The sequence below is a fragment of the Gymnodraco acuticeps genome, unplaced genomic scaffold, assembly GCF_902827175.1.
Source record: "Gymnodraco acuticeps unplaced genomic scaffold, fGymAcu1.1, whole genome shotgun sequence".
Lineage (NCBI taxonomy): Eukaryota > Metazoa > Chordata > Actinopteri > Perciformes > Bathydraconidae > Gymnodraco > Gymnodraco acuticeps.
The window spans coordinates 488,739-553,761 of NW_022990928.1; the positions used below are offsets into that span (position 1 = coordinate 488,739).

Consider the following 65,023-nt stretch of genomic DNA (forward strand, 5'->3'; position numbering starts at 1 on the left):
TACTATTTTAATCAATACATCAAATAACTAAACAACAAAGGCACTACACAGACGGGGGGGGGGCTTTTCACACCTATCTGATAACACACATCAAAGGATCTCGAACAATGGGAGGCGGGACTTAGCTCATTTGCATAATTGGGGGCGTGTCATCTGTCACTTTGCATGCATACTAATGTGATTGAAAGGGGATTGGTAATACTACTCTAGATCACCTACACATCAGTGATGTTGAGTGTACTTTCTTAGAAAAAGGTTACATTTATATTTTACCAATCACTTTGTTGTTCAACTTTCACATTTCAATGTATTTAAGGCAAATATTATTGAACATAGTGAAAGCTGCGACCCTTTGTCTCTGCATACCGACTATAAAACAACATGTTAAAAGTGATTCTTTCAGTGAGACTGCACAGAGCAAGCTTCTACAGTTGCACTAAGTTTTGATAACAGTTAAATGTATTATTTTAATAATACATTTATTTCAATGTTGATGAATTTAGAACGGTTTATTCATAATCTGATTATCTTTGTCGCACACTGTTGGATTTAAAAAACACATTCAAATAAAAAAATCATTATATTTATAGCCCCTGAACAAACAAACACACCTCTATCTTAAATAACACACTTGCTCTGCAATAATATGTTTTTTGATATTTCTGTTAGGAAAGGACAGGCCTGAGAGACAGGACTGCTTCACCATGTTCTCTTTCTCTGAGGGTCCAGAAGAACATCCAAGAGGGAAAGGAAAAGCTGATGTGATGAGATTTAAGAGCAGTACAGGACACTAAGAGACACTTAGGCCCTTTCTCATTTCTCTAACTCCCCTCCTCGACTCCCCTCCTCGAGACTTGGTCCCGCCCACAGGAGATGCGAGCGGAGGAGCCAAGGAGGGGAACCGAGGAGAGAGCAGTGGAAGCAGCAGGCGGTTAGATAAATGAGAACTCCTCTCCTCTGAGCGGTCATTTTAAAGAGACGTCCATTAATGATGACAGGAGGCACAGTCTCTGTCTGATGGACAGATGTGTTCATGATGACTTATATATTTACTTTGATTCATTGACAGTGAGGTATAATGAGACAATAACAGGCTACAGATGCGGACACACACATACACACACACACACACACACACACACACACACACACACACACACACACACACATATATAGCCTATGTATATATTTATATAAATATATACAATTTCAGAATCAAACAGAGCACTCTCATAATAACGTAACACTATCAGAGACTGGATATATCCCCCCCCTCTCTCTCTGGTCGCTGAAATGGGGAATTGAAATTACGGGCCAAAAGTTGTATTTACAAGTATTAAAAGTAAGCAGAGGACACCAAACCAAGACCTGTCTGTCCGCTGTATCTACGCACACACTGTACCACACACACACATTGTACCACACACACACCTACACGCTGTACCACACACACCTACACGCTGTACCACCTACACACTGTACCACACACACCTACAGCTCCTAAAGCATAATCAGGCTACAGCCGTTGTGTATTTTATTATGTGAAGCACTAAATGGCCTTAGAAAAATATCGACTCTTTGTTTGTAGTTATCTGCTAAACTACAGCAAATAAAGAGAGTAGGCCTGTTATACTGAGTGATATATATATTATACACACTGCTCTGCTTTCTGCACGGACCTCACAGCTGTTATCTCTGTAAACATCGCGTTGTGATGAAAGCAGTTTCTAAAATAATATCCAGGGGATGCATGCAGAGCTGTCATTGGCTGAGATAAGTCTGGCCGTGCGTCACGACTCTTTGAAACATCTCTGTTCCCGGAAATGCATCCACGAAGGAGCCGTGGAGGACCCATCAGTGTATCCTCGATCATAGCTCCTCCAGAGAGCCTCCTCGACGCTCGATCCTTGGTCCTCGAAGTGCATTTAGAGAAATGAGATGTCCTTCCACATGGCACGCTGAAATTCATTTCCGGGTCACTACCGGAGGACCGAGGAGTCGAGGAGGGGGATTTGATTAAATGAGAAAGGGCCCACACAAAGGCCTGCACACTGACTAGTTTTGTCTAACAGGAACTTAATTTTTGTGTTGTTTTGTGTTTTACGTTGCACCTCAGAGACAGAGTGATTATTGTCAGGCCTATAAAGTTTGGCAAGAAAAAAAAGTCAGCTGATCAAATGCATTTGCCTCACTTTGTGAGCTTCACAATACTTGTGCCTTGTACCGCAGAGTTTGCAACGTCACAAATAAATGATGCCAATCTTCAGTTGGATGTGAATGTGTAATCTAACATTTTCAGTAAGAATAACGGACAAAAGTGCAAATACAATTTATTTAAATGTGAACTAAAAGTTATCAAGCATGAACCATCTTTTTTTTAAAATAAAAACAAAATAATATACATAAGTTACACTAAATATTAATCTGTTAATTGATTAAGTAAACACATTTTGTCAAATAAAGTGACAGGCTAGGCCTGTGCAGGTGGTAACAGCTATGCCCAGCATGGGCTAAGTTCTGTAGGTGCAGCTGGTGCAGGTCCTTCTCCCTCAGGCCTGGTCCTCCTCCCTCAGGCCTGGTCCTCCTCCTTCAGGCCTGGTCCTCCTCTCTCAGGCCTGGTCCTCCTCCATCAGGCCTGGTCCTCCTCCCTCAGGCCTGGTCCTCCTCCATCAGGCATGGTCCTTCTCCCTCAGGCCTGGACCTCCTCGCAGGGAAAGACCCTCAGCCCTCTCTGGCCAAAGCAACAGACATGACGTTCATAAAGCTGAGGTCTCCCCCAAAGTCTCTAATCATCCATCCTGTGAATATGAGAGGGGAACAAATAGTGTAATAGATGCTTTGGACAATAAGAAATATAAAGTTAACTGTTGAGTTGCTCAGTTTTTTAGATTGACAGGGTTTAATAATACAAACAAAAGGAGAGGCACCGTAATATAAAGATTGGTCTTTCAATAAATTGTGTTGATTTTGTCTTTTGAATTGTTTGTCTAAAGTCAAGTAGCTAGAACTGTTACTTGTAGTTTAAATGATACAGTCTGGTTATAATGTTTGGAGGAGGCATCACAGGTAAGAGCACCATTTGTTGTGTTCCATCCACAACACATGCACACATATCGATTTGTGTATTTATTTATCTACTATTTCTTGAATCATTACTGTCAGTCCAAAACAAGAGATATTGTTTTAGTAACATTTTTCTCTGGGTAATTATGACAGCATGTCCTACTATTTTGAGAGTTTGAACAAACCAGACCTGCATCTATTAATGTAGAAAATAATCAGCACATTAAACAATTATGAAAGTAATCAGTTAACTCATTGTTCGACCAACTACAACAGTTAAGTCAACTCTTGCATCGGTAATAACAATAAAGCAAATGATATAATATAATAGTATAACTTGTGTCTACTTTAAATACTTTAACAACACTTTCCTAATTATACTAGCATACTTTGACTAAAGTAACATTAACATGTTTAAATGCAGGGCTTTTGTAAGTGAGTATTTGTATAGTGTAGCATGGTCTACTTGACTTATCAAACCGAAGTGATCGTACGTTACTTTGCAAACCGTCACCCCCCACCCCACACACACACAAAAGGACATTAACGTTGTGATTCACTTCAATTAATGATAACTACGGAGCTTGCTAACAGCAAGGCACAAGGCTACTTCAATCATTTAGCTATAGCTAATGTAAGATACAAATGCTGTCGAGCCCTCACTGCTTGTAAAATAAAGAGCACAATGTTAAGGGAAATGTTTACATATGTCCTCAGTTATTGTATGTAATACTGTTATTGTACCACTGTGAGGCACTGTAGTATTACGTGCTATGTAATGACCAGTCTTGCGTCATGTAAATGAGGGTGTGTTCACCTGATGCACGTGTACACTGTCTATGTTTGTTCTCTTCTAAGTTAGCTTGGCTGAGCGAAGGAATCACCTGTGAAGAGGAGGAATAAATCATGCTCAAGGGCTAAACAGTTCATCGTCTCCGTCTCCAATATTTCTCTCCGAGTGCAGCGTAAGAAGAAGCTGCCATCCTAAACCTCAACAGGTTATGGGCCCAGGAGTCATTCGGGGAGAAGTTTGAAGATTTATCACCGTCAGAAAGTCACGGCGAACAGCGTGCTAACGGGATAGCAAGATAAGCTAACATGGATCATCGAGGGACAAGCAGGTTGCCTCGACTGATGTTCGACGGAGATGAAACTAAGTATGAACTGTGGGAGACAAAAGTGTTAGGACACCTTCACCTATTAGGGTTAAAGAACACGATTCTAAGAGAACCAAATAGTGAAGCTGAGATAGCGGCAGACGGCAAGAAAAATGCAGACGCGTATGCTGAGCTAATACAACTTTTAGACGACAAAAGCCTCTCGCTAATTATGAGGGATGCGCCCGACAATGCAAGAGAAGCCATAAAGATATTAAGGGGATATTATGCCGGGAGGGGAAAACCCCGGATAATAAACTTGTATACCATGTTGACATCGCTTCAGAAGACGAACAGTGAAAGTGTCACAGACTATGTCATACGGGCAGAAACCACCATCACTGCGCTACGGAACGCAGGTGAAACGTTAGGCGACGGCCTACTGATAGCCATGGTCTTAAAAGGACTGCCTGAGATGTTTAGGCCATTTGCAATACACGTGGCACATAATGATGATAATATAACGTTTCCAGAGTTCAGGACAAAGCTAAGGAGTTTTGAAGACACAGAGAAATTAAGCACGACAGAGTCGAGTGATAACGTGATGAAGACTCAAGCGAGACCCGGACGGTGGCCCGCCAAGCAAGGTGCATATGACAGGAACAGTGATAATGCTGATATTGAGTGTTTTAAGTGCGGCACAAAAGGCCACAAAGCGAGAGTGTGTCGGCAGAAGACATGGTGTAGTCAATGCAAAAGTGATACACACAAAGACGCCACGTGCAGGCGTAAATACAGACAAGATGGCGCGAGAAAAGTCTCAGAAGAAGATGGCGGCGACGCAGATTACGTCTTCAGGATCAAAGACGGAGAAAACAGGGTCCAGCGGCAGCCAGCACGCAGCATCCAGGAGAAGGGCCTGATGGTCGACACAGGAGCCACCTCGCACATCATCACGGACATCACCAAGTTCAAAAACTTCGATGACACGTTCAAGCCAGAGACACACTGCGTGGAGCTGGCAGACGGTACCCGGTGCAACGGCGTCGCTCAATGCAAGGGAGAAGCAGAGGTTTGCCTGGTCGACAGCGGAGGACGGCGACATACCACTACGCTGAGAAAGGCGTTGTTTATACCGTCATATCCCCAGGACATCTTCTCAGTGAAGGCAGCGACCGCCAGCGGAGCCACGGTCGTTTTCAAGCAGGGAAAAGACGCTTTGATACACAAAGACGGTACCAGGTTTGATATTCATGTGTACAACAGGTTGTATTATTTGCACACTGAAGGTGAGAATAGTGACAAATGCAATGCTTGCCATGATGTACAGACGTGGCATGAAATACTAGGCCACTGTAATTATGACGATGTGCTACAAATGCAAAATGTGGTTGAAGGTATGCAGATCAAGGGCAAAACAGATAGACCCGACCAAGAATGTGAGGTGTGTATTCAGGGAAAATTTGCACAAACCAGAAATAGAAACCCTGATAGTAGAGCAAAGGCTCCATTACAAATGGTACACACGGACCTAGCCGGTCCAGTAGCTACAGAGTCAAGAGATGGTTACAAATATGTACAGTCATTCACTGATGACTACTCGGGTGGAATATTTGTATATTTTCTAAAAACTAAAAGTGACACGGTACAGGCAACGGAAAAATTCCTAGCAGATACAGCCCCATACGGGAAAGTGAAGTGTATAAGGTCAGACAACGGCACAGAGTTCACATGCAGAGATTTCCAAACGTTGTTAAGGAAAAATAGGATAAGACATGAGACGTCAACCCCGTACTCACCCCACCAGAACGGTACAGCTGAGAGAAGCTGGCGTACTTTTTTTGAGATGGGTAGGTGTATGCTAACTGAAAGTCAGCTACCAAAACAGTTATGGAACTACGCAGTCCAAACAGCAGCCATAGTACGTAACAGATGTTTTAACAGGCGTACAGGACAAACCCCTTACCAGATGCTGACAGATAAAAAGCCTAACGTCTCTACAATGCAGAAGTTTGGGTCTGTATGTTACACATACAAACAGGACAAAGGAAAACTTGATTCCAGGTGTGATCAGGGGCGTTTTGTGGGTTATGACAAGAACAGCCCCGCGTATTTGGTCTATCACCCAGATACTGAGAAAGTACAAAAGCACAGACTAGTCAAGTTTGTAAACAAGGTAACTGTGGAGAAACAGACACAGACATTTGGGTCAGACCCAAATGATGACAAATACAGTGTGAGGCAGCCTAGGGCTAGCAGGGTCACACAGGAGAGTAGTTATACACATGCCACTTTCGTCTCATTAGTATGCATAGAAAGTGACAGGTCACACCTCTAAGCCCCGCCCCCATCCACCGGAAGCCCCACCCCATACGCCCCGCCCCTTCCGGTGGATGTCCCACCCCCACTTCCGGTTTTCAAAATAAAAATATAGAAATAATTTAAAAAAAAAAAGTAATGTCAATCTCTCTAAAGAGTTCCGTGAACAGTCTGGACATGTCTGAAGACAAGTCAGGACAAGTGTGAGAGAAATCATAAAACCCCCTGACATCCTCTACAGTCAAATGGTGTGTGTGTGTGTGTATGTGTGTGTGTGTGTGTGTGTGTGTGTGAGAGGAGACGTCTGAGGCTGTAAAAATACAGAGTCTACGGATTCAAGGCAAATGGTCAGAGCAAAACAGAGAAAGCAGTTACATCTACAATCTACATGTTTTTTGTAATGTGTATGCATATATTTTAATATATATATATATATATATGTGTGTGTATATATATGTGTGTGATATATACATACATATATACAGGAGAATAGCCTAAACCTAAAAAAGTATTTGATCTGCCATAAAAACCAAATACAATATAATGCTAATTTGTTAAACAATCAGGAATAGAGAGTCATTTACATATTGCGTTGCCTATAAGTAGGGTCAGAAACATTTCGACAGCCTCTCTTCGCTTTTCCCCATCAGGCCCAGATCTTTTGTAAATATATGGTAAGTACTTTATTTTTACATTATAATAGCATATAGTTAGTTAATGCTGCTTGATGTGTGTTAAAGAACCTCTTTGCATCTGTTGTTTTTCTATTATGTAACAGCCCTAGATTGTAATTATTTAGAAGCTTTAATGAAGGATCCTTCTAAGTACAAATAATGTGGTGTACATTTTTTAACTATAAGTGTATTTAGCTATATTTCTTAAAATCAAATATGTTTTTCATGTGAAAGTATCCAGAATAACGTACTCTCTTGTTTTAACAAAAAAGGTGGTTGCACCCCTCATGCAGCTTGAATGGGCTCAGCTCAGAGCTCTTCATCAAGTCATCTCAACACAGACTGTGTTTGAGAATTAAAACCTACCAGGTAAAAAAAAAAATGCTTTTTATGTTTGCTTTTACAAGATGATAGCTAAATGATTTTGTTTTCTTGTTAAATGTATAATCCTGGGTATTTCAAAAAACATACTTATACCCTCTTCTTTTATTTCTCTGTCTTTTTTCTCTATAGAGCAATCCTCCCCGTTATCAAAGGACAAACGCTGTTTGTTAAGGTCTGCTTTAAGGCCACACCACCTGAATAAGCTGCACGTAGATCACATGTAAACACTGTTATTGATGTATCCGCCAGGTATGTTGACTTTACGTCCATGAATGTAGAAGCAAAGTTAAATGTTTCTTCAGCGGTGCCACTGATTTTGTTTTTTGTTTTGCGGGGGTGATTTCTTAAAAACGGTCAAGCATGGATGATTTAAAAGATGGAGAAAGGTCCTTTATCGAGGGTTTACCTGATGTAAATGAACTATGCAATGATGAGGGCTTTGTGTACGAAGACATGCCATTTCCACAGTGTTCAGACAGTAACAGTGAGCTAAATGACTCAATAACAGATGTAAGCGAGCCTATGCCCTTGACAGAAACAAACCCCTATACAGATGGAGAAATGTCCTTTCTCAATGTGTTACCTGATGTAAATGAACTATACAGTGATGATGATGATGAATTCAAATATAGGGACCTGTCATTTCCGCAGTGTTCAGGCAACAACAGTGAGTTAAATGGCGAGGGCTCAGCTGTAAACGAGCCCGCGGCCTTGTCAGAAACAAATTCAAGCAGTCCAACAAAAACATTAGACCGTGTCTTGGATTGGGGGATAGACTGCTATGCAGACCGGGGGCTTTTAGAGCAGCCTCTAGACAATGACCCCCGTCTGAATGGACAAAATAGCGAAGCTTCGGCCAACGCAGGCCTACCCGTTTCCAGCATGCAAGATGACGGGTGTGTTAATGACAGCTCGAATGACTCAGAATCACCCGCTTGCTCCATGCAAAGTAACAGACATGTTGATCAGAATGACACCCCGAATGCTTCTGAATCACCGGGCCCCCTGTCACAGCATGGAGGAGGCACTATCAGAGATGCCGAGCCAAGTGTTTTCTCTCGACCTGTATTCAATAACACAGAAATGAGACAGTCTCTAGTCCTACCGCCTATTAGGGCTGAAGCAGACTTTGGAGTCTATTTTGAGGGTCTGATGAACAATGTGCATAGCATGCTTACATATGCTTTTGCACGGGCAGAAAGAGAAGATATCGTGCAGATTGAATTACATGGTGAACAACTAAGGAACGTGTCAGCCATTTTAAATGGTCCCGATGACAATCTGGATGATTTTGAGGAGGGGCTGTTCAACGCCATGCAATCGAATATCATTTTAATGGCAGAAAGTAACATGGAGCTCGTGGTTCAAATTGTTCAGGCCCCCCGTGGAGGGGTTCAGGGTAAACGGATGATTAGTCAAATGTTAGACAGTGAGATTGTTAAAAAGAAGGGGCGTTTTCTTTACGTTGTTCAGAACTCCTCCAACCAGCTGTGTTTTGCTATTAATTTAGCACTGTTGTTACACAACAAACTCACTGATAATGAAGGTGTTAAACGTGGTAAAGAGATCCAGAATAGGGCGGGTTTGACAGCTCATACAGCTGTGACATTCAGCGACATTGATAAATTCGAAGACAGCTTAAAATGCAAGATAGTGGTATTTTACCGAAGCAATGATGATGATGATCGAACCCTTTGTAAATTCCAGACAGACGCCCCAAACGAGACACAACTGTGTTTTTGTTCCTCCTTCACAACCACTACTATGGTGTCAAGAACTTGAAGGGTTTTTTAGGCTCTTCGTATGTCTGTGAACATTGTTATACAGGGTACAGCTCTCAATGGAGTCACTCCTGTACTGGGCATTGCTATGTCTGCCTTGACCCCGCATGTACCCGGGGAGAGTTTAAACCCATCTTTTGTAAAGACTGCAACAAAACATGCCGTACAGTCGGCTGTCATTCTCGACATAAAGAGCAGAAACAGAGATCAACAGACATTGCCAGTAACTGTGATTTACACAAAGTGTACATAGGAGTGCTGCCTAAAGAGACAGAACACAATGACAACATTGTGTTTTATGATTTTGAAACAATGGCGGGGGCAGATGGGGTACATATACCTTTCTTGGTTTGTACAAAAACCTTGGGGGGTGAAATTTGGGTCGGCGAGGGAATCGACTGTGCACGGCAGTTTCTGGCACACTTTAGACGCCCAAAGTTCAAGAATACAACATTCATCGCTCACAATGCTAAGGGTTTTGACAGCTATTTCATTATCAACGCAATGGTTGCACAGGGGCTAAAGCCCCCGTTAACAATGCAGGGAAGTAAAGTGCTCTCTTTTACTGACGAGGATTTCGGGCACAGGTACAAGACTCACTGTCTTATCTGTCTATGCGTTTAGCAGACATGCCAAAAGCTTTGGGATTTGGAAATAAAATCAAGGGGTACTTCCCTCACGGTTTCAGCTCCAAGGCTAACCTGAGTTATATAGGCCCTTATCCACCCGCACACTGTTATGGGGTTGAACGCATGACAACTGGTGAAAAGAGTGACTTTTTCACGTGGTATGAGACGGTACGCCAGGGCACTTTTGACTTTCGAGAGCAGGCATTGCTTTACTGCAAAAACGATGTGGACATTCTTGCCCAGGGGGCCACATTATTTCGGAAAGGTTTTCTCAGGGAGACAGGAGTTGATCCTTTTAGTCGCGCGACTATAGCTTCTGCCTGTATGAAAGTTTTTACCACAAAATTTCTATCGCCTAAAACCCTAGCAATTCCCCCACCCGACGACTACCGCCGTGAAAACAAGACGTACTCAGACGCAGGTATTCAGTGGCTGGAGTGGGTAGCTCAGACTGAAGGTGTTTTTATTCAACATGCGTTGAATGAAGGAGAGAAACGAGTGGGACGTTTCGTCGTAGACGGGTTTGCCGAAGTTACCGGGGAAAAGATTGTCTGGGAATTTCTTGGTTGTTTCTATGCCCTCTTGCTATAAGGGGCATGAGAAAAATCCATTGATAGGTGACACATTTGAGCATCTCCATGCTGCTAGTGAGGCAAAACTGCATGAGCTAGAGTCTGTTCACGGGGCCAAAGTGAACGTTATGCGTGAGCATACATGGGTTGAGATGAAAAAATCCAATCAAGATTTGAAGGCTTTCCTCAGGGTATACAATGCACCAGAACCGCTGACCCCCCGCGATGCTTTATACGGGGGAAGGACATGTGCAGTAAAGTTGAGGCACACAGCAGCGGCAGATGAATTGGTTCATTATTGTGATTTCACCTCACTCTACCCTTTTGTAAACCACCAATATCCACTTGGACACCCTCAGATCATATTCCGAGATTTCAAGGACCCTCGCAGTTATTTCGGGTTAATCAAAGCCACAGTAGAACCTCCTAGGGGTCTATACTTTCCTGTCCTGCCCTACCGAACTGCAGCTGGTAAACTGGTGTTCACTCTATGCCGCACATGCGCTGAGCTTAACAACCAACAGGGGCCCTGCATGCATAGCAAAGAGGAAAGAGCATTAACAGGGGTTTGGGTGACCCCAGAATTCACCAAAGCCCTGGACATGGGGTACAAGATGACTCAGATCACAGAGGTGTGGCATTTTGAGAAGAAAAGTGACAGCATTTTTGTAGACTATATAGACACATTTTTTAAGGGTAAACAAGAAGCATCAGGCTACCCTTCAGAGGCCTCAGATGATGAGAGCAGACAAAAGTATGTGGCAGACTATCATGCTAAGCAGGGCATCTTGCTGGATGCAGATAAAATAAAATAAAATCCAGCCAAAAGACAAGTGGCAAAACTATGTCTCAACAGTTTCTGGGGTAAATTTGCCCAGAGAAGCAATCTGACTCAGACTAAGATTGTGACCAAAGCCGAAGAATTTCTTAACCTCTTGTTTTCAGCTAAACATAAGGTTACGTATTTCTCATTCCTCAACCCCCAAACGGCTCTAGTTCAGTGGTGCTACGGTGAAAATTGTTACTCTACTCCCAACAAGGTGGATAACATATTCATCGCCGCCTTTACCACAGCGTATGCCAGGCTGAAACTGTACAGTGAATTGGAGAAATTACAGCGCAGAGTATTCTACTATGACACAGATAGCATAATATATGTGACAAGACAAGGAGAGAGTCCCCTACCGATGGGGATCTATCTGGGAGACCTGACAGACGAGCTGGGGGGCGATACGATTAAAGAGTTTGTTTCAGCAGGCCCTAAAAGTTATGCTTATCAGACCAAAAATAAAAAAAAATTGTGATGCGCGTGAAAGGCATCACATAAACGCACGAATGTTGCAAACGAGTGAACTTTGACAGTCTGGCCGACCTGGTGGAGGGCTACGTTCAAAACTCTGAGAGGGGGAGGGTAATTGAGGTCCCTCAGCACAGTATTGTGAGGAATAAAGAGGTTTTCGCTTTGAGAAATGTGTCATTCACCAAAAAGTTCCGAGTTGTGTTTGACAAGAGACGTTTGTTAGCAGGGGGAAATACTTTGCCTTTTGGGTATTGAGAAAATAATTGACGACATGTTTTCACCAAGTCAAATTGATTTTGACCCCCGACTGCGTGTTCCTTTTTCCTGTCTAGTAGTGGGCCCTAGTGGTTGTGGGAAAACTTTTTTTGTCAAGAATGTATTGCAAAATTGTATTCATGTAATGGATGTACAGCCTCAAAATATTGTGTGGATTTATACTTCTTTCCAATATGCTGAACTGCAGGAAAATAATAAAAATATGAAGTTCGTCAAGGGTCTGCCTGAATCATTTGAAGATGAATCGCTATTTCCTCCTGATCAAAGTCATTTGATTATATTAGACGATGTTATATTTCAGGCCTCTGAGCATCCGGAAGTAGTCAGACTTTTCACCCAATACCGTCATCATAGAAACATGAGCGTTATCATGCTTACCCAAAATGTTTTTCACCAGGGAAAAAACAGTCGCACAATTAGTTTAAATACTACTTACATGGTCTTGTTTAAAAACCCCAGAGACAGATTACAAATGAACATACTTGCTCAACAAATACACCCGGGTAATAAATCATTTTTCCTACAAAGTTTTGAAGACGCCACCACGGAACCTCATGGTTACTTAATCTTAGACATGACCCCCACCTGTCCAGACATCTACAGGCTTAGATCGGGAGCACTACCTAATCAATGGCTAGTTGTTTATGTACCAAAAACGAAGACTTGAGAAAAAACAGTATGTCGGCCCGTTTAAAAAGAAACATGCCTCTGCTGAGGGCCTTATGTCAAGCCCCGCCTTCAAAGCGCAAGGATATTCTCGAGAACTGCTCCACGGATTTTCTTCAATCACTCTGTGAACTGTCTCTAAATCTTTTAAAAGGTAATATCCCCCTGTCAGGCATTCAGTATAAGAAGCTTAAGAAGCAAAATACATTTTTCAAACTCTTGGCCAATAAAAAGACCAACTTAAAAACTAAATTCAAGGCCTTAAGAAAGCAATCTGGAGGTTTTCTTCTGCCGCTACTCGGTGCGTTGATCCCTATTTTAGGACAACTTTTAGGAGGGCTCGCTCGATCATGAGTCAAAAGATGTTTCTGCTAACACCTCACCAGTTTAATCAGCTCAATCAGAATGGTGTAACTAACCCTCACAGTAAGGAAACAATTAGACGCACTGCCGAAGATGTTCTGGATGAAAAAATGAGAGCAACCCTAAAGAAGCCAGTGTAGTAGAGGACAGTGAAAAAGTCTTATAATGACCTTGCTTCCCACTCAAACAGAAGTGTTAACATTAACAACACCGCTTCTCGGTATTGTCTGCTTGATCGTTTGTATTCGAGGCTAACACTTGCTTGCATTAATTATGTTTATTTTCATTTATGTTCAGTTAACCTGTTGAACCCCATCCCTGTTTTTCAGGTCTCAGGCTCGAAAATGACATTTCCAGAACAAATTACCATAACTACACTTCTAAAAGGGGAAAATTAATAATGTTTTTTCTCAAAGTAATGATAAACCTTTGAGTTGGATGTAGAAAAGTCAGAATCAATATAGATGTTTTTTTATTTTAAAGAAAATTCAGATTGAACATAGTAAAAAAACTGTACATTTTCATTTTAATGCCATTGAACACGACTTTTGATCAGAATAACAGCTAAGGTGAGCATATCTCCGTGTTTTGCTACCTAAAGCTACGTCGTGTGTTATCTGTATTTGCTTCCCCTGTCACGAGTTCTGATTGCTCAGTGATGATCCTTATATTTCTATAATTTGTGGACTCTCAGGATGTTAGCTTGTTTGTGCAGATCCAATAAGTATATCGATCGGTATAGCTAGAGTTCTGTGCTAACAGCCTTAAGATTTTTTCGCTCGTGGCTAATTCAGAGGCTTCTTTAGGGGGCCAAGTTCTGACTTTAACATCCCTCTTTGACTGCCTGTAGTATCTGGCAGGCAACCAATAAAGCTCGTATTGGGAAAAATATGCCTTTCCCCTTAATCTCTGGATTGTTTGCACAGAGGGCAAGTCCTTTCAGATAACTGCTGCAATGGTAAAACTATATAATTCAATCATGAGAGACGTGATGTATGAAATACATGTTTAATACCGGACACGTGGTATAGAAAATTATGATTGACAGATTACAACAATGAATCAACTGATGTTTGGAGATTAGGCCCCGGTTTGTAGGATATCATTCAGGAGGGGAAAACCGCTCCGATGAACCCCCCGGGGTCTAGACACTGGTGGTGGTGATAATGGTTCGGTCTGGTCTGGAGGAAGAAGGATTAGCTTGGCCCTGAATTAGGAGACAGGAGGCGAAGGGGTGGAAGCGGGTTGTGCGTTGACACCTGAAATGACAACTGACAGAGAGGGAAGAGCAGATTTAAAGGGTTTAGCACAGGGGTACTCAAATACAAATCTTAAAGGTCCAAAATAAATGTTTCAATAAGACAAAGGTCCGTTTATTACGGTCATTCAAACTTTTAAACAATTGCAACAAGATTCTTAACACGAGGTTACAAAAACAAAATTAATCTGTATGCAGCAGTTTTCATTGTTATTGTGTCTGTGCTTGACCCCTCAGAGTCGCAGTGTAAGAGCTGCACAGTTATGAATAAAGGCAGCTGCACCCTCTTTCATTCAGCATTCCCATTATTGCTTTATAAATGTCTTGCCCTCCACTGAGGTTCGTCAGGCCCAACACATCTTCAACAAACTCCCCCTTTGCCTCATCATAAAAACTCACAAACACCAGCAACTGAGCATTGTCAGTGGTGTCAGTGGACTCACCCACAGCTAAGGAAATGCACTGTGCATTTTTTATTCCATCACAAAGGTGATGAATCAAATCACCAGCCAGTATTTATGTTCTTCTGGTTGCTGTGGAATCTGAGAGGGGGATTTGCTTGATTTGACCTGTTATTTCCTCTTTTCGTTTGCCTTCAACATGGTCTCCATCACTTCAGTCATGCATTCTTTTATACTTCAGTTATTATCCAGTGGAAAGTCCTTACCTACTGGCCTAGTTCAATCAAAGTGGTTACTTTTTTTTTGGCTGGGCAGTGTAGTTTTACACACCGTCTTATTTGACTTTCTCAGGACTTAAAACAGTTTTTTGGGGGCAGACCCCCTCAAAGAAAAAAATATATTTACACACGTAAGGTCATCATCTTAATAGTTTTGTATGCTCATCCGTGAGCAGAGCATCAAGTTGACATGTCTATTACAGCTGAATGCGGCGATTACCATTTTGTTCAGCAAAACGCCTCACAAACGTATTAAGATCAACAGCTTTAGTGCGTTTTGATTCAATGCTGAGTACAGCCAAACTGACAGTCTCTTCTCTGTCAGTGTAGACCGCAAATACCTCATTCCTTCAGTGCTTGGGTCCGAATGCTTCTCGTTTTGCGCCGTCCAGTTCAAAATGAAATCGCCGCCAATCGTATGTCCACGCTCGCGCCAGGACCGGGGTTACATGACGTGCATCTTGTGCTGCATTCACTTGCACTCGGACATTAGAGACTTTCTCTCATAAATGTCCGATGAGCCACAACTTTTCTTTCAAAACAAAGCTGCCAACTGGGGTGGCAAGGCCTATTTTTAGGGTGTCAGTTGCCACCCCGGTAGGTGAAACTAGGCTACTAGCTACAGTACAGATGGAACTAGATGAGCTGTTAACTCTCGCTCTGAATCTTTTTTTTTTTTAATTCTCGCTCTGACTTAGACAGGTTGAAAGAGACACACACATTTTTCCCACTCGCATTCCGCGAAGACCCGCCCTACTGTGCCTCTGATTCGCAGATTGTTTGGGGGGAAAAAACGCTGACTGGATGCTGAATGTGATTGGACCAAAGCGTTGACACACACAGGTGGAACACAGTGGAACAGTCAGACATGCAGAGCGCTGTTTGCAGTGGACATAGCGGAGAATTTTGACTCGTTGCGAATGCGTTGTGGCGATGTCTCACATATAATACAGAGAGATAATACATATGAAAAGTATAATTTGCTCAGAGTCCGGAGACAGTGGTGGTTCGGTCCGGATCCGGACCGGAGTCCGTAGTTTGAGGATGCCTGGTTTAGCAGGTGCAATGATTGCTAGCTGGGGAGTACCGCCCCTGATTACTTAATGGGAGAAGAGCTTGCAGTGACGTGTAACACCAGGGGGTATGGTCTTCCTTCTTGAACTTGCGCTAAGCTTCATTTCAATCATGAGAGACGTGATGTATGAAATACATGTTTAATACCGGACACGTGGTATAGAAAATTATGATTGACAGATTACAACAATGAATCAACTGATGTTTGGAGATTAGGCCCCGGTTTGTAGGATATCATTCAGGAGGGGAAAACCGCTCCGATGAACCCCCAAAGAGAAGAGAAGTAAGAAGTGCTGAGATGTGAAGCATTTCTTACCTTGCTGGCTGATTGAGGAGATCTGTGGATGAAATGAGATAACACAGGGACATGATGAGATTGTCGGAATAACTGTAGGGTTAATGTGAACGCCAACCATGCTTAGCGCCTGCATGTTGGATTAGACGATGCTGACCCACTGGCCGCAACCTGCACGCGCAGGGTTAAACATGACGCTGACCCACCGGCCGCAACCTGCACGCGCAGGGTTAAACATGACGCTGACCCGCTGGCCGCAACCTGTACACACAGGGTTAAACAAAAGCTGACCCATAGGCCGCAACCTGTACACACAGGGTTAAACAAAATGCTGACCCATAGGCCGCAACCTGTACACACAGGGTTAAACAAATGCTGACCCATAGGCTGCAACCTGCACACGCAGGGTTAAACAAATGCTGACCCATAGGCCGCAACCTGTACACACAGGGTTAAACAAATGCTGACCCATAGGCCGCAACCTGCACACACAGGGTTAAACAAATGCTGACCCATAGGCCGCAACCTGTACACACAGGGTTAAACATGACACTGACCTACTCGCCCTGCACGTGCAGGGTTTAAACATAATGCGGACCCACTGGCCGCAACCTGCGCGGCAGGATTCAATACGAGCGAACCTGAAGGTCACGACGATATGAAGTGTTTAAACATGAACACGGTGACACGTACATGTGCTGACTTGCTAAGACCACCACCAGTTGTATGTATAAATACCGTTTAGTGTTCGGACCTTGGATGGCCAGCACGCACGGATGTCCGGGCGAATGTGGGATATGAAGGCGGAGGAGGACCACCGTCCGAGTTGGCAGGGAGGAGGGAGATATGCCTTGAATGGCTGCACCTGTCTGAACGAAAGCCCTGATATGCTATTAGACGCCACCACCAGTTATATGCATATTTACCATAGGTAAACTGAAGAGATCTTGATTGGCGGCACGAGCCGATGTCCGGTGAAGAGGGAGATGTAGACGATATAATGCCCGAGAGCTGTTAGCTTGAGTACGGTGATGCATGAATATCGTAACCTGGTTTACCACGAGCCAAGTGAGCATGAACCCGAGAATATGAATGAAGTGCCGGATGCACGCAGAAAAGACGTACACTTAGTTAAATACTGAGACATGACCCATGATATAGTATATCTTAATTAGCGTTAAGTGTGCCGGGATGAGTCATAGATGCTGAGCTGATTGAGTGATTAAGACTGTCTTCTATCATCTGAAGTGAGGATGATGGAGGGACGCTAGTGTTAGATCCAGCAAGTGTGATAATAAATGTGTAGAAATAGTGGAAATCTGATGATCTCATGCAGATATCCCCCCCAAAACGGAGGATGTGCAGTGCACGTCCTTAAGTCGGGGAAAACACGGTCGTCGTGAGGCCGGCGGATGCCACGTCCAGGAAACGGGAGATGATGCGTGCCGAAGAATCCGCATGCAAAGTACGGTTGCCCGGTGAGGAAGAGCAACTGTCGTTGAAGACGTTTATGTGGATGCACGCAGTTGGTTAGAGGAACGATAATACCATGAGCTTGATGTGATGGCTAGGAACTCCGGTGTGAGACTGGGCCTGTAGTTCCTCATGATTAGGAACGCTGTGCTCCTGGAGGAGTCTCTTCTGTTTCTTCTTCTCTTTTCCCAGTTGAGCGGAGTTGTAGTTTAGTAATGTTGTATTTGAACGCTAGATGCGTGAAGGCAACGCATTAGGAGATCTCCCTGAGCAGTGGGGTGATTTGAACTGGGGAGAGACGCTATTAATATTATTACCCGAATAGCCGGTGCACGCATAGTTTCTCCTACTTGACTTAAGGCTGAAAGAGTTCCGCTGAACGATGATGGGAACATTAAAGCTCGTCGTAATATCTGCTTTGAAGAGCCAGCCTTGGCCTGCACGCTATTAGATTACATTATCTCCGTGCGTAGAAAGGGGGGAACATTGACCTTGTCATCGAGATTGCCCTGAGCATTTACCGAATTGTATTAAGTAATCTGTCGACAGCTGTAAACAGAAAAGCTGAAATTGAAACTAATAAATACTCAGTTACCTCTAATCATTAACCGAGTTTGTATAATGTAGTTACTCTGTGTGTTGCTTCTAGCATACATAACATCTGACGTGGGAACTTTACTCGTGAATGGAGCTACGGAGCTGCTAGAAAGACAGTGGAACCCGGTGCATTCCTCCGTCTGGATGTGGAGCACTTTTGCTAAATGTTTAGACAAAGTGCTCGTGTTACGCCCTTGCATGATAAACTCTTATTGCACTTTGGCAACGAGCATTCTCCACGTCGAAGCGGGTGAAATTAACCACGCCTCAGAGCGTGTTCTCTCCGCCACCTCCGCAGTGTGCTCCGCTGCATGTAGCAGCTGTGTGTGTAAACTGCCCCGTCCCCTCGCGATGGGGGGAGAGAGATCTCATCTGATCGAAAATACATCATAGGCGCATTTGTTTGTCCTTTGCATATTAGAACGAGTTGTGACACTAGACTGCGATATGTTTTTTTTTTTTTGTAGCAATAAACATGACATGTATTTATAAATGTCTCCGGTACTGATAAAAAGACCAATAACGTTGGAGCTTACGCACGTAAACACACTGCTGACGTCACAATGAATCGACGACTGAATTAGTTGCAACTAATTTGGTAATCGATTTGATCGATTAGTCGATTAGTTGTTGCACCCTTAGTCGCTGCAACTCTGACTACTTTTACATCCAGGCTGAAGACTTTTCTTTTGTCGCTGCTTTTAATTGAACTATTCATATCTTAGACTGCACTGTACTTTGATCCATGTACTTTTTCTTTTAATGTTTATTAGCTTCCTTTTAAATGACTGATTTTAAATGCCATTTCTTAATGTCTTTCATTTTTTAAAGCAATTTGAATTGCCTTGTATTGAAAGTGCTATATAAATAAACTTGCCTTGCTGCCAAGGAGATGTTGTTGTCGCAGATCTAGCCGTTGGTGCACCAAGAAACGGAATATTCTTAGTGGAGAAGAAAAAGAGAAAACCGATCATTTAGTCAATAATCATTAAATTAATATTGGGAGTGAATTCCTAATTTATTTAGTATCTGGTCATAAACAGGATAATGTGCAGCGACTTGTTCATTGAGGAAAAGAAGCCCTACGAAACGCCATTCATTTCAGGAAACGCTGTGTTGAAGCTTGAACCTGCGTTTAGTTACTGAGCATTGTAATGAGTAATTACCCGACTGCATTAGTAATGCAAGTAATACGTTACTGAAACTCCATACTGTAGCACGTTACCCCCAACACTGCCTGAAGCTCACCTTAACCCTGGCTAGAGGTAGCAATGCATAGTGTTGAACTTCCTGTCGGCTCCCAGACCGTAGTCGAGGAAACGGGGGGGCGGGGTGACTCTCTGTCCTCTCCCAGGGCAGAAGCAACACGCTTCTGGTTCAATAACTCATTTTATCGGAAAGACTGGAGAGAGGCGAGCTCTTCTTGGGAGGTCGTTGCATTATTTAGCTCTCCTGTTTCGCAAGATAGATTTCGCAAGATCACAGACCTTCCTTTTTTCTGCTGCCTCGTTTATTTCTAGAAAACATGTATCCCGCTCGCTCATACCATGCCCATGCACGCATGCACACGCCACACCCCTCTCTTAAGGGTAGCGATCTCACTCTGCATGACCCAAATGTCGTAACAATATACGAAACATCTCGTGAATTTGTTGCAACTGCCTTTGCCAACGTTACCCTGACGCCTGTTGAAGTGAGCGCAGGAGGAATAGCTTCAATGGGATAGCTTAAGCCCTGCCTGCCTGCAGGAGGGGTTGTAGTTGAAGCCAGAATGGGTAAAACTCCGCATGTGATGAGGACCCGTTCCGCGTGAAGCCGGAAGCGCCGCATTAGGCGGCCCTGATGCCAGTGATGCCTTCTCAAGAGACTGAAGCGTACGTCAGTTGTTTGCGTGAAGTAGCCATACCCATTAGGCCGGAGGAACTTCCATGGAGCCCGATTTCCTTGTCTTTTCCTCCCGCGTCCGGGCTTGCGGGACGGCCGGCTGACCCGCTACCCGACTGGGGAACGCCGCCTGTAGCTTAATCCGCGATACTGCGGAGCTGATGAATAAATGCCTGGAGCTGGAACGAAGCCCTCAGCTGGGACAAAGCCCTGCTGCTGCTTGGCTTAACCATGAACACCGTGACGCGTACACTTGTGCGTTGACACCTGAAATGACAACTGACAGAGAGGGAAGAGCAGATTTAAAGGGTTTAGCAGGTGCAATGATTGCTAGCTGGGGAGTACCGCCCCTGATTACTTAATGGGAGAAGAGCTTGCAGTGACGTGTAACACCAGGGGGTATGGTCTTCCTTCTTGAACTTGCGCTAAGCTTCATTACTTTATCTGTAAGTTTAATATTTATGCCCTGTACAATTATCTTGTTAAGAAAGTACAGTTATCTTGTTAAGAAAGTTCCTCACTATAATTGTGTGCATCATTGAGGGTCAAACTAAAATGTTGAATCTGTTCCCTTGATGTCATGGGCTGGAACATGCATGTGAAGGTAGCAACAATAGGGACTCATTCATCAAAGCGTTTCTTCTTGGTTATTCCTGGTGTTTAAACCCAAATACACTAACTTTTTGTCATAGATTAGAAAATAACCAAATCAAAATAAATGATAACAAATACTGAGACCGCTTAGAGACATCATTCAAATGTCCAATACTGCCCAAAACCCAAAAATTCCATTCCATTAAAAATGAAACATGCATTCATATTCAACCCTTGTATGGTGTTCATATTTTAGTTACTCAGCCAGTGTTCGTGGGTCTGGTGGACCCGCTGCCTTTTTGGGCTTCAATTCAACACAATCAAACTATTTTATGTTAAAATACTCAACAGATGTTTACTTCATCCCTATTACAAGCAATATAAACAGCATATGGTTAATATTTGCCCTTTTACATTTGTTACATCACATTAATGAATTAAAGTGCTACTTGTTTTTTTGCCCACTGACCTGCTGGTCCTGTGGCTCGAATTTTTTTGTAACTAGCTGATAATCTCATCCTCTTCTTCAAAGTCACTGTCAGACTCAGAATTCTATGAAATGGGATCCTCTTATTCTGAAGCCTCAAATGGTTCTCTCTCTTCCAGAATAATTTGCAAGGCCCTCTGAGCAGAGAATCTTTTGGCCATCTTGATCAGTTGTGATAAGGACCCAAACTGGCAAAGCTTTACTTATTGTGTCTTGCCCACAGTGGATGGTCATTGAAAATGTGTTCTGATATATGTTCTTCACAGAAAATTAGCCAAAGCCATTGAGTGGGGGTTTGAAAAAATAATTTATCATATCATTTTTCTTTAGATAAATAATGAGGTCCCACAGACCCAAATACCATACAAGGGTTAATATAAGATAACGCATTCGTTCCCATTTGCACTTTATGAATTGCTCCATTTAGTCTGAATTTATTTTTATATAATTCCTACTTATACGTTGCAACACTTATTGTAAATGGTCTACTTATCATGTTGATGCGCTACTGACAAATTCCACAACTAACTCTATCAATATTCTGCGACTCATTTCTACCTGCTAAAATAGAAAAACATATTGTTGTATAATTTTACTGTCAATCCACTCTGAGCACCTCCAGGGTTTAGCTCTGGGTCTCCTTTGATGTGGACAGGCACAAATAGAATACAGGTCTTTCCACATGTGTTTTGCTATTTTTTATCAAAAACGTACAAAACATACAACCCTTATCTACTGTACTACACACAATTGTGTCCCACCCCCTCCAGGACAGCTGTCCTCATTGTGCAGCTCCTTCAGCGACAGGCTGCTTGCTGCACCCCCACTGTCTCACGGAGAGATACCGCAGGTCCTTCCTTCCTGCAGCGACACCCCTTGCTGTTAAATACCAACCAACTATGTGCAATATGTGCTATATGTGCAATATATATATACATTCTGTTAATAACTGTGCAATATATATATGGCTGCTAAATCCTAAGAACTGTTACAGGATGTGTATTTTGTAAATTGTGTAACTTTTAATTTTTTTTATTATATTTTTTATTATTTCATAAAACATTTTAAAATGTTTTCACTTTAATACTTTTTAATGCATGTAACATATTTAACATATGTAACATTAAGCTGTCTGTTGCTCTTTTTCTGCTGTAACAACGTACATTTCCCCCTCTGTGGTGTATTCTGATTCTGATTCTGGCAGCCATCGTATCACAAGTCTTGACTTTCTGTGCCCTTCCTATCTCATAATAAAAGGGTTAACAGTGGTAATAAATGAATTTAGCTGTGTAGGAAACGTGAGCATTCTGTTAGTTGATGATTCGCAAAGGCAAAGTGCTGTGTAGCCGTGTGTGTATCTATCATTCTGCCAGCCAGCTAGTGTCGAAGATCAAGTGGCTTGCAGTAATTGGTCCAGTTATTTTTGATGTGAACTTCCAGCATGTTTGGTAATGTATCAAACAGGGCTCCTGACATTTCAAAGTACATCATCTGATTATATTCTCCTGCTCCAGTTTCAGCCTCTGAAACTCCTCCTTCTTTTGACAATTTTTCCTTCCCCACAAATGAGGACATAATCACAGCTTGAGGCCTGCATGTCATTTCTGAATGACATTTTCTTGTAGGGAATACAAAATAAATTGCATCAGCCTGTCAAGGTTATATTAACCATTGTTTGGAGACCATTTATATTACTTTATTTCAGGGTGTAATGAGACCTGCTCTACATTACAACTTTAATGTCAGCACATACAATAAATGATTTGAATTGCATAACTTGATCATATCTGCCAACACCATACTACCCTCTGGCTCAGCCTTTACCTGGGGTAAGTCAACAAAATCTGATCAACAGACCTTAGGCTGGTAAATGTAGAGAGCAGTAAGCCCTTGTCAGCAGTATTTCATACAAAGTGAGGGTATTTGATGTATGGGGTAATGTATTGAATAATGATACCATTTCAAATTCCAAATGGCCAAAACATTCCAAAAATGATTGGAGCCTGCTTTATGTATTCCCTATGGGCTTTACAACTTCATTTTAGTTTTGATCTACATTCAACATGAGGAATTTACTAGCCATCCAGACTTTATATCTGCCAGCCAGATTGTAAGCGATGTGAAGGATTTATGGACAGGTACATCTCTTTCATGAGCAAAAAAACTCTCCCTAACAAACAGCCAGGGCATTTTTGTGGATGAAGCACAAAAGATTGTACATATATATTACAAACAGAGCATACACTGAGAGCACATGATACACTTTTGATGTTTGTTTCATTTCTAAGATAATGTTACAGAATGTTTCGGAAAATGAAGATTCCAGGACCACTTTAAATGTTTCGTTTACAATCGTTTCCCAATGACCCGGAATAGTACTGCCAGAACGAACGATATCCAAAAATGTCTTCCAGTTTTACAAACTTCAGCCATTCTGTTTACACAGGGGTCACTACTAGTGACCCCTGTGACCCCTGTACTAGAAAGTTAAGTACTTTTTCTGACCAGATTTTCTTTAAGACTGACTCTTAACCCACCATCCCCCCGAGAGCCAACATACTCACCCCCCTTTTCAACGCCCTCCCCCCGCAGCAGCTCAGGTGTGAAACCCCCCTACAGAATGTCAGTCCCTGTGTAAAACTTTTTAGTGACACTCTGCAGATTTGTGTGTAATTCTCTCACAAAAAGGAACTGTAAGATACACTTTTTATGTATGCAAACGTCTTTCTTGAAACTGACGTGCTGTCCGTTTTACAAAACAAGTTATGTTTTCTGCTTCTTCATCCTCTGAATTTTCCTCCCCCGTCCCTCTTCCTTCACCCCTCACAGCAACAATCAAGGTGGATCTGTGAAATGAAACACCTCTTCCCAAAGCGTGACTTCCCTATTGAGGCATACGTCTAGGGCAGTAGGGTCTAAATCGATTGGCCAGATATACTAACATGCAGAACGTACGGTATGTTTGAAAAAAGACTAACCATTTATCCAGTTCAAGCTGTCTTTAAGATGTGACATCGCGCACTGACTATTTCCCGTAAAATCGTGACAAACTATTACTTATTCTTAAATTTGATCTCTTGCTGCATGGTTGAAAATGATAGATGAAAAACAACTTTTTAAAAAAGAGTCAAGTTTTTCAAATCAGATACAGGTCAAGAAAAGGCATAGAGGAGGTATGGTGCTGGCTCATTAGCCCTCTCACTCTTCTTAGAATGATCCTGTGCAATTATAGTTAATAAAAGTAATTACACATTAGTTCACAAATCCATATACTAAAAGAGAATACCCTTAGGTATCACTATTAAAACCTAAATAAGATCTTTTGAAAATAACCTCTTTGCAAAACAGATACTTCTTAACAGTTTCACAAAACTTGAAGAGAAACATCCTTAGCCAGCACACACCATTTAAAACAAACCCTGAATCAAATCTAGCGGTGTCTCGCAGATTACACCCATATCAAGACGTCTCTTTGTCATTTCTCTCGACTTGAAAAATATTGAAGAGTGACAAAGACTGCTGGCTCTTATTTATCCAACCCCCATAACGGGAGAGGGGTGAGGGGCGGGGGAAGTGTGTGTGTGTGTGTGTGTGTGTGTGTGTGTGTGTGTGTGTGTGTGTGTGTGTGTGTGTGTGTGTGTGTGTGTGTGTGTGTGTGTGTGTGGGTGTGTGTGTGTGTGTGTGTGTGTGTGTGTGTGTGTGTGTGTTTCCCCTCCCCTCCCCTCGCCCACCATTTGGTCTGACAGCTCCGGGGGGTTTTATGATTTCTCCCCCACATGTCCTGACTTGCCTGACTTAGAGCAAGGAGGGGTTAGAGAGATTGACATTACTTTTTTAAATATATGGTTGCTAAATTTCATGTTATTTGCAAGTATTTGTAAGTTACAGTCAATACTGTATACAGGATTAGGGGGCACAGGAAGTGGTTAGGAGGCAGGACATTGATCCTATGCATACTAATGTGATTCATTTAAAAAATATATTTTTATTTTATTTTGTAAAACCGGTAGGGGCAGCATTTTATTTTTCTCATTTTTAAATTATTTTATATTTTTTATTTTGAAAACCGGAAGTGGGGGCGGGACATCCGCCGGAAGTGGGTGGGGCTTATGGAGACTGGACTTCCGGCGGAAGGGGCGGGACTTATAGGTGTGACCTGTCACTTTCTATGCATACTAATGAGACGAAAGTGGCATGTGTATAACTACTCAGGAGATACATGAGAGCACAGAGAATGCTAAAGAGACTAGTGCACAAAGTGACAGTCCAGTAACTATGTCTGACGACAGTAGCCAAACACAACCAAGTGGGACAGATGATGAATCTGAGGGTGGGAGATACCCGACTAGAGACAGAAGGGAACCAAGTCACTTAAAGGACTTTGTAACTGGTGATAGTGATGGGATTCATACTACCGTAGACTACTGCTACAGAGCAGTATGTGGCATTCCACAGACATTTAAGCAGGCTATGACGTCAACTGACTCAAGAGAGTGGGTCAAAGCCATGGATGACGAAATCCAATCATTAAACGACAACAACACATTTACCCTGACAAATCTGCCAAAAGGCAAAAAGACAGTGGGGGGCAAATGGGTTTACTCTATCAAAAGTGATATTGAGGGAATGGACAAGTACAAAGCAAGGTTTGTGGCCAAAGGCTATAGCCAGAGGATGGGGATTGACTATGGAGAGACTTTTTCCCCCACGGCCAGCTTGACGAGTGTAAGAGTGTTGTTACAGAAAGCAGCACAGGAGAACTTGCTACTGCATCAGATGGATGTAAAAACAGCGTACTTACACGCTCCTATAGATTATGAAATCTATATCGAACAACCAGAGGGTTATGAAGAAAGAGGGGAAGGTCTAGTGTGTAAGCTAGAAAAATCTCTTTATGGTCTAAAACAATCCGGTAGAAATTGGAACAGGATTTTGCACGATTGTTTAACTGAAGACGATTTTGCACAGAACCCAGCAGACCACTGTGTCTATGCCAAAGAGACCGAAGGTGGAAAGGTGATAATAATCATCTGGGTCGATGATCTGATCATTGCAGCTAGCAATGACAAAATAATGAAGGAAGTGAAAGAGATGCTCTCTGCCAAATTTAAGATGAAAGATTTAGGCAGCCTAAAACATTTTCTGGGTATCGATTTCAAACAGTCGGATGGATGTGTAAAGATGTCACAGGAAAAATATGTTAACAAGATACTGGAGAGGTTTAACATGCAAAACTGTAAACCCAGAGAAACACCCTGTGATCAAAAACTTGACTATACAGAAAATGCAGTGAAAATGGATGATGTCAGGATGTACAGAGAGGCGGTAGGCAGCCTTATATACCTGCAGACCCGGCGCCAGAACAAATCTAAAGGGAGGGCATATGATTTTCATGGGAGGGCACACAACATAGTCACGTGCTGCGGGCCTGTGGCACAATATATATATCAAACAGCAAGGCCAACAGCATTGCGCAAAGACGCACACTTATCGCAAATACATACACAAATAAAGGGCAACATAGAAATAAACGTAATAACGGTTCCGTGCCAGCTGATCTGCACCAAAGTACTAATTTCCTTATTTGTTTCCTCGCGTATATGTCTCTCTCTCCGCAAACTCTCACAGACATGTGTTCTTTTGATGCGGCATGTCTTAGCAGTCCTTTATCAGTCTGTAATGCGTGTTTCCAGTCGCAAAAACCGTTGACAGTAAAAGCGCATCAGATGAAGACGTATTTACTTTAAACTGTCTACAGGGGAAACAAAAGGCTCTGCGTCTGCTTTTAACGAATATTCAAGCCATGGTCTGTTGTTGTACCATGCAGCGGCAAAAGTGCGCTTCTTTCCTGAGAACAATCTCCCTGGATACACGATCCAGTTCACCTGGTTGGGTTTATTAACCCCAAGATCATCTGGGGCTGTTGATCTTTGAGCGGTTTGGCTGGCCCAATAGTACCTGTTGATGGTGCTGCGATGGTAGCGTCTGTGAGGAGGAGGAGGAGGAGGAGGAGGAGGAGGAGGAGGAGGAGGAGGAGGAGGAGGAGGAGGAGGAGGAGGAGGAGGAGGAGGAGGAGGAGGAGGAGGAGGAGGAGGAGGAGGATGATGATGATGATGCTGGCGGGTGTGGTACAAGGTGTGGCAACGCAGGTGGTGATGGTAGGGGCAGTGGCACAAGGAGCTGTGCCTCGGAGGACAGCGTGGTGGCGGCCGCCTTGATGAGTCAAGCTTGGGTCGCTAACTCAGCCCCGGGGTTTGCCGAGGCAAGGCGCTTGCTGCTGCAACGGCAGGTGCAGGGTCGCCAGCAGCTGCATCGGCTTGCAGTTCTTTCATCGCTATTCGTTTTAATAAATCCTTAGACCTTTTGAGCCAATTTCTGATGTCCATTGTGTTAATTCAAACAGAAATGGGAGTCTACAGAATGCACAATAAACAAATCCAGAATAGGGCTGGCTGAGTGTGACGCTGTGATTGGTCTAAATGTGGACGAATCACAAATCACAACAGACACATGAATTTATTTGACGTAGCCTGCGATTTTTTTGTTTTAGTTACTATCTGACATCACATACATCGTAGCATAAAAGTTCACAGTTTATTTATAACAAAAACAATTAAAAAATATATTTTTGAATTTTTATAAATAATAAAAATCGTGTTTATTGGGGGAGGGCAAGAATGTCAAATGGGAGGGCCTGGCCCTCCCTGGCCCTCCCACGGCGCTGGGCATGTATACCTGACCACATGTACAAGGACAGATTTAAGTTTTGTTGTGAGCAAACTATCACAATATTTTGCTGAGCCTACAGAGGAACAGTGGGTAACTGTGAAACATGTGTTAAGATACCTTAGAGGCACTAGAAAGAGTTGTGTTTCAGAAGAAACGATAGTGAGAAGCTAGGCTTACTAGCCTACAGTGATGCCGACTGGGCAGCTGATGTCACCGACAGGCGCAGTACCACAGGATACTGTGTAAGGAGGGTATCGATGATTACAAATATACACAAACAGTAGTGTATGAGGACAACCAGGGAACAATTGCCCTAGCCAAAAACCCTGTAAGCAGACAGAGGTGTAAGCACGTGGACATAAAGTACCACTTCATAAGATCAACTGTAAAGGATGGGAAAACTAACTCTGGTGTACTGCCCCTACTGAAGAGATGGTGGCAGACATAATGACAAAACCTGTAACTAAGCTGAAACTGAAGAAGTTTGCAGGAATCGTTTTTGGAGTTTAAAATGTGTGAGGAGGTCCACATTTTCATTTTGTTTAAATTTTTGGAGTACAGCAACCTGAGAACAAGGTTAAGGGAAATGTTTACATATATCCTCAGTTATGTATGGAATACTGTTATTGTACCACTGTGAGGCACTGTAGTATTACGTGCTACGTAATGACCAGTCTTGCGTCATGTAAATGAGGGTGTGTTCACCTGATGCACGTGTACACTGTCTATGTTTGTTCTCTTCTAAGTAGCTCGGCTGAGCGAAGGAATCACCTGTGAAGCAGAGGAATAAATCATGCTCAAGGGCTAAACAGTTCATAGTCTCCGTCTCCAATATTTCTCTCCGAGTGCAGTGTAAGAAGAAGCTGCCATCCTAAACCTCAACACACAAACTGACTACTTACCCGAGCGCCGAGCCCCACTGTTCTCCGTCATTTTTCTCCCGGGTTGTTGTGATCACATGACTGACAAAGCCTTGCTCTGATAGGCCAGAAGTCGGTTTGATTGCATTAGGGCTCGATTGCTTATCCTGTCTGAGTAGCCCGGATGATGCTGCATCGCAATTTTGGACATCGAATTTTATACACCGAATTTTTTGACGTCGAATTTTTTTCACTTGAATTTTTGGGATCTGAATTTGAACATTTGAATTGTTTTTCACTTTAATTTTTACATTTTTATTTCACATAGGTAAATTCGGAGCAAAAACTTTCAGATACATGATTTTCAAAGTAATTATTTTCAATGCTATAAATTCGGTGTCTAAGAAAATTCAAATACTTCTGTCTCTTGTTTGCTTCCATACCATGGGCGTTTTTTTGCGAGGAATTGTCATTTTTTGTCCCTGCCAATTTTGAAGAGTACACATGATATATCATGTCCACAATCACACATGACATGCTGAGCAGATTCATCGGAATTTTCATCAACATTGTCCCTTGAAAAATCTGCTCCAAAGCCTCAGCTGTAGTAAACGTCCTTGCCATACCTCAGTTTACTTTCAAAACACCTAAAATAACGTATTCCAATTTTTATTTTGTTTTCGCATGTGGGAATTATACCGGCTCTCGTTTCAGTAAACATAACATCAGAACAGACAGGCAACCCTCTGAATCAGACTCCGATTGGCTGTGACTGCATCCACTCAGAGTGTCCGATTCAGAAACGTGACTATTTTATTCTTTACGTCATATATGCCATATATTCTGCTGTGTTTTCACTATACTCTCGTCCTCTCTTACAAATGGTTTTAACTCAGGCAGATAATATGGTCTTCCATATAACATTTCAAAAGGTGATAGCCCTCTAGCACTAGGTAGGATGTGCATGCTTAGCATCACTGGTGCTAAGCATCTCATCCATGTTTTCCCTGTCTCGGCCATTATCTTCTTCAGTTTAGCTTTTACTGTACCATTATTTCTTTCTATCAACCCTGCTGATTGTGGATGATAAGAACAATGTCGTTTTAATTGTATTCCAAATACAGCTGTCAAATCCTGAATTGCTTTATTTACAAAGTGTGTGCCATTATCACTATAGATCTTTTCCGGAATTCCAAAACGTGGGATTATGTGATTTGTCAATGCTTTAGCCACTGTCAATGCATCCGGATTCCTAGTTGGAAAAACTTCAATCCATTTTGAGTACATGTCAATGATTGTTAGACAATATTTAATTCCCTCATATTTATTTAGTTAAATAAAGTCCATGCAAATGTGCTGAAACGGATACTGGCTCCGGTATTTTACCTCTCTTTGGTCTGAACTGTCCCTGAGGGTTATACTGTGCACACACAGAACATGCTAAACCATTTTTTTTTAGAGTATGTAAAGCCATTGGCTGTGAATACTGTATCTTCTGTATTACTTCCACCATCCCCACTGTTGAGCCGTGGTCCAACCCATGGCTCAATATAGCTGCATATCGAAATAAGCTATTTGGTAATACAAATTTGCCTTCTGTACATTCCCACAACCCCTCTTTATTCTGTGTACACAACTTCTTCTTACAGTATACCTTTTCTTTGCCAGGTGCATTCGCTTGCATGTCTTTTAGTATGTCATGATCAATGTGTTCCATATTTCAGAAATATATTGGTCATTGTCCTGTCACTGTCTTTGCGCTGCTTTCTTAGCCTCTTCATCTGCCTTCCGGTTCCCTGTGGAAATTGGGTCCGTCCCTGTAGTGTGTGCTGCACACTTACAGACCACCACTCTCTTAGGGAGTTGTACTGCATCCAAAAGTGATAGGATCAAATCTTTATGTGTAATAGGTTTGTTTGTGGATGTTACCATCCCCCAATTTTTCCATTGTTGTGCAAACACATGTATACATGATAAGCATAGTTGCTGTCTGTATAATGTTAACTGTCTTCCCCTTTCCCAGCTTGCATGCCTCTGTTAGTGCGATTAGTTCTGCTGCCTGTGCTGATAAGTGAGACGGCAACGCTGCGCCCTTGAGCAGTTTCGTCTGTGTCACTACAGCATAACCTGTTGCATTAGTTTCATCAAGATTCCTCTTACATGAACCGTCAACATACATCGTTATGTCTGCATCTGGGAAGGGAATGTCCGTCAGGTCTGTCCTTGGTAACACTCTGTTTTCAGTTTCTGCGATAGTCATGTGGCTCCCCATCTATCTCTACTGGCAGTAGTGTAGCTGGATTCAAAGTAGTACATCTCTCGATAGTAAGATTTGGTTGTGATAACAACGTAGCCATGCATGCTAAATGTCTAGCTGGTGACATATAGGTTTATTTATTTTGTAACAATAGTACGGACACTGCGTGAGTTACTTTTAGAGTCAAGGATCTAAAAAGCACTATTGTTGCAGATGCCTGTACTGCCATGGAGGCTGCTATTACTGCTTGTAAACAAATGCGCATTGCTCGAGCTAGGGTGTCCAACTGTGAGGAGTAAAATGCCACTGGTCTATTTTTCCCCCCATGTAGTTGAGTGAGTACTGACGTCATAAATCCATTCTTACAATCTGCTGTTTGAACAAACGGTTTTGCATAATCTGGTTAATCTATTCCCATTACTTTTAAGGGTAACAAATGGTTTCTCTACGTGAGCCAGCATTAATTCTACTGTACCTAATTCTAAAATCTCCACTTCCTCATCGGATGAGCTGATTGACACGTTATCTGAACTTGCTTCTGTGTCACGGTCAAGGTCTGAGTCATTTTGTCTTAGGTCATCTTTATTTGGGTTATCTTGTTTTGTAGTTGTTTCTGTTGTTTGACTTTCTACGTTAACCTTTTTCATCTGTTCAGGGTCTATGTTTGTGTGTGATAATACATGACCTGATTTTGCAGATTGCACTTGGCTCTAGTCATGGCCTTCTCCACCCAGTCCTCCGTTCCTTCCTGGGCCTCTTTGCTCTGGAGTCGTTTTCCCAATGTCCAAATTTGCCACACAAAAAGCAACTTCCCTGCTAAAATGTAACAATCATTAATATCCTCCACTTTCCAGTATCGCGTTCCGGGACACCCCCCACACACAATATTGTGTCTGTTTTGATCCGCTCTGTGTGTATTTACGGTATTTACATGAACACAGAGCGGATCAAAGCAGATACATATACACCGTTTTTTAGGGAGAACACTGCGGTCCCACAGACAATATTGTAATATATCTTTAACAATCAACACCTTAAATGGGTAAAGATGGTCGCTTAACGTAGCCTACTACCGTACAACCTGCCTCAGCGCCCCTAAAAGTCGGCACAAGAGTAGACATGCAGAGCCGGACCGACGCAGTAAAGTTCTACACCGCCTGACAGCAGACATGAAACAATAATTTAAAACAAGACGTACCGCAAATATGCCGCAAGCTCATCCATCGGCTATGACTCCCCCCTCCCCACTGAGCACGACGCTGAAGTTGGCTTCCGATTCAGAGCTTCCGATTCGGCAGTTAAGGGTAAAGGGTCAATTTAATTTACAGCGCTGAGCGAACAATCCTCCGTGTTTGAACCTCTTAAATCGCTGCATAGCCTATTTATTTGGACTGGATTATCCCAGAGAGTCTAAAGATTCTTTATAACACAGTTTTGAGATTTGTGAAACCTTAATTCTATTTGTGAAAATGAAAAAAAGGGAGATTTTCAGTGCTTTTTTCGCATCTTGACCACATAAGACCAGGTCCTGATCTAAAACCACTATACCTAGACTCAAATCTGGACTGGATTATCCCATTGTGTGTCTTTAACATATGGAATAGTTTTAAGTACACATGATTTTAATTTTGCATGTGAATCCAAAAGCCTTTTTTTTCAGTGCAGGTCATTGCACTCTGGGCCATGGGACATTACTGTAAGTCATTAGGACTGTTTGTCCCTGAGGTTTTATAGGTCTTTTCTTTTTTAAAATGGGTTATGCCTGTTGTTACGTCCCCCTCTAGGTGTAGAGGAAAACAACATACACCAGTATGGGAATTGGTATAATAAGTATTTATTTATATATAAAAGTTGGTAACAAAATAATAAAGGCATGCAGCCTGGCACAAACAAAAGGCCAACATACCGGTTGGAAAACAACCAAACAGAAAGAGAACTCCAAAAGAGAGTCTAAGATGATACAAAGTATTGAATAGTATACACTTTTAACGTGGTATTAATAACTGAAAAGGTTGTAGGAAACCACAGCTGCTACTAATCGACCAAGCGCTCAACAGCTAAGCTACCCAAGTGGATACTACTTACACAATTACACTACAATATCTCTCTAAACACAGAAGCACTAGTTTAACACGCTGTTAAAACAGTGTAGCTCTAACACAGAAGGCACTAATTCGTCAAGCAATCGAGGTAAACACAACAAGAGGGTAGAGGCGTCTGTTCCACCTCACAGAGCCTCCGAATGATCACAGTCCACGGCCTTTGTAATCCTCGCCCGGAAGGTGTGCGCCGGATGTGTGCTGGGATTGGAGAACGTTGGTCCAATCCACCTCTTCGAGGCGGGCGGGCGGGAAGCCAATGAAACACAGACAGAGTTAATAGGACCGGGGAGGCGCGGCCGTAACCCTTGTCCTCCCTTCGTCACCTATGAACCATCCTGGTGAAATATGTTAACGTTTTAAAAGATGATTATTTGAGGTTTTTCCTTTTGTTTTGGTTTATTCTGTTTGCTTTAGTTTAATTTTTAGCAATAACCATTGACGTCACAAATCATATCTTTAAAGGAAAACAAAATGAACAGCTCAACACTGCTAATGATTTACAAAGTGCTTCATAAACAGTGTGGAGAATTGAAGATTATATTCATCTTAATGTCACCCATATATAAGAGGTGTGTTGCATCATGTTATCACTAATATAGGTGTGGTTTTATACATTACTGTGTGAAATAAGGAGCAGTTTGCAGGACAAGAGACTAGGAATGATGGGGGAGGGGAGCAGAGCATGGATGTATAATAAGAACTGGATACAGCGTGGGAGGCGGGGCCTCATTCATTCCTATGAGAGTTGCTCAATGGCGCATGATGACAAAATGGCCCAAATTTTGAGAGAGCGAAACGTCACAGATTACCCGGCATGCCTGAGAAGTACCCGTATGTGCACTCAGAGCATGCGCAACTTTAACCACGCCGCCCAAAAGGCTCGTTCACATTAAGCACGTGAATTTGCGTACACGTAACAGCACCGCGCGTTCATGACAGCATGGTACTGGATTTATATTAACGAGGCGGCAGTTAGCAGCTAGCTAGTAAATTATGCTAAATTACACATCAATCGTTATGTACTTTTATATTACGCTGACATCAGGATCTAGTGATATCCAAGCAACAGAGCTTCATTTAGCATGATACTTGTGTGGGTTGTACATGAAACCACTTGGTAATATATAAAAATGTATATGTTGAACTTGAAGCCTGTTATGATCAATTGTGAGTTAAAACTTTATCTAAAAAGTAAAGCTGATGATGGATTACTGTGGTGGAGTTAAAATAACAATAGCCTATTTCTTTTTGAAATGTGATGGAGTAAAAGGATAGTAACTGTGATTATTCATGTTAAGTAGCCCACAAGTAACTAAAACAATTGCAAGTGCAATAAGAAGCTACAGGAACGTTAATCTACGTCGGTAATATTAACTTTATTTAATACAACATTTACGGTACAAGATTTACAAATTATCTCAGGTCTCCCTTGAAAAAGAGATCATTGATCTCAATGGGATTTTACCTGGATAAATAAACGTTTTGAATTGAATTGAAATCATACAGTCACTGTGCTGTTATCTGAGTTGTGTCATGATGAAGCATGTTCTATGTTAATGAAATAACAATTGGTGTCTCTGTTGTTTCCTTGTTCTTTATTAAGTCTCTAATCTCTCAGCTCGTAGAACTGGTGTCAAAGTTCATGCCGCTACAGGCTCCGTGCATAATCAGTGGTGACTTTATGACCTCAGTACCCGGCGGCGTACGCCACTTGCGAGGAAATCTGACTGAGCGTGGAGTCCTGTCTTTCATAGCGGAACCACCAGCCTCCTGAACCACAGCTATTGTCGATTTCAGGTATCTTTAGTGCCTTGTGGTTCTTCAATGCCAAACCTTCCAGGACGTTCTGCAAACAGGAGCAAACTATGGAAAGAAAACTGAATAAATGTGGCACAGATGTTCAAGTTAGATCTTTTTAGTGGCACAGCAGGGATAACAAATGCCAAGTCTGTTCAGAGTGTTGGTTTTTAAAACGTTTTGGTAAATTGGGAATGATGCCCATTTTAAGAAATCATGTTGAGTAACGTCTGTGAAAATAAATCTTCAATTAAGCCAGTAATCAAAGAAAACACTGAAGTGTGATGTGCTGCCCGACACACAATTGATAAGATTTCAAAATAATGCGTATGTGGTAGCAACAGAAGCTACATATTTTACATCCCAGTAAAAAACATCAAATAAAGGGTTAGTTTTCTAGTTAATATCTTTCCATTAATTACCCCTTAATGGTACATTTAAAATACATTACATTGAGATGAGCAAGTTTTACAGCAACCATACACGGTATATAGGAGGATTTGCCCTATTTTTAGACAGACACAAATAGCCCGTTACCACCACCAAAATTGCTGAAATATTTTTCTCCATTCTTCACACCCCTGAAGGTAGAAATAATGAATTATTGGGTAAGAAGTTAGAAGGGCTATATGTTAGCCTGGGCTTTTGTGTGAGGATTGTCTACCCACACACTCACAATACGTCAGTGTTGTTTTTGTGACACTCACTTTGTCAAAGTCTGGTTCTGCTTCAGTGGCGTTGGGATCCAGCTGGTTGTGGAGCCTCGGCCCGACACAGCTTTTTTCAGATATAGTCAAAGAACAGTGCATTTAGAATCACCTTCAAAACAACAAAAGATTTAGACAATTATAACCCAACAGAGTAATTTAAATAGTTGAATTAATGCAACTCTTTGATATTAACTTCTTGCAATTTTACCTGAGCGATAGAAGTTGTGATTTTCGTTCCTCCTGAGCCTCCAACCACCATCTTAACTTTGTTGTTTTTGTCAAAGAGGATAGCCGGACACATGGAAGACATTGGCCTTTTTCCTTTAAACAGAAATGACATTATATACAAGTTTAAGTATTTTATTGGTTTATGTTAAACATTATTAAAATAATGTGTATGTAACTACATAAAATATCTATTTAAAAACAAGTTGTATGTTGGATATTCATATATTTTTTTCATCTATTCCACATTGTATTCCAGATTAATAAGCTTGAAATCCTTAAAGATATACTTGAATTGAATATAGTAAAATAATAAAAGATAAGACCTTCCAGAGAGGGGTGGAGACATTTGATCCACATTTTCTTTGTATTAATCCAAAGACAAACATTATTTAAAAACATAATGCACAGTGTCGAAGGACAGATCGATCTCTAACTGTCCAACAGCCAGTCTATGTATATTAAAACTCTACTGGTTTAAGAGCACTTGTGTGCATTTCTGTGTGAGTGTGTGTGTTTTATTCTGACCTGGTCTGATGAAGTTGTTGGGTGAAGGAGGCACTCCGAAGAAGTTTGTGATGAGCGGAGAGCTGAAGTCGTCCATCTCATTGTTGAGAAGTATCCCTGTTGATCTTGACATTACCTTGGAGCCCAAACTGCATGAAAACATTAACTATTAAAGGACCAAGGGAGGGAACATGACACATAAACCAACATTGATAGACAAGAGATTTGTAAAGGTCAGTTAGGAGGTCATACGATAGGTTGATGGTGCTGGTGGCGGCCACAGCGCTTCCATCTTCTGCGATCACCGAGAGGTGAGCGGTCCCGTGGTCATCAGGAATGTAAAACTCTGGCTCGTAATAGTTCATGTGGTGTGTGGTGTCATCTGTGATCTTCTCACGGAGGTCATAGGCATAAGAACTTGAAGTCATATTCTTGATGAGCTTTGGAAGAGAAAGAGGGACATGAAAATAATTCATAGGCCAAAAGTATTACTTAGTGTTGTTTTTTTGCAGTAAGTACTGATTTATGTGCTGGATAGTTGACCATTGTTCCTGCTTATCCATGGCAGGAAAAGTCTGGTCACTCATGTGCATGGGATTAAGTAGCAGAGATTCACAGACTTTTCGAAGAGGAATTGCTCTTCATATACTAGTCGGTAGAGGTTTAACTTTGATTAGTATTTAATATAACAGGAGAAAACACTATCCTAAATAATAATTACCAAAGTATTCTTAAATTATAATAAAATGCCTCTATAATAATAATAACAACAATTGCCTTTTAAATAATAACCACACACCTCTTTAATTTAAGTGAAATATGCATGAGAGCAAAAACAAAATAAAGCTTGTGGCATTAGGTGATCATTAGGCAAGCATAAACTCATGAACATACATACAAATCTGCCATGGTTCCTTGGAGAAAGGTGTCATTTAAATGTCACTATACTGTAGGTTTCAGAAATCCCAGCAAATCAAAGACAGCAAAGAGGTCTCAACAGGGCTTAAAGACAAGAGTTCCTGGCTGACAATATCTTCTGAAATTAAGTCTTCATTAAGTAGAGGATCACACTAACCTTGGTGTGCAATTGCCCCACCTAAGCTCTGAAGCAAGGGTGTCATCACAACCCGATTAGCCAAGAGGGGGAAATACACTAAATTACCACAGAACCTAAAACCAACCCTTTAACTGTTTTAAGCAGACACACCAAGACCTTACATCTGTGATGTTGAGAAACTTGGATCCCCAAGTGAGGTCCTCTTTGCATACGCAAAACGAAAAGCCTCCACGATGCGATGGTAGGTTAGGATCTTCTTCTCTGTGCTTGACACGCTTTCTGCGGTGAAGTTGTACCCCTGTAGAAAATACAACAATCATCAGTCACACGTTTACTTCACAGCTTCACTCATCTGTCTCCATTCAGATGCTGTTCAGGTATAGGAGAGAGGAGACAGCTATAATGCATTTGACCCAGCCGTTTCTGTTCCTGTGTTTTTATTTAGTCTAAAAGCCGCTGTGACCAGACTATGGGTATTACCCTGAGCTGACAGCCGCAGGGGGAACAGGAGGAGAGGACTGAGGGAAGAGAGAGTGTTTTAGTTTGATGGGTTTCAGCCTGTCAGACAGAAGCAGGAGTCACAGTATGAAAGTTTTGGAAAGGCACTGAAATGTGTCCGTGGAGCTTCCACCACTGGACTGTGTCCAATTAGAGGTAAATTAGGTAGATTAGTGTTAGCATGTGAGGGCAGGGGGCCGCCGTGTGTGTGTGGCCGGTCAGAGGAAAGTAAAGGTTCAGAGATTAATTACTTTAGACGGAAGTTTCTTATCTTATCTGGAAGGCAGACACTGATCACATATCAAAGTGTTAATATGGCAATTTGCAGGTTCATAGTCGGTTATTAGATAGATTTTTTCATCCACAAAATCCAACATTTTAATTTAAAGAAAAACATATGATTACCTTTTGACAGACAAGCTGTTTCATATTGTTTCTAATCGTAATGCTAGGCTGTGTTAGCAAACAATCATACTCAGCATAAAGCTACATTAGTGGTATCAATCTTGTCTTGAGCGCATTCAAAAAATGTTACCATTCCTTCTTTGATGTGATTTTCTTGAATTTGTATTTTAGCCAACACAACCACAGCATTACAGGTTGTCTTAATGACATTGAGCACAACTTTTAAGTTCAAAATTTGCCCTTGCAGCAGAGTAGTAAATCACCATAATGAATTGCGCCCTAATGACCGCCCTGCATGAATGTCTGTAGGCCTACTAAATGTAATGGCAAGCCATCCAATAACTTTTAATATTTTGCCCAGAAGCACATATTTCAATATGGCTGGTGCTGCTGGATGAAAGGCTGGGGTCAGTAAAGCCATTAAAGGAAAGGTTCAATATGTTCCAAGTCTGTCCTCAAAGAATGGTCAGATTCCTAAATGAGGTTGTCATGTTATACAGTAGTTCATACTGGTTATACTGGTCTTCAAAAGATCATTTTCAATGTGATTTTTAAAAGGGCATGAGGGACAAAATCCACTATACTCTGTGCAAACTTTATTCCACAGTGTATATATGCTTTCTAACCACACTTTAATTACAAGCATCCCTCATTGAAAAAAGCATTTAAAAAAGACATTTTAATGACCAGTATGAATTTTAAGAAATGGCAACATTTTGCTTCAATGCTCAAATCGGTATCTGGCTGTCGTTTAGGCTGGGAAAATATGTGTGGAGCCATGAATTTATGTATGACGGGAAGAATTATGGTTGCGGTAAAAAACATACAAACATTGACAGTTTGACAGGAGTTTTTGCAGCATGATAACAGTTTCACACATCTTCTGCCTGATTTAATATGAGAAATAAAGAGTGTTTCAGTGCTACATCTCATAATTCATGACATATTATATAGTAGTGCATGCTAGATACCCAGTTAGCTAATTTAAAGTCAACACTTTATTTAGTAGATGTACTGTGCAGAAGAGACACATGCCCTCAGTGGTGTCTGGGAGAGTGAATGGTAAAGTGAAGGCATCTCACATTACAACACGTTCTCACATGTGTCACCCGTCACATGTTGACATTTATCGCAGACCCCCCACACCATGGCAAATATGAGGCGATTAAGGCCCTTCTCCTTAAGACATTTAGCTTATCTGCTAAGTTGTCCGGACGGCGCTGGCCAACACGCCTGTAACGGAACCCCGTGCCTTGGCTGAGGAAGCGGATCGTTTTTTCCTGGCTACACAACAGTAAGTATCATTAGGCCACCAGGGTGGGTAGAGGGGGTCAGGAGGAAGGGACTGAGCTGACCGCCCAGGAGCACAGCAGAGGACCAGGAAGGGATCTCGGCGGGACGGCCCGGGGGCAAGGCAGAGTTTCAAGGAGGGGTTCTCGGGCAGACGGCCCGGGGGCAAGGCAGAGTTCAAGGAGGGGTTCTCGGGCAGACGGCCCGGGGGCAAGGCAGAGTTCAAGGAGGGGGATTCGGGCGGACGGCCCGGGGGGCAAGGCAGAAGGTCTAAGGTGGGGGGACTCGGGTGGCCGAGCATGAGGGCGAAGGCAGCGGCAGGAAGAGTCAGGGGGCCGGGCTCGAGGACGAGGGCAGCGGCCAGGAAGAGTCAGGGGGCCGGGATCGCGGGCGAAGACCACGGCTCACAGAGGGCCGGGATCGAGGGCGAAGACCACGGCTCTCAGGGGGCCGTGCTCGAGGGCGAAGACCACGGCTCACAGAGGGCCGGGATCGAGGGCGAAGACCGCGGCTCTCAGGGATCCGGGCTCGAGGGCGAAGACCAGAGAGCTCCGGAGGCCGGGCAGGAAGGCGCTGACGGGACAGTGCCGGAGACCGGGCAGGACCCGGTGTCGGAGCTGGTGGGACAGGCCTCTGCAGGATCCCCCACGGAAGAGGACCAGGACACGGGATTGGCAGGACCCCCGGCAGGAGAGCAGTCGGCGGGGCCTCCAACGGCACAGGACATAGGATTGGCAGGACCCCCGGGCAGGAGAGTAGACGGCGGGACCTCCAACGAGACAGGAAAAAGGGTTGGCAGGACCCCCGGCAGGAGAGTAGTCAGCAGGGCCTCCAACAGCACAGGACAAAGGGTTGGTAGGACCCCCGGCAGGAGAGTAGTCGGCGGGGCCTCCAACAGCACAGGCCAAAGGGTTGGCAGGACCCCCGGCAGGAGAGTAGTCGGTGGGACCTTCAACGAGACAGGACAAGGAGCTGGCAGGACCCCCGGCAGGAGAGTAGACGGCGGGACCTCCAAGGGGACAGGACAAAGGGTTGGCAGGACCCCCGGCAGGAGAGTAGTCGGCGGGGCCTCCAACGGCACAGGACAAAGGGGTTGGCAGGACCCCCGGCAGGAGAATAGTCGGCGGGACCTCCAACGAGACAGGACAAGGAGCTGGCAGGACCCCCGGCAGGAGAGTAGACGGCGGGACCTCCAAGGGGACAGGACAAAGGGTTGGCAGGACCCCCGGCAGGAGAGTAGTCGGCGGGACCTCCAACGAGACAGGACAAGGAGCTGGCAGGACCCCCGGCAGGAGAGTAGACGGCGGGACCTCCAACGCGACAGACATACGATTGGTAGGACCCTCGGCAGAGGAGTAGTCGACGGGGCCTCCAACGGGACAGGACATGGAGTTGGCAGGACCCCCAGTGGAACCTCCAACGACCAGGACATTGGGTAGGGACTTGAGACGTGACTCGAGAGGGGACTCGAGAGGAGACTCGAGAGGAGACTCGAGAGGGGAACCAAGGGGGAACTCGAGAGGGGAACTAGAGAGGGGACTCGAGAGGGGGACTAGAGGAGAGACTAGAGGAGGGGACTAGAGGAGGGACTAGAGAAGGGAACTCGAGAGGGGACTCGCGAGGGGAACTAGAGGAGGGACTAGAGAGGGGACTAAAGGAGGGACTAGAGAGGGGACTAAAGGAGGGACTAGAGGAGGGACTAAAGGAGGGACTAAAAGGAGGGAACTCGAGAGGGAACTCGAGAGGGGACTCGGGTAGGAACTTGAGAGGGGACTCGAGAAGGGACTCGATAGGGGACCTGAGAGGGAACTGGAGAGGGAACTGGAGAGGAGACTTGAGAGGGGACTCGAGAAGGGACTTGAGAGGAGACTGGAGAGGGGACTCGAGAGGGAACTGGAGAAGGAACTGGAGAGGGGACTCGAGAGGGGACTCGAGAGGGGACTCGAGAGGGGACCCGAGAGGGGACTCGAGAGGGGACTTGGGTAGGAACTGGAGAGGGGACTCGGGTAAGAACTCGAGAGGGGACTCGGGTAAGAACTCGAGAGGGGACTCGGGTAGGAACTGGAGAGGGGACTCGGGTAGGAACTTGAGAGGGGACTCGGGTCGGAACTGGAGAGGGGACTCGGGTAGGAACTGGAGAGGGGACTCGGGTAGGAACTTGAGAGGGGACTTGAGAGGGAACTTGTGTCGGTCGGTAAGCCGACAGGACACGGGGAGCTGGCGTCGTCTGGGGAGCCAGCAGGAGACGAGGTGCTGGAGTCGGCCGGTACGCCGACAAGACTCGGGGAGCTGGTGTCGGCTGGGGAGCCAGCAGGAGACGAGGTGCTGGAGTCGGCCGGTACGCCGACAAGACTCGGGGAGCTGGTGTTGGCTGGAGAGCCAACAGGAGACGAGGTGCTGGAGTCGGCCAGTACGCCGACAAGACTCGGGGAGCTGGCGTCGGCTGGGGAGCCAGCAGGAGACGAGGTGCTGGAGTCGGGACCATGACTGTATGGGCCAGCTCTGGTGCAGGGACCACGGTTGTAAGATCCAGTTCTGGAGCCGGAAACATGGCTGTAAGGTCCAGAGCTGAAGCCTGGATCATGGCTGTGTGGGCCGGTTTTGGAGCCGGAAACATGGCTGCTGGGGCCGGCACTGGAGCCGGAACCATGGCTGCTGGGCAAGGAACCGGAACACGGATCCATGGCTGTGTGGGGTGGTACTGGAGCACGGTACCATGGCTATGTAGGATGGTACTGGAGCACGGAACCATGGTTGCTGGGTCCGGCACTGGAGCCGGAACTGGCGCTGGAACCCTGGCCTTTCGTCCTTTAGGAGTCTTTTGGAGGCTTCGTGGACCTCCAAACGCCAGACCAGACCCCAGGAAAGGGTCAGAACATGAAGCCTGGTACTCAGGGCTACGTGAGAAAACCCTAAGCCACTCGGGCAACAAGCTCCAGAGCCAGGGCTTGCGAGCAACCTCCTGACGTGCCTCCTTCAACGCAGCCTCTCTACCCCGTCTAGATGAGGCGCCTTTCCATGTATAAAAAATGTACTCCAGAGAGTATCCAAGACTTTCCGCCTGTCGCATCAAAAGGGCTGAGTCTGCTGGGTCCATAATGTGGTCGGTTCGTACTGTCACGGTGTGTGAAGCAGGTAGGACCCAAATGCAGATTAAAGTGCAAATTCCTTTATTTCAAGGCTAGGTGAACAACAAAGACAGAACAGAACACTCATCGACGAACTAGTCATGACAAAAGACGAACCGACAAAGACAGACAGAAAAACCAGAACTTAAATACACACAAGACTAATCACACAAACAAGACACAGGTGAGGAGGGAGGAGAAAACACAGGGGCCACAGGTGAACACAATCGGGTAATCAGACACACCAGGGAAACTAACGACAGGGAACCACAGACAAATCCAAACAAGACACAACGCAGACAGAAACAGGCAAGACAGGAGGTGAAGACCTTTCAAAATAAAACATGAAACAAGACAAGACAAAACACCATAAAGACAGATCGTGACACATGGACTCTTAGTGGACGTTAAGAATAGGCGTTTTTTTGATGCCTTAACGTTTTCTTCCCTCGTGTGCACACTTGGCAGCGCAGCGTAAGGGCTCGCTGTCGGGCTCGCTGTCGTGCTCGCTGTCGGGCTCGCTGTCGGGGGCAGACACGTTTCTCAGACTGTTGGCCGAGTTTCCAGACCTGTCGCTGCCCACCTTCTCTGCGCTTACCACTAAGCATGGCGTGGAGCACCACGTCACTACCGAGGGGCCTCCTGTCTACGCCAGGGCCCGGCGGTTGAACCCTTCTAAGCTGGCTGTAGCAAGGGCGGAGTTCGCAACCATGGAGTGCCTGGGCATTGCCCGCCGCTCCGACAGTCCTTGGGCTTCCCCCCTGCACGTCGTCCCCAAACCGAACGGCGGGTTCCGCCCGTGCGGGGATTACCGCCGACTCAACGACGCCACTACGCCTGACCGCCAGGGTGGGAATTTCACGACGGCCACGACGGCCATGGCCGTCGTTGCCCCGCACTTTGGCCGTGATGCCCTGTGAAAAAAAATACAATTCACGGCCAAAGTGGCCTTGGTGCCCCTGTCAAAAGTTCCAGTGTAAACAACGCTAGTAAAGTCATACTAGTGCGCGCAGTAGGATAGTCCCGTGCCTGTGGATCAGAGCGATTGCTCTGCTGTGATTGTTCCGTCAGACATGCCGTGTAAACAATGCTAGTAAAGTCATATTAGTGCGCGCAGTAGGATAGTCCCGTGCCTGTGGATCAGAGCGATTGCTCTGCTGTGATTGTTCCGTCAGAAATGCCTGTAGGGGCCCGACAGCCTGCTCCTCAGCCGGGGGAGCAAGACAAGCACAGGTAAGCAAGCGGACCAAGCTGTTTTGATATGATTTAACTGAAGTATGTGGTAGTATTTGAAAGGACTTAACATTTACGTGTTTATAGAAAGTACTATTGATAGGTAATTACCATTGTATTAGCCTATTTAAAGTCGACTCGTTACATTTTGTCATGAAAACTAGCGATAGCTAGCTAGTTTGGATAGCGCTAACGTCTTCCCTTCAAGGGGTCTACATCTAGTGTTGCTTCTACAAGCTAGCAGATAGCTGTCACCTTTGAATCTAGTATTTTTCTTGCTAAGCGGTTTTGATATAATACATGACTGACTTATGTGGTTTATGGCTGAACTTAACGTATACGTTTAGGAAACACTATTGCTATTCAGCCATTTGTAAAACGACTGGTGTTGACGTTAGTGCTACACTTTTCAGTCATGTTGATTGACCAGCGTAATTTAACCAAACGGCCTTTGTGCCCTGTCATGTGGCCTTTGTGCCCTTGAAAAAAATGTGAACGGGAAGGCCAAATGGCCTTGCCCCTAAAATGACGAAATTCCAAGCCTGCTGACCGCTATCCGGTGCCGCACATTCAGGACTTTTCGGCGCATCTGGCCGGTGCGGATGCCTTTTGGACTCAAGAATGCCGCTCAGACGTTCCAGCTTCAGTGCAGGAGCACCTGTCCCACCTCCGAGCCCTTTTTATGCAGCTCAACGAACACGGATTAATCATCAACCCACGCAAAGTGCCAATTCGGGGTGTCTGACATTGATTTCCTGGGGCACCACGTCACCAAGGGCGGTGCGGCACCTCTGTCAGCGAAGGTGGAGGCTGTTGCGGCTTTTCCTCGCCCGCTCACAGCCCGGTCGCGCTGTGAGTTTCTGGAGATGGTGACCTTCTACCACCGTTTCATCGCCCGGGCCGCACACATCATGCGGCCGCTTTATGAAGCGTTGAAAGGCAAGACCCCTGTCCAGGCGATCGACTGGACAGCAGAGGCGGACGCCGCTTTTGCTGAGGTCAGAACCATGTTCAGGCGGCTTTGCTAGCACACCCATCGTCTGCGGCTCCCATCTCCATCACAACGGACGCGTCGGACTACGCGGTCGGCGCGGTGCACGAGCAGTGGGTGGAGGGCGCTTGGCAGCCGCTCGCCTTTTTCAGCCGCCAGCTGACGACCAGAGAACGCAGATACAGCGCCTTTTAGGGCTGCACGATATTGAAAAAAAAACTGACATTGCGGTTTTTTTGTTCCCCTGCGATATATATTGCGGTTTTTTTAACCTGTTAAGCCCCAAGGTCACGGCGGGTACTTTACTTTTTTTTTCACGACACTGTGTCTCTGGGGATCTTAATATTTAAGAACCTATTAATGTGTTATACCAGATTAACGGAAATAATCTCAGCTAACTGACGATATAAACAATTTTTACCAAAACAAAACACAAGTCTCATAAGAAGCATCTAAAAAATTACATTACATTACTGAAAAAAGTTTGAGAAGCACTGCTCTAAAGTACCGCAGTCTCTTCTCCTAAGTCCTTTTGAATTATTCTATCCACTATCCCTTAACCCCGTGACGTTTCAATCAGAGGTCAAGGAATAGGAGATAGGGTTAGAATTTAGGAGCTGATTTTTAAACTATCCGAACGCAACCATAGACTTCACAGCGGGCGGAACTTGTCATAAAGTCCGCCAAAATAAAGCCCGCCCATTTAGAGGGAAGATATGATTGGTCAATTGTACTGTCATTTGACATTACTCTCTCGTTGAGTTACTATAGCTGGCCCTCTGTGAATGTAGAGAGGGACCAAGCTCTCCCGCCTTCACAGTAACTCACAGAGACGGCATTTAACCCTTCACATTCCAACAGAAACTGAACAGGCAGATTCGAAGGATTTATTTATTTGGAAATGTTATTTTAAATACAATTAAATCAAGTTATTTTGGTAAAACTAATGAAAAATGTAACTACAAAAATATATTTAAAAAAATATATATATTTTTTTTAATGTTTTCAAATATTATTTTTTAGAATATCTTAGGCCCACACGCCACTGGTGTAACTATACCAATATACCGATTGGATCAAATATAAAAGTCAGCCGAATTAGTATTGATACTGCAAGGAGACTTCCCCCGGATGCCCAGGCGAGGCGACGCCACTGATATTGACAATAACAACCGACCGTCGGGGAGCGTTCTCATGTCGTCTATTATCAACGCTATGGGAGGTCTATGAAGGTCTATGGGACGCCCTGCCCATTGAAAACTGACTCTCAAGGGGTACCCTGTGCGTAATACAGTGACGGGGAGGGGCCTTGACCGACCTTCAACATGTGACGGGTTGGGAGTGAGAACGTGTTGCACATTAAGGCACTCCCACTCAAGGCTTACCTTTCAAGATGTTTAATATCAGTGAGAGCACAGGGCCGCTAGCGGGGACATTGGGAACAGCCATGTTGTACTCCCCCAGATCCACTCTTAAAGGGTTCTCGTCCAAGACCGGCGCATAATCTTTCAGATCCTCCATTGTGATGATGCCGCCTAAACACGGATTGACACACACTGTGAATGCACACTAAGACACGGCTGGAAAAACAAATCATCCTTAAATGGAAATGAGCTGTGCCAAGAGAGGTGCATGTTAGCATATTTTATTATATCTCCTGAAGCCTTTTAAGCAAATTAATTTCAGTGATAAGAAACTTGGCAAGTAAGGATGATAACCATCATGTCCTTGTGTGTGAGATTACTTTGCTCTGTGGGTAGGGAGGAATGATATAATCTGCAGAAATAACTTTTTTGATTGTAAAAATAAATAAAAAAAACGATTTAAACTGTTTTACTATGTAGGACAAAAGTGGAAACTTGCTACTGCTATCATGCATTTTATTCTAACAATGACATCAGCATGTCTAAACCAATAGATTCATTATATTTATATATTCTATGCTCATCGTGTTTCAACAATATCCCAAAATAAATAAAAAATAAGAATACTACCTGCTGCCTGAATATCATCCACAAGGCTCTGGGCCAGTGGTCCATGGTAGAAAGCATTAGGACCCTCCTCTGCTATTTTCCTGTACGTTTCTCCAAGCTTGGTAAATTTGATGGTGTCATTCTCTTTCAGGATGTCACCATTTCCCCCACAAAACACTTCACTGAAAAGGAGAACAATAAAGATGCAGATTTTAATATGGCATGCTTTAAATTGAGGTTATCATAAAATGATACAAGGCTTCTTCGGTTGCCTCTCACCAAAGAGCTGTGTCAATTCTGATGGTTTCCCTTTTGCTGGACAGAGCAGAGGCTAGTGCCCTGCCCAAAGGAAAACCATTTACTGCAAGAGCAATGCTCGGCTGGAACAAGTCCCTCCAAGGCAGTATGCCGTGTCGTTTGTGCGCCATTTCATAACCTCGAATCTCTCCAGGTACAGCAACAGACAACCCTCCTACCGACCATGGAAATTAAGATTTAGATTATTGCCTCATAAATTATTTGGACTTGGACTAGGGCACTGGTACAAATACTACTGTGGGATTTGACCTGGGAGACCCAAACTGTTGTTGTTTTTCCTGGGCTTAGAGCTCTCAAATATTACACACATTACATTTAGCTGACACTTTTATCCAAAGCAACTTACAATAAGTGCAATAAACACTATACTGTAGTTACAAACTGCTCAGAACAAGGAAAATGTCAAACCATTGCAAGTGCTGGTAAATTAGTATAGAATGGGCTAAACCCTTATAGCCCCTGTCACAATGTCCAGAAATTGACACCCGATGGACACACGATAAAGGAAATGTTCAAATTCGGCTGTGATTGTAGCAACATCGGGCCATTCGTGAGGGCATCTAAGCCATCGTATGACCGCCGGTGGAGTTTCTCAGGCTCCGGCAGCAACTTCGTGAGCGGCAACTTCGTAAGGCACTCGTGAGGGCATCTTGTCAAATCGTGTCATCTTCGTGTTATCATCGGTGCATTCGCCCTCACTCTGATCGGGGCGAATGCCCGATGGCACCGATGATAACAAGATGCCCTCACGATGGCCTTACGAAGGGCAAAATTGACACACGAATTCAACACGAAAATGAACCTTCGCAAGGTCCTTCGGCAATTTTTTGGCATGCCAAAGATTTTTCCACCGCTCACGAAGTTGCTGCCAGAGCCTGAGAAACTCCACCAGCGGTCATACGATGGCTTAAGATGCCCTCACGAATGGCCCGATGTTGCTACGATCAAAGCCGAATTTGAACATTTCCTTTATCGTGTGTCCATCGGGTTGTTTTATTGCACAACAAAATCATGTAAACATATTATGTAAATAACCCAATTTGTGTTCTGTGAAACTAAAAAGGATATAATATATTATTTTGAAGGACAGTTGACAGGAAGTTGTTGTTGTTATTGAAACAACATTACGGAGAAAACGTAATATTTTCTACATATAACGACGGATAAAGTAAAGAACAAAGTCTGAAGATATCAGTACAGTATCATAGTACTGTAACATAATTGTTTTTGGTACTTTCATTGCAGTTGTATGTCTTAAATGTAATGTAAATGTTGCCTTCGTGTGTGGTTCGGGGCCATCTTCGTGCGAAATTCACAATTCCATATTCGTGTGTCCATCGGGTGTACATTTCGGGACAGTGTGACAGGGGCTTTAAGGTCATACAAATGTGATTCTTCCCCTAACTATTTTACATTAGTTTGCAACTGATTTTTTCTTCTTTTAAGAAATTCATTTATATTCATATTAACTGAAACTTCTGCCAGCTCTTTTCTACGTCTGATAGCACCGGTTAAACATTACCCTCCTGGGATAAATCTATACTGTTCCCAAACATGTCCTGCGTTGCATTGCGTGGAGCCGTCTCCCTGGCGTCAATCGTCTCAACCAGTCCTGTACGTCACAAATCAGGAATTACATTTAGGATTAAGATGATGAGCAAATGGTATGAGTTTGCAGCTTCAGTGATTAAGGAAACAGAAGAAGCTTTAGTGGTGGTGAGGTATGTTTTAGTAAAGTTGTACCAGTTGTGGCGTTGTAGATGATTAGGAAGAGTCCTCCTCCGATGCCCATACTGTGAGCGTTCATAAGTCCAACACACAGTAAAGCAGCTATAGAGGCATCTACTGCAGAGCCCCCTTTCATCAGTATGTCTCTGCGGTAAAATTAATTAAAACACAAGAAGGGAAGGGGTGGAGGATTAGTTTTTGCACTAAAGACCTTAAAGAGGACAGTAAAGACTTTAAAGAGGACAGTAAAGACTTTAAAGAGGACATATCTATGCTCCTTTTCAGGCAGACATTTGTATGTTGTGCCTCTACTGCGACATGTTTACATGCTTTAATGTTCAAAAAGTGCTTTATTTTTCTCATACTGCATGTGCTGCAGCACCACATTTCACCTTCTGTCTGAAATAAACGCTAGCCAATAGAAGTGCGTGTGTTAAATAGTGATGTCATGATGTTACTGAAGTAAACAAAGGAGTCCAATGGAGGCATTTAAGGCAAGGGGGGAGTTTGTGGGAGAGAAACTCCCTCTGGAGGGAACTCTGGGATTTTTGCCTTTGCAGACCATTTACATGCACAAAAACACATGACAAAGGGAAAACCCCAAATAGCATTAAGACCCTTTGTTGGAAAAGAATAAAACATGTTCACATGGATTTGCAAGGTGATGTGCAAGCAGTTTTCATGCCTGTGTTTATGCATGTGTGAGTCAGATTACAGAAGAGCAACATGTCTGCCCTTCAGGATGTTCGAGTGTGTGCGCTCTCACCTGCCGACCTCTGAACACGGCCCAGCGTCTGCTGCCACCGCTGCCTTCTGGTATACATGCTCAGCCGGTATCTTCCTTTTCCCCATACCATAGAATGTGGCGACTGACACTAACAGCAGCACGGCCAGGGCCAAACGTACTGTTTTCTTCTTCATCTTTGTAGTGCAGGAACAATAAATGCTTTATGAAATACCTGTCAGGAAGCAAACATTTGTATAAATTAAACCTGTAATGTTTGCAAAGGTAGCTGCAGAGAGCTGCATGTTGTTACATCTGAAACAAAGCAAACCAGATTTACACATCACAAAATAAAATAAATATTGTATTATCAACAGAATAAATACATTTGGAAGAAATGTTAAGCCATTTTATAACCCACATGTTTAATCTAAGCCTATTTACTGTTGCCGCTGTAATCCGGACACTTAGACTTGAAAACAGGTTAGTTACCAGTTTGTAGCTCTGCATAATTCATGATGTCTCAGTGCATATCTGTTGTGTGAAACGTATTTACTTCATTACTGTAATTGAATTGTTAGAATGTTGCATACTATAACTGTACAAAAATCCTGCACAATGTACTGTGGTAAACTCACTGTTATGTAACACAGACACTGACCGACCACTATGTCTTTTTTGTTTATCTGAAGGACTGAGAAACAAAGAGGTGGAAGGCTAAGGGTTTTCAATGAGGCACAGGAAGCAGCAGTTACAAACTGGGTTTTGGTAAACAATGCATCACACTTAGAGAGATCCGAAGCATAGTAACTATGTGCTGAGATGCATGTTGCACAATGTTAGTTTTGAACAAAAAACTCATTTGTATTTCTTCATTTACTGTATTTCTGTAAACTCAAGCAATCTTTCTCTGCAGAAACCTCTATGTACAGAGCATAGCCCATAACAGATGAAGTGCTTTAGCGTATGCTCAGCAGTGTGTAGCTGGGTGGTCAAACCATCTAGTATTATGAATGAAGTGTGTTATATTTGGTGCTAAAGTTTGCATTTGGAAAGTGTTTATGTAGTTTTGAGTGCAGTTCTTCATTGAGTAGGAGAAATGAGGTGTTTTGCACTTTGGGTTTGTGGTTTTGTGAATTGTGTTTAGTGTTTTGAGAAACTGAGCAATTCAAAAAGAAATGTGTGTTAGCAATCGAGAAAAACTGTAACACGCAGTCATGGCTTACTACTGGTCTTTCTATTGTGAAAGAGAATGACACCTATAATGATTGTGAAGATGGAGCCATACTTCAGCTTAATTTAGTTTAAGAGTTCACGCCAATTTACACAAGTGAGCGCCAATAATGAAAAATAAATCCAACTGTGGGGCAACTTCATTATTTTCTATTAGTGTGCCACAATAATATATTACAGTTTTCCATCAAAATGCATCATCCATTCGTCCCCTGATTCCTGTGCTGTTTGTTGGCCAGTAGGTTCATCAAATTGATGTTAATAACATAATAAAGTCCTCGATGGTGTTTAAAACAAGTAAGATAGTTTGCCAAGTATAAGCCTTTCCAATTCTGAGCCTGAATCGCCTATTATTTAACCAGCTTCAAAATTCTACACAAACAATTCATATAAAAAAAGAATGTGTCGCCTGCCTCAAAGAACAAAGTTCTTTCTGCAATTAAAGGCTACAACGAGTTAAACCCAGGAAACGTAAAACCTTACATTGGAGTCAACATTGTACCACGAGAATGATTAAGATAAAGCTTCCTGTTCGTTTACAATAATGTATCTTACCTTTATTCCTCTCGGGCCCTCAGCAACAGGCTGCTCACTGCGTGCATACACCAGGAACTGCGGCTGTTGATAGGTAAAAGGTTTACTGTCATGGTGTATTGGCAATTTATTATGTTACCTTATATGGTAAAACCTATGGAGCCCCCCTGGTGACATTGGTGAGAAAAATATTAAATAATTAATAATACGTGGCCACGAGTTAATAATGCGTGGCCACGAGTTAATAATGCGTGGCCAGGAGTTAATAATGTGTGGCCACGAGTTAATAATGCGTGGCCACGAGTTAATAATGCGTGGCCAGGAGTTAATAATGTGTGGCCACGAGTTAATAATGCGTGGCCACGAGTTAATAATGTGTGGCCACGAGTTAATAATGCGTGGCCACGAGTTAATAATGCGTGGCCACGAGTTAATAATGCGTGGCCACAAATTAGTTATTATGTTCCCACGCATTAGTAATTTGTGGGAACACAATAATTATTACACAATAACTAAATCCAGATAGTCTATAGAAACGGATGACTGAGTGATAACAAGTCGAGTAAAGTTGGAACGATATTGGCAGATTCAGATTTCACGGATCAATAACTCATGAACAAAACGTTGTTCGGACACAAATGACATCTCCTAAGTACCGTGGTAAGGTTGACAACGAACTACAATCACATTTTGATCAAAAAAAGCCAATACGTGCTGTCCTCCAAACTGGAGACATTACATTGGTCTCTATCTGCAGCCGGAGAAGAAATGAGTGCTCAGGGACCGTCTGCAAAGTGCAACTCCGAAGAAAGAGAATACAATAATATTCAATCACTTCACTATTATACAGTATATTTCTACCAAACTCACTACACACATCAATAGTCTCATGTTGCTCATACTACAGCAGAGAGTTTGGAAGAATGTGCTTTTGAATAATTTTGGTGAATATTTATAGTGTAAAATCTTCAATAAATATGGCATCATCTTCAATAACGTTACTATTATACACAGTGGCGGTTCTAGAACATTTTACATGGGGGGCAAAGGGGAGGCAAGAGGTCATGCCAGGGTGTCATAGGAGGGCGGACAGTACGTGGTATTTTATACTGTATATAACCTATTTATTGTTAATTCATGCCCTAACACAAGTGTTCTTAATGCACAAGAGAAACAAGGTGTTCAGACAAACAATCGGGTGCCCTTTGAGTCCCCCAAGCTTACCTCAACCATTTTAAATGAAAGGAAACTACAAAATGTATTTTCAAGCAATGAATTAATGGAACAGGTTGTTTTGCATTACAATGTAAAATTAAATATATATTTTGTTTTAAAAAAAATTGGTTGTCTTAGACAGACATGTTTGCATGTCCTCACTAAGCATTATTACATATTAATTTAATATTAAACAAATCAAAATGACCAATTATCCCAAAATGTTGCTGCTAATATAATCATATGCTTGTCAACTTTAACTGATCAAAAATCAATTCTGAAAAAATACTTGAATTATCTATGAAATTGCAATATTGTCCCTCAGTTTGTTTCAACCCCGTCACGCCATACCATTTACCCTCCTATTAAAATAATGGATCAGTCCGTGTGTGATCTGCATTGAGGGAATTACATCACAAAAGTGTCAGTTTCTTCTCTTACCTATATTTCAGTTTTTGTATTTTCAGATTAAGATTGACAAGCTCAACATTTCAACTATGTTGTATGAATTAATAATAGTAAATAATTGTTTATTACAAAAATAAACAATAGTTTTGCAAAATATTACAATTTTGTAATGTCCTTGATTTCCATGTGGTGCCATATCTTAGCTAAACAAGGTATCATGCCTACTTTTTGTCAAAAACTTCAACCCTGTTACATTTTTTCAAGGAAATTCCTAGTAATTATTTATATTTTGTGCCTGAGGTGGGAACATGTATAGTAGTCCACTACCAGATGTTATGACCAAACATTTTGGTTTCATTTTTCAAAGATATAAAGACCCAAAAGGCACCTGATTCAGAGAATACTCAGAATTCTGAATACTGTATAAATGAATGTAGATTGTGCTGCTGTAATGGAATATGTAAGGAGAATAAGAACATACCATGTGGTACAGCTGGAGTTTCATCTGCCTCCTGATCCCTGCCTCTGGCCCTCTTTCTGATACTTCATCTTTATTCCTCACATATATTTATTCTTCTTCACTAATGTCTTAATCTCCTCCTCTTCCTCCTGCTCTGACCCTCCTGGTCTCTTCATCTCAGGCCCGGTTCTACGGGGGTGCATAAGGGTGCATTGCACCCTCAGTTGAGTTGTTATGCACCCTCATTTGAAAAATTAAAAGTGAAAAAAAAATGTAAAGTGAATTTTTTTTTTTATTATTAAAAGTGAAAAATATTACATATATAATAACAATAATGACAATAGTAGTAATAATAAGAAGAATATAGTTGAAATAAAAATAAATTGTAATTGTGGTTAAATAACATTGTCTGCTGCATTTATTTGGTCAATTTAAACGGTAAGTAACATTATTATGTCAGGTGCGCGTGACCTGTGCCCCTGCGCGTTCGTCATTTGCAAAGTGCTTACACAGCAGTCAGTGATGGACATCAGAAAATGGTTAAAACAACCAGCCCTTATCGCCAGCAGTAACACTGCATCTACTGCAGGTAATAACAGTTCAGATCAAGGGGAGATTACGTTACCCGCGGCCACTGTCGTGGACACTAACGTCCTCCCGCCCTACTCGCCGGCTCTGCCCGCGGAGGCGGAGCAGCCGCAGCCGTCTTCGTTGCCCCAAACACCGCCACCCCTCGGCAGCCCGCAAGTGCCAGAGGACCTCGGCAAAACAGAGCCTGCCCAGGTATATTAAAAAAAGTACCCAACTCGCCTGTTCAGTGGGGTAAGGTGCTCATTTTGCAGCTCATGGTTTCACAACAGAGATTGGCTGGAATATTCCTCAAAAAATGCCATCTTCTGCTATGCATGGAGACATTTCGGTCTTGAAAGGGGAGTGATTTGTAAAATATCCATAAAGAAATAGTAAATCTGCTTACAGTTCTGTTTCATATGGGTGTTGAGAGGTATCCATAGATCTCTTCATTTTGCTCTCGAAGTGCACCAGATTGATGCTTTTAACTTCAATATTTAAAAATCTTCCCGGGGTAGCATGCCCCCGGACCCCCCTAGAGGAGGTGAGGACCCCTTAGAGCAGGGGTGCCCAACCAGTCGATCTGGGAATCGTGCCCAACCAGTCGATCTGGGAATCTCAGATTCCCAGTCGATCGCGATATGTGTCTAAAAATAGAACAACAATATTCTGTTTTATCGTTAACGTCCTATAACCAGTACTCGAGTTGAGGGGGGATGAGGGGGGATGGCATCCCCCCTGAAATAAAAACGGTCAAAATCATCCCCCTTCTAAAACTGCCATCCCCCCTTTCCATCCCTTATGTAATTTTATCAATGAACATGGCACTGGTATTACTGCTATTTCAACATTAATTTTGCGCATTTTGAGTAAAATACTGTGGGCGAGGGAGCACGCACACACGCAATGACATTTTTACCAAGTCACTGACGCTATACTATGCGAGTACCCTAGAGGGCGCCAGAGCGCCGTGATGCGCCTGTTTGATCGATGCCAGAAGCGCAGGTAACGTCATCACAATGGCCAAGCAACCAGGAGGACAACGCGATCTGAGGGACTTCATATTTAAAAATACTAAAAATAACATTTCAGGTAAGTCAAGAATCAGTAATCTTAGGCATTACTCACTACTTTAGTCACCAAAGGTGGAATCTATGGACATAAGCAGCAGTGGCGGATTTAGGATTGTAGGAGATCCGGGGCTTAGCCCAGGAGTTGTTGGGGGGGGGGGGGGGGGGGGGGGGGGGGGGTGCAGGGGTACAGTGCTACCCCTGCCTGGGGGTGGACCGAACATCCTTTAGGGGGGTCGTCGCCTCCTCTTGGGGGGTCCGGGGGCATGCTCCCCGGGAAGATTTTCTTTTAAATATTGAAGTTGAAAGCATCATTCTCTGGTGCACCTTGAGAGCAACATTAACCCTACCTTAATAACACCTTAAAGCGGACAAAAGGCACTGGAGAACACTCATTAACACCCTTTAATAAAGCAAACTAATGCCTTAACTCACTCAAATAGTCGTTTACTTATTAAGGTGAAATGAATGTGCGTAGAGTTTTAAAGAATGCGGATAGTCTCACCTTGATTCTGGCGCATTGCTTATCGTTTTATAGATCTATTCTCATCCACCATCTTTGTTTGTGACGTAAAAAATGTGTAAGAGCCACGTTTCTGAATCGGACACTCTGAGTGGATGCAGTCACAGCCAATCGGAGTCTGATTCAGAGGGTTGCCTGTCAGTTCCGTTGTTATGTGTACTGAAACGAGAGCCGGTATAATTCCACGCGCGAAAACAAAATAAAAAATGGAATACGTTATTTTAGTGTCTTAAAAGTAGACTGAGGTATGAAGGGTTAACATTACATCTTAGGATAATTGTTAGTCATGTTCTGTATACATACTAACATAAGGGTATACTTAGTGTGGTTACTCCATGTTTACTAGCTATAACATTAATGTCACATCACTCTTTTTCACTTCTTACTCAGTCAGCCAGAGTGCAGATATCACCATTAGATTCACAAACCTGAAACATTGTCCATTTCTTCACTGCTGGTGATGACATTGTTGTCAGTTGCTGCTGCAGCTTGTGGCGCCTGCTTCAATGACAATAACTTTCTAATATCCATAACTGTATAGGCTATTACTGTAGCTTAAAACTCGTCAGGCACTAGGAAGGATCACTTCTACTTCAGGGCAGGCTACGCAGTACGCAGGCTAATGTCCCGCAGCGGATGCCTCTCTGGTGGACTCCGGTACTGCACATTACTCCCGAGACGTTAAAAAAATTATTTTTGTGACCATTCGGGGCTTTTCAGAAAACATCCGGGGCTTGAGCCCAAGTAGCCACCCCCTAGCGCCGCCACTGATAAGCAGCAATAACAACTTAGTTTGGAGTTTAGCTACGTTTTTCTCTCGTGTTAGCTAGCTGGTCAGACTCAAAACTGTTGATGAAATGATACCACCAGCACCAGAAGAGCTGAAACCCCTCCTTCAAGCAGTGACCATGGTCATCTCCACAGCTGAGTGTGAACGTGGGTTTAGTCAGATGAACATTTTAACCACAACTAGAAGCTCCCTAGAGGTAAAAAGCATGTCAGCCTTGCTTTTCATCAAGTGTGTTGGCCCTCCACTGAACAAGTTCAGACCAGAGGTATATGTCAAGACTTGGCTTCAAAGCCATTGCTTAGCTAACAATCCGAAAGCAAGAGCCAGAAAAATTGAGACCAAAAAACATGATTATGAAAATCTTTGGAAACTTCTATGAGATGGGGGAGAGTGGAGTAGGCAGCCATTGACAGCATTGGTCCTATTTTGTATTATCTGTATAATCTTTTAATATATTTTCATATTTTGTAAACAATTTCAATTTGCACTTAATGCCCTGTTAAGAAAAGTAACATTGGGAATGTTAACGTAAAATATTTGTATTTGAACGGCAATAAAATGATGACGGATCAATATTTTTCAAATGTTTTCCTCAAATTTTTCATGAAGAATTTACATAATGATTTAATTAATTACGATACAAATGTAACCCTTTAGATACCAGTTTTGATCGTATACCAGTAACTGCTTTTTTGAAAAAATACACTATAATTCAATATTCTAAAAACTATTTTGACTTTATTATTAATACAATCAGCTGATCCATCTGAATAATAAAGGAGGGACTGTTAACCTACAAGATTTGTACCATATACTTCCATTATAACCACATTGTTGTATCCCCTCCCCCCCTTTAAATTAAAGTGAAAAAAAGATTTTGCACTAATTGTCCTCAACATTTGACCCTAAATGTTAGTGGTGCCATGGCAGCCCGGGGACCGACTCTAATTCTGAGGTGCCTTGGTCAAGAGCAATGAAAGGAGTATCTGAACATCCATAACATGCATGTTGTTTTAGGAGTATAATAATTATCTTTATGCTGGTTGGTCTCCCACCCTCTGCGGGTTATCAGCACAAATTATGTCCCCATATGATAAAATCCACCATCCCCCCTGATTTCTTTTTCCAACTTGAGTACTGCCTATACCATAATCTTCCTGTGCCAGAATAATGCACTTGAACGCATCAAAGCTTTGTGATTGGCCGGCGTGACCCCATGTGTCGGAGCGTGGCTGGTGGGCAGTGGGCATTATTTCACTGACGTTGTCCGTGTCAACAGGAGTGACAGTCCGCACACACACACAAGACCGCAATTATGGCAGAAGCAAAAAAGCCCAACATATATAATTTTCACTCCGAGTGGGAGGATGATTATTTTTGTATCTATTCCAATTCAAAGTCCATCTGTCTCATCTGCAATGCGAAGAAGAGTAATTTAGGAGCGGCATTTCAAAACAGTGCACAAACGCTACGAGACGGAATTCCCTCCTAATTCTGCCCTACGCTCCCAAAAGGGGAGGGGCCTGAAAGGACAGCTAAATGCACAGCAGTCCATTTTCACCAGGGTTGCATTCCGATAGTCCATTTAGCTTAGGAACCTTCCTAACGGAGTGAAATGACCCGGAAGTACGTCACTGGCAGCCATGATAAGTGCCGTTCCAATTCTCCAAATGAAAGGAAAGGAGGTTTCAAACTTCCTTTATAACCTCCTTTAGCTTAGGAACCACTGGACCTCCCTAACCGAAAGGAGAGGAGAAAATGCTGCCCCACAATGCAATGCAGCCGCAGCATTTGCCATCACAACAGTCGGCCGTTCACGGAAACAACCGATTATGACCGAGAAATGATATCATGAAAGTTACGGTGCGTATTAAGCTTTTTAAAACGTATGTGGTAAGTTGCCAAAGTGCTTTTTTCTGAACGTTCATCAGTATTATAATCAAAAAGAGAAATATGAACGTTAGTTTTTACTGAAATTATCAAATAAAGTCAACATCTCACAGTCTTTACTGAGCTGTGTGGGGTTTGTTCAACTTTTAAAAGACGTTTGAATGGTGATGTACACAGTGATAGATGTTAAGGACTAACGTTTATAATAAATACCTTTGTATTGATTTTAAGATATTTTCATAGTTCATACAATCATACGTATTGGGATCATTTGTATTAATGTGGACCGGAGGGAGAGGGTGACGAGCATAAGTTTCACTTTCCTTTTTTATTTCAATTCCAACTTTGTTCATGAAGAATATGTTTCTCTGTTGTCCACGTTCATAAAGCATAAAGCAACAGCATCAGAGCACGGTGCAGAGTCTCTAGATGAGTTTACAGTAGTCCCTCGTTCTTTTTAAACATCCATGTTGTAGTCCGCTGTATAGAAAACTGTAGTTTCCATAGTTTCCCCACAGCAGCAGACGCATATTCATGACGTCCGCTGGCGCATCATAAACACGTCGGATAGTGAAAGTGCATTCGGATTCTCTAAAGTACCGCGGTCTCTTCTCCTAAGTCCTTTTGAATTCTCCTATCCACTATCCCTTAACCCCGTGACGTTTCACTCAGAGGTCAAGGAATAGGAGATAGGGTTAGAATTTAGGAGCTAATTTTGGATTATCGGAACGCAACCCTGAAGTCTTTCAAAGTTGGCGGAGTTGTGAAAGAAGCATTCCTGGAGGCTGCCGATGCGCTTTTAGGGACAGTACAAATAACAGTAGCATTTCAACAGGTTTTTGATATAATAAAAACTCAAGTTAGATATACCGTTATTAATCAGCTGTAAGTTTTAGTTTGTTTGAACTTATTCATTATAATTATTGTACAAAATGGTATAAAATAAAGATAAAGATTATAGTCTATTATCAATTCAGGTTAAGAAACTAGTGTTGCTTGCATCCTATTTTAAAGGCATTTATTTTTATACTCTACTAAAATGCAACAAAAAAAGGGTTTGATTCTATTAATTTTGTCTTTTTTATTGCACTTTGGCAGCAGATTCCTGTGTAGCTTCAGATCTGAGTTGTCTTATTAGTAAGCCTAATTTATACTTTTGTAGCAACACTACTCAGTTTTATACAAGTAGAAGTGTGTATTTACCTGGTAGTAGGCTGTCAGTAATGGCTACGCCTCTCTATTTGGACTGGTAGATCTCGGCAGACTGGCAACTTTAAAAGTAGCTCTCGGTTCAAAAAAGGTTGGGCACCCCTGCCCTAGAGGGTGTTAGGTCCACTCCCCACTTATACAAATAGCACTTTACCACTGCACCCTCTCTAATCTCAGTTGCACCCTTAGTCATTTTGTTCTGGAACCGGGCCTGCTTCATCTCCTCCTCTTCCTCCTGCTCTGACCCTCCTGGTCTCTTCATCTATCTTTTCCTTTTCCTCTTTCTGTTCGTCCTGATCACTTCTCATATGTCTTTTTGTTGTTGTTGAATCACTCCTATACTCTGGCCTGCAAGAGTCTACTTGTGAAAAGCACTGGTACAAATGCTTGTATAACTTTACCAGTGGCGTTTCTATATGTGCAAAAGTGGTGGGGCACAAACAACTTAGATGTCTATATATAAGCTTCTGCAGAGAGGTTCATGGCTGGCGAGGCACTGGCACTGACTCTTCAAGTTTACAAATATTATATTTTGACCTAAATCAAAATCTAATATTATTTTCAAAAGCTTTTTTTGTCTGATGCTTCAATTAATTTTAACAGACAGTTCAACAGAAGGATACCCAAAAAAAATTAATTTTATCATTTAAATATTGAATTGTTCTCTCTTAGTAAGATCCCATTTTCAATAAAATTGTGGTCTTACCTTGACTTGAAGATGAAGTCCATTTGCCTGTCCTTCTGGACAAAAATCTCTATTACTTTTTTGTAAAAGTCCTCCCTATCTTCTTGTAGTTTCAAAAGTCTATCATAAATCTAATCGATAGATTTATGATTCGAAAATGATAAAAGTAGGGTAGACATGTGGATATTATCCTGCTGAACAAAACGTGCATTTATCTAACAGGTACGTTTCCCACAGATCTTATTTGGAGCTATTTTCTAAAATCCTATGGAGAAATCTCATTGCTTTTTTGTGGAGGGAAGGAAGCCATGCGCAGCTTCTTCCAGCCTGTCACTACCCGATCTGCAGCTCTGCCCGATCTGCAGTGCGCATGTGCGAGATGGTCCGCCATATTGGACAACTCCGGACGGCAATCCAAGTAGGACAACATTAACACAGTGGCTTTTGGCAAAGCCTCAAAAGGAAACGGAGAGAGAGAGAGGAGAGAGAGAGAGAGAGGAGAGAGAGAGAGGAGAGTGAGAGAGAGAGGAGAGAGAGAGAGAGAGAGAGAGAGGAGAGAGAGAAGAGAGAGAGAGAGAGAGGAGAGAGAGAGAGAGGGACGCGAGAGAGCGAGAGAAGCGCTGCGAGCAGCTATCGTCTACAACGCTGACTCTCACTATTCGTTCTAAACCTCTTTTTATTGGGTTCTTTTATTTGGGGTTAAGTACATTGTCAGTATAAGTGAGAAAATGGATTTAACTTCTGTTAGAAGCTATCATACGAATACCTATTTACTGTGAATGTGCTAGCCGCGGGAAGTCATTTTGCTCTGCCAAAAGTGTGGATTGAGCCGTTTTAAAAACATTTGTTAAAGGCGGTTGCGGCCCGGGCCCGGCGTTTCACGATACGAGCCGCATAAATTGTTTGTTAAAGGCGAGACACGGCAGGCAAAAACATCGTTTTTCATGCACTGGTCAATTTTGAGATGTTGTGCTATTTTGATTCCATAACATGTTTTCTTTCAGGCTTTTGGAAGGAAAACGTACAAAATACACATTTAAGTGTTCATTTTACTATAGTTTGTCTATTTGCATCTGTATATTTCTCCTAAATTCACCAAAAGTTAACATTTCTAACGTAACATAAAGTACCGCGATCGCTGTTTGCACAATGTCATCGTTGGAAAAGCTCCGTCTCTCCTGCACAATGATCTCATCGGATACCAAATATGGTCATTTCCTTTGTATCAGCAACCAATCGTGAAAGTACCAAAGGGTTTAAACCAATAAACAAAATCTCATTGGCTGGTGTCAATTTCTGACAACGTGATTACGTTCAGATGCATCACGTGGTGTGTAAAACACTTCCTGTTGACAAATATTTTCTGATTTATGGAGTGATTAAAAGAGAGAGATATCCAAAATCCCTTCTGGTAAAAGCCTTAGATGCTACAGCCACCAAGGTTTTTCAAGTCCCTCTCTTACTCCATTTTGCCACCCAAACTTCCAGGTACATGACGGGACACCTTGCTGTTTTGTTGTTTGCTCTCCTCTGGCAGGTCTCCACCTGCCAGAGGAGAGCAAACAGTGATCCCTTCCCTTCTTCCCTCAATCTTTGAGACTAATGTAAGTAGAAGACATGGCACTGTAAATGTTTCGGACATTTAAAATATTCTACCACTTAAAAATAAGAAATATTACTTTTGTTACTAAGAGTTCATACTTATTATACCTGTGTCCACCTTTCACACTATCGCTGTGATCATGAGCTATGGGCTTTGTAGATACAGGTCCCGGGGTGAATCGTGGTGGTCTCTTTTTGACCACAGGGCGATGCACGAAGATGGTGGGTAATAGGCGCCTGCTCTCAGCCGAGTCTTGTGCCCTTTTTTGTTCTTGACAAACTGGTCTGCAATCAAAATGTGCCTGCGGAGTGACTTGAGTTTACTTCACACACAGAACAACTCAGTTTTGTCTGCCCACATACATATTCCATAGTGGTTGAATAACAGTATTAGGAACACTTTATACTTACTGGACATGTTATACTCATTACATACTGTATTATACAATATGACCAAGAATTTGAGACAACTTTATAGTAAAATGTATATCACATATGTTACTGATGCCATTTGTCATACTTTGTTAAACTCACAAATAATAAAGTTCCATAACTTCAGTTGAGAACAAAGACCAAACCTTATCTCCCCAAGGCAATTTCCCATCCAATAGGTGTGCTATAGGTGTGTATAACCTTTCTCCTGTCTGTTTATCCCTCTTTCAGCACAAGAAACCAGAGGGGGATTCAATGGAGCCTGAATACCTGCACTGAGAACCCTCACCCCTGCACCCTTGAGTCTCAAACTCTGTGTTTTTCCAGCCCTTTTCCCCTGTTTTAGTATTAAACAAAACCATTAAGCCTTTCCCAATGGTGTGGTTTTCGTTTTGTGAAAAGTGCAAATGCAGTGTTTGTATATAAATCACATATTTTTTTGGCTGTTGGTCGTGAAATTGCTCCTGCCTTCCTCCGCTCTGTGTCAGTGGGGAAGCTGTACATTCGTACTCCTTTCTCTGAGCGATTGGAGCATCCCCACGGCAGCACAGCAAACCATTGGTTGGCGACTAGGAGGCAGCACAGCAAACCCGTGACAACACTGAGGAAAGGCACAGACAAACTGCATGATATGCTATTCAATGTTTATTGAATTCCATGTATTTGCAATGGATGTTCATAAAACAACACATTTAACATCATCATCATCATGCTGCTGCTGCTGCTAGTCCTGTCGGTCTCCTGTCCCTTTTATGAAAGCCAATAAGATTACATTAGTCATTTAGATAACTTGTGTCCTCAATTACCATGGGATTACTGAAACTACCATGAATTTAAGAAAATGGTAGACATTAATCTAATCTGAATTTTAAAGCATTACTTTAGATCCCCTCCCTCTAAATATATCAATAAACATTAGAAAGTGATGCTCCTGACTACCATACAGGTTTAAGAAGATATAGTGGTTTTAAAGAATTCAAAGCTATAAATAAACAGCAAACTGGCCTCTTTAACCAAGGCACTGTTAGCCTAACATGTAAACTAGTTGTTCACACTAATCCTATATTATTATTAGCAAATTCTATTTATTATTTTTAAAACATATTGATGTAAATACATACACATAGTCGATTTGTTGTATAAATATTGCAAATCAAAACCTTTATTCACTAATAATTACCAAAAATCGTAGTTCTAATCTCCTGTTATCAATGCATTCACATTGCCCGCCATGAACCTTCCGGGGAACGATCCTCTTCTACATGAACCACGTGACGATAACCGTTTTTGGACTTCCGTTGTTGTAACTCTTCTATTATATGGCTCTGAAGGTAATTAACTATTAGAAATTACCCTATTCACCTGGGGTTTTCTCGCCTTACCTAGGCTTCATAAACCAATTTTCCCAGTTTAATTACCTACAATAAGGCAATTGTTTCTTATATTACAAGTTTTCTGAATATTGCAAATTATCCATTATCTCATTACATTTGCGCATATTTTATAACAACATTTCAGGAACCGAAATCTGACTTTGGATAAAGCCGGTTCAAATTCTTTCATTTTGTAGTCATATTAGCATCTAAGGCTTTTACAGAAGGGATTTTGGATATCTCTCTTTATCACTCCATAAATCAGAAAATATTGTCAACAGCCCTAAATATCACCTTTCGCCATGTTTCTAGGTATAAAAATCTTATATAATTCAGGCTATGAATGATATATGAACAAACCCTTCTGTAAAAGCCTTCATAATATTGATAGGGGAATATAACTGGAAGGTTTGGTGTATGTAAGTGCAACTGAAGTGGAAATTTCGGACTCAGAGTAGGAGAAAAAACTCATTTTGAAAAACGAACTTTAAAGATTGCAGTGAGGCGCTAGCTAAACCCTCTGTTCTTTGGATGACAGCTTGCGCATCGACGCACTCCGTGAAGGTATTTCATGTTCGGGGTCATTTGTGTTTTGTATAACCTTGCTTCGTGCAAGTGACAATTGTTGTTGTCTTCTCTGTGAACGTTTTTTTCGCCGTTCTTTTGCCATTTTGAGATTTACATTTCTAGCGGAAAGCTAACCAGGAAGTGTTTTACACACCACGTGATGCATCTGAACGAATCACGTTGTCAGAAATTGACACCAGCCAATGAGATTTCGTTTATTGGTTTAAAACCCTTTTGTGCTTTCACGATTGGTTGCTGATACAAAGGAAATGACCATATTTGGATCCGATGAGATCATTGTGCAGGAGAGACGGAGCTTTTCCAACGATGACATTGTGCAAACAGCGATCGCGGTACTTTATGTTACGTTAGAAATGTTACTTTTGGTGAATTTAGGAGAAATATACAGATGCAAATAGACAACTATAGTAAAATGAACACTTAAATGTGTATTTTGTACGTTTT

General features: G+C 42.7%; 1 pseudogene; it reads right to left on the reverse strand.

The window, feature by feature from the left end:
* Positions 1-10,358: 10,358 nt before the first annotated feature.
* Positions 10,359-60,713, reverse strand: LOC117558148 (annotated as a pseudogene).
* Between the last annotated feature and the right edge of the window lie 4,310 nt (positions 60,714-65,023).